At 36.9% G+C, this 72089-nt stretch overlaps 1 long non-coding RNA gene and 1 pseudogene across 1 annotated transcript; one reads left to right on the top strand and one right to left on the bottom strand.

The window, feature by feature from the left end:
- Nucleotides 1–29346: 29346 nt before the first annotated feature.
- LOC107979474 lies at nt 29347–51059 on the top strand. Its single transcript, XR_003488377.2, has 3 exons — nt 29347–33663; nt 49006–49198; nt 50265–51059. It is a non-coding gene; the product is annotated as an uncharacterized LOC107979474 (long non-coding RNA).
- LOC118239403 lies at nt 39150–39516 on the bottom strand (annotated as a pseudogene).
- Nucleotides 51060–72089: the final 21030 nt, after the last annotated feature.

Below are 72089 nucleotides of genomic sequence, written 5' to 3'. Positions count from 1 at the left end.
TTTTTTACGTCCTGATATACAAGATGGAACTCATGCCTGGTACTAAAATTGGGTCAAGAACTCTTGGCTAGGCAGGTCATAGACCTTAGGGGAGAACCTACTTCTGCCTTCAAAATGTTTATCTTTGGGATTGGAGAGAAGGCTCAGTGGCTAAAAGTGCTTGCTGTTCATGCAGGGGACCTGATTTAACATACTCACACTAGATAGCTTACACTCACCCATAACTCCATCCACAAAGGAATCCAACACATGCTTCAAGCAGCAGTAGGCATCTGAATAATGCACATGTACATAAACTAAAATCTTAACAATATACTTTGCCTATACCCATAGGTTAGTGAAGCTATCAAACCTTATTAAAAGACACACACACACACACACACACACACACACACACACACACACACACACACACGTAAGATTGGTTGAAATTAAACAGCTTTTGTCCAGCAGAGGAAAATTCAACTGAGTGTAAAAGTTGCCATTAGAATGAGACAAAATTTTTGACAAAATTTTATAATATTTATAACCCAGGATTAATGTCTATAATACATAATGAACTTACAAAATTACATTCCGGGCTGGAGAGATGGATCATCCATTAAAGGCTAGGCTCACCACCAAAAATAAAATTATATATCAAAATAACAAATTTCCCACAAAATAAGTAGGATAATGAAGGTTCACAAAAAATGAACTGCAAAAGTTCAAGAAAAGAAGTTCGCCATCCTTAGCCTTCAATGAAGTGCAAATGAAATTACATTAATAATTTCTAACTCCTGTCATGGCAGCTATCATTAAAACAACAAATAACACAAAATTCTGGTGAGAATGTGGGGATAAGGGAACACTTACACACTGTTGGAGTTAATGTAAATTATTATAGCCAGTGTAGAAATAAGTCTGGATTTTCTTCCAAAACCAAAAACTAACTGAGGTCAAGCAGGAAGAACTGAATTCAGTTCACAGAAACCACACAAAATTGCCAAATGTACCCCTGTTCAAAATCCTTTAGACACAACACGACTGGTACCTATATGGCCTCATGGAGACTACGGCAGTATGCGTAAGAGCTTCACAGGTTTAAGCTCAATATAGTCCCACTATTGAGATGGGAAAGTATACACTGACTTTGTGGTTTTTTGAATGAGAAAGCTCCCCCACACACCCATAGGTTCATATTTTTGTGTACATGGTCGTGTTGTCAATCCTGCTCTCAACTATGGTCAGAGAAACTTCTGCAGAGGTCAGTGGTTAATGCAGAGACTCATATCTGGTCAAAACATTAAGAGTAGGTAATTGTGAGTCCTCAGCCCCAAGTAGGACATCTATATCAACACTCCATCACCAAGGCTCAGGGATTATCATGAAAAGAAGGAAGGAGGGAATGTAAGAGCCAGACAATGGGAATGATTGCTGTGAAATTCCGTAAATGTTTTGAATCTTCCAAATGTGACAAGGATGTTGAATGCACGAGCTCACATCAGCCATGATTGCCTTCACAGGAATAAGCCAGTCAAAATGGATGGGGAAAGAGATTATGAGTTCCACACCTATCTGATGAGCTATTGGCAGTTGACGGTTGGTGAAGAAGAGAGAGTCATTTTTCTTTCAGGATGTGGCCACAAGTAGATTGCCCATAATCCAGTGGATGATTCAATACCAATGCATATACAGATAACACTGACTGGACTCAGTGGGTTCTAAAAAAGAAGAGAACTTGAAGCTGGGGGATGGGGGGAGTTACTTATTGGAAAAGTACCCATGAATGTGGTGAATATGACATGTACCATGTACACAAAAATATGAACCTATGGGTGTGTGGGGGAGCTTTCTCATTCAAAAAACCACAAAGTCAGTGTATACTTTCCCATATGTGTGTGTGTGTGTGTGTGTGTGTGTGTGTGTGTGTGTGTGTGTGTGTGTGTATTTCTCAAAGAAAAAAATCAGGAACACTAATTAACAAAAAATTTCTGGTTTTATTGATACACACCTATAATCCCAAAGCTGGGAAGATCAAGAAAGAATGATACCTGTGATGGGGAATGTACTACTGTGTATGTTTATCTTATTGATTATTGAATAAAATACTGTTTGGCCAATGAGACAGCAAGTTAGACAGAACTAGGAGTCAAAGAGGATTCTGGGAAATGTAGTAGAGAAGTGCTGATCCAGGCAGGAAGTGACATAGCAAGGAGACTCATATTTAAGCGAAAGAGAAACAGGAAGGACCCTCTCTCTTTTCCCCTCGGCTCCTGCTCCAGCGGCACGATGTGATTCACCAGCAAGGAGGGACACCAATAAGGCGTCCGATAAGATAAGTCCCATAAAATATATAGATGCATGGTAATTGAGACTGAGCTAACAAATGAGAATCCTAGTCATTGGCCAAGCAGCTTTGTAACTAATACAAGACTCTCTGTGTATTCCTTTGGGCCTAACTCGGGTGGGTGGCTGGCATAAAGCACACACGTGGTGGTGGGGCTCAGGCAGCTTTTGGCAGAAATATTTATCGTAACAGAATGGTGTCAGTGAGCGGGATGACTCCATGCCCCAAGGTTTCCAGAGAAAGAGGTAAACCTGTCGCCACAGCCTGCCCTGTTGGGCCGCTGAGAGGCATTGGAGCAGCTTCCATATGCTTGCGCCTCCCCGGCGCTCTTGGACATTGTACTCGGCACTTCTGAGATGATAAAGACAGATTCAGATAAAGAAAAACTTCTAAAGGTTTACACTACATTTAAAAATATATGTGGGCTTGTGAGAGAAAAAGTAACAGGAGGAAATAGAGTAGCCGGTTGTGGTGGCACACGCCGGTAGGATTTGCTGAAGGAAGCAGAGGCAGGCGGATTTCCACAGAGAAACCCTGTCTCAGAAAAAAAGAAACAAAAGAAAGTGAAAATAAAGTAATAAAAAAACCACATAAAGATGAAAAATACACAGAGAATCTGGATACTATATGCCATATTATTGTCTTTAAATTGTTTGATTGCCGAGGAAAGAATTACTGCTGCTAAAATACATTTGATTATAAATGCTGCTAAATTAATCCAACTTCTACATTTTAAAAAATGCTTTGACTTCAAAGTTTAAGTCTAAGGACAGGCTACTTAGAAATAAAGATTTTGCTTGTATTTCCACAGAAAATCAAAGGCTGTTGATTCCTTCCAGACTAATATGGTTTGATAAAGCAAGACCCCCTGAAGCTGAGATGATACAGCCTTACAGACTACAAAAACAAGGACTTGGTCAGGTTTCTATGTTTTATCATGATCCCTATGATATATGAACATCACCCCCAATCAGCAGGAAGCAGTTTAGAAAGAACAACGCCCATATTCCCAAGTATTGTTTATAAATGTTTGTTTTCATTTAAATGAGGTTGGTTATAAATGATAATGAGCATGGTCAATCTCTTTTTAAAGAAAGAAAAGGAGAATAGGATATAGGAATGAATACTTTAAATTGGTAAAGATTTTCATTTATTGATACAACTTTAAGGTCAATTTTGTGATATGTGTATGTTTCCTCTTGTTTAGGTATTGTGTTTATACAGATCTTTTCCCTATAATAGTCAGAACTTATAATTAGATTAGTTAGGTTTTCTAGATATAGAGATGTATTTGAAATGGTTAGGTATTCTTCAAACCTTTCAAAGACTTACAGAAATATGGCATTTAAATGGTTTAGGGTTTTTCTTGGCAGTAAGACACAACTGCTCCTGGCACACCAATTACGTCAGAAAGGAGGATGGGCATCGAAGAAACTCGTTATGGAGTTTGCTTTCAACATGGCAAGACTAGCCATTTGGGCAAGAAACTGCTCTTGCCTGGACTGTTTGTTGCTGTATAAATTGGACATACAGGACCCACAAGAAAATGACTGCTAAACTTACAAAACTGAAGGGTTCCTGTTAAAATGGAGGAGTGTGCTAGACACACTGTGGCCTATAGGCTGAAGATGGATGCCCCAACGTTACAGAGGAACTTTGGGTGACTGTCCAGGTAGCAAGATGTCCTGTCAATTCTAGAGTTTATATATTATCCTTCTGTGGTCTTTGATAGAGTTGAAGACAGATAGTTATGGTTATAGTTTTCTTCAGTTATTATAAAAGATAAGTTACCCTTCTTTTTATTTAGACAGAAAAGAGGAGATGATGGGGAATGTACTACTGTGTATGTTTATCTTATTGATTATTGAATAAAATACTGTTTGGCCAATGAGACAGCAAGTTAGACAGAACTAGGAGTCAAAGAGGATTCTGGGAAATGTAGTAGAGAAGTGCTGATCCAGGCAGGAAGTGACATAGCAAGGAGACTCATATTTAAGCGAAAGAGAAACAGGAAGGACCCTCTCTCTTTTCCCCTCGGCTCCTGCTCCAGCGGCACGATGTGATTCACCAGCAAGGAGGGACACCAATAAGGCGTCCGATAAGATAAGTCCCATAAAATATATAGATGTATGGTATTTAAGACTGAGCTAACAAATGAGAATCCTAGTCATTGGCCAAGCAGCTTTGTAACTAATACAAGTCTCTCTGTGTTTTCATTTGGGCCCAACTTGGGTGGGTGGCTGGCGTAAAGCACACACGTGGCAGTGGGGCTCAGGTGGCTTTTGGCAAAAAGATTTATCGTAACATACCTGAGGCTTGCGGTCTCTCAGTTAAAAATTAATTAGTGAACTCCATTCCAGTGAAAGACCCTGACTCATAGGAGGTAGATGACATTCCTGAGATTGACATGCAGAGTTTCTGTCTGGGCTATACATGCACATGAACACATATGCACTTCTACTTATATGCACACAAAATTGCATGTACAGGTCTGTATACACACCCATCAACATAGATATACACAAACAAGAACACCAAAGAGAAAACAGAACTACCTCATAACATAGCTATGCCATTCCTAGCTATATACTCATGGAAGTCTCAGTCAATATACACAGAGATATTGAACCTTTATATTTATTGTAGCGCTCTTCAAATAGTCATCATGTGAAATTAGCAAAGGTATCAATAGATTTATAAATGAATAAAACAATGTGGTATATGACCAGTGAGATGAATCAGCAGGTAGAGGCACTTGCTGTCAGTCTGATGACCAGAGTACAATCCCCTGGACCTACATGATAGAAAGAGAGACCTAAATTTTACACATTGTCATCTTATCTCCCTAGGCAAGCAGTGACATTCATGTGTTACCCACACAAACTAAAATATAATAAAGATCAGAGAGATAAATAGTATTTATATGTACATACTGGATTTTTATTCATCACAAAGAAGAATGAAACTTTGTTATTTGCAGAAATATTAGTATAACTTGACATTATCAGACTATAGGAAATAAGGCTGACTAAGAAGGAGAAGTGTTAGATGAATTTTCTTATGTGTGTACCCTGGATTTAATGTAGTATTCATAAAATCACACACACACACACAGAGAGAGAGGAGAGAGAGAGAAGAGAGAGAGAGAGAGAGAGAGAGAGAGAGAGAGAGAGAGAGAGAGAGGAAATGAGACTGGAGAAATAAAGGAAATTTTCAGATGGCTCTAGTGCAGAGAATGTACATGGTATGCTTGCATGAAAATGTCTTTAGGAAACACATCACTATGCACAATGTATATATGCCAATTAAAATTAAACAAATGTGGTGTTTCTAGAAAGTAATAAAATGTGTTGCTCATATTGTAATTGCTAGAGGAAAATTTTCAAATTGCTCAAAGATATAAATGCAGTTTCTCAAACCAATTAGTCTGGAAAGAATGGCATTGCTTTCATTGTGTGTATAAATATGCATTCCTTTGTGGGCTTGTGTTGACATACTACAAACACACTTTCCTTGTAGGGTTCTCCATTGTAATGAAACGACATATTTATTCACAAAAGAAATGTGACTGTCCATGAAAAGAACGAAAGCTGTTAAGAGAAAACTATGTTTAAACAGATTTCTACATCTTAATTTATCCATACTCGTGAACTGTTTCCCTATAGGCACATCGGAAGTGACATGAACACTTTTATGTATACAGTAGTTTTCAATATTGTATGGTGGAACAACTTTGCCATGCTGGAATTTGCTTGTGAAATCATAGGGAAAACAGTGCCCCTGAACACTGAAATAAAGAATCAGTAGAAATCCTGAAAGTCTGTTTTCTCTGTTTCCTAACATTGCTCTTCTAGGTGCTACTTTTTAGGTGGGGTCACAAAGTCACAAAGTGTTTGATAGCTCATTTGAGTGCTCCTCAGTAGCTAGATAATGTAAAGTTTGTCTCTCTTTCGACCAGGAGAGGGCACTAGTGGTTCTTGAGTCAAGAGCTCCATAGTGGTGTGCTAAGGGAATTTAGATGCTTATTATTATTTTTTTTAACTTTTTAAAATTTCTAGCACTCTAGCTACTTTTTACCCTCTTGGAACTTACATTTGTTATACACATGAATAGCTTAACAGGAAAACTTGGCAGGAGCTAGAATCCATTAACAAATAATTCTGTGTGTCAATTATAAGAAAACCCTTTGTCCTGACTCATTAAGAGCTCAGTCATCTACACATTTGCTAGAGTGGAAATCACATTAGATCTCAAAGGTTCCTTGATGTGGTGACTTGTTTAGGAAGGATTGAGAAAAGCCTCTGAGAAACCTGCCCCAGCTAGACTAAATGGCAAGATCCATCAGAGTACTTTAGACAAACAAATACATTATAAATGTCTTAAGTGCTATGCAGGGTTTCAGTGTTTGACTGGTGATTTCAAGAAAAAAAGACTTTGGTCATTTGGAGTAATTGGCCAGAGTTCAGATAATCGTTTTTCAGATTTAGCCAGACATTTGTTGGCAAAGGAAGAACTAACTATGCTTTTGTTTTAAAAAGCAACCTTGTTTGTGTGTTTGTTTCAGATGCACTGTTTATTGTTTGACACTGTGTTTCTAAATGGGTGCCAAAATCATATTGTGCATTATTTGACTTCTGTTATTAACCCAGTGGGAAGACACTTCAATCTCAGTCAATGAAGAATTATGAGGGTCAACAAGGGCTTAGGTGAAGCAGGCAAATAGACAGATGGTAGGATTCATGGGGCAAAAAAGCTCTCAAATATCAATTTCTTATTATTAGAATTATCTCTTTAGGGAATTTTCTTCAAAATTATTTCATGGAAATGTAAACATTTGAACCAGGAGAAACAGATAAGCACTCTATTAAACCATATAATCTGGCAAGATACAAAATACATTACTGATGATACATGTAATTTTCAGTGGAGGAGAAGTAAAATGTGATGAGTTGGGACCACAAGATACTTCCTAGAGTTGTAAGGCCATGATTCAGCCCCCACATATAGCATGAACATATTTGACGTTTAATAATGGGTTTTATACAGTGTTCAATATGAACTTAAAGATGTATTTTGTTTATAGTTGTCTATTCTTCACCCAAATACAATACTACTTTTTAGGTAATACCGCTTTACAACAGGCACATTTACTTTGTTTTCATTGTGCTATGCATTTCCACTTGGGATTGGATTTATTTTTAAATGTTTTATTGTTGGATAGTTTCATATATCCATATAATACATTTTAGTTATTTTAAATCTTATTCCCCATTCTCATCCTCCACCCTCTTCTTCTGAAGCCTTTCTTCTCAACATTCCTTGCTGCTTCTTTCATACTGTTTTTGTGTTGCCCACTGATTTCATCAGTTTCTTTCCTGAGTGTTGTTGAGGGGTTATTTATTGGAACCAGGGACTCTTATTAGTGGCTACATTACTGAAGAAAATAATACCTCACCCCAACCACTATTAAATGCAAAAAACCCCTTACATAATTCATACCCTACATGGTTTCAGTGACAGGAATCACATGATTATCTCAATATATACAGAAAAGGCCTTTGACAAAACTTGAAATGCCTTCATGATAAAAACTTGAAGAGGCTAGGAATGGAGACACTATATCTCAACTTAAGTGTATAAATAGCATTAGTTCGGATAGTACAAGATGTACCTTAAAAACTGTTTGACATATTGGCTCAAACATCATGTCCACTGAGGTAATTTGTGATGTAAAATTGAAAATATTTCTCATATTTTCCTCTGATTGTAAACTACTTAAATTTTCTGCAACTGTAGCACTTTAATAACAGTTATCAGATAAATCCCTTATCATATATTTATGGGTTTATAGATGCTAAAATGACTGTTTAAAATTTTTTAAGTTTAAAAGTATTCTAAACCTTTAGTTAAAAAATTAGTACCTCAAAAATTATTAAGAAAGACCATTAGTTTACTAATATTCAGACTTTTTTCAAGTGTCTATCTTACATACCTAAAATTTGATATTTTGTGGAAATAAACAAATTGATAGTGATAACAAGTATGCTTCATTTCTGTAAAAAAGGATTCAACTGTACTTCGTAATTCTAATTTTATCAAGGCTTTTCAAATTTTACTAAAGTATAAATGAATACTATATAAGCCATATGCCATAGTGGATAACTATACTAATCAGAAGACCACATGCTTTGTTGTATCATTAGTTATACTGTTACCATTTTTTATGTATTACCATGCTTGCCTTACCTACCTTACTTTGGTGTCATAAATGAGTGAAAAAAAAGAAATAAAAAGGAAAGTAAACACGTCTGCTCCTAGGCATTGTGGAAGAAAAAATTTATTATAGATATGTGAGCGTGCATAGCCAAAGTCAGGGACATCTCAGAGAGTCCAGAGTGGATACAACACTGACCTTTGCCATGGGGGGAGAGAAGGAGGGAAAGGAAAAGAAAAGAAGAGGAATGAGGTGCAGCAGCCAGGAGGGCCAAAGGCACAAAAGAGAGTTGGTAACTGACATGGTTGGATTATGTGAGGAAGAGCATACCATCCACCTGGGCTGGAGAGTTTAGGGTAGGGGATGGGGTATGGCATCCAGAAGGACCCTTTAACAGGTAGGGACTGAGGGTAACAGGGAGAACTTGGCAGCCAGGTCTGCTTTACTAAGTTAAATAGGCACCTCAGACTTTTGTACCAGGTTTGAAATGTAACAATAAGATCGTATAGAACAATACATACCAATGAATTGGCAAATTAGTAGGACCATGCTATATAAAAAGACTGTTTTTTTTTCCTCCGTGAAGCTGCAGTGTGACAAGGATTACAAAATATGTTGTCTTTTTTGTTTGTTTGTTTTCTGTGAATCCAAATTGTGTGGTAGTTGTTTTTAAGATGAGTTAGTAAGAAACCCAAGGTAAGTGAGAGATCTACAAATGCCATTCTTGGGAGATGTGATTTTATAACATCGGAAAGTATTGCTATAGCAACAAGATAATTTATGAGGACATGTATAACAAAAGAAAGACCATAGAAATTGGAAATGAAGGATCTTTATGTGCTTAAATTGGACCTATGTTTCTGTTTATGAGACCTAACAAGCAGAAACAAGTATATTTCAATTATAAGATTTTGCTTCCAAATTAGCATCCTCTCTGGTCCTTGGCATTTTTCAGCCATTGAGAAATATCATACACATTCTAGTGCCAGAGAAGAGGGCTGTAATTAACCAACTCCAATGCATACTTTCCTGATTGATAAGCTGAGGTTGCATGAGTTTGTGTTGACAATTTACAAATAGCTCTGTTAAGACCTGTGTGCAATAGTTGTAGATGCACAGCTATTAATCACAGCCATCAGCTGGCTTCCTAGAGTGGTTTACAGCAGCTTTTAATGTATGTTTTGCTAATTGGAAGTTACAGTGGTGCTGTGAATTCTCAGATGAATAACTACTTTGGAGCTGCCTGCCTGTGGATGAAAAGCCCTCTAAATTTTCCTCTGCAAGTGTAGCTTACAATTGAAAAAAAATTTTTTTCTTATTGCCTTCTAAAAACCCTAAGTTAGGAAATTCTGCTATCATAAAAACAAAACACTATGATCACAATGTTGTAAAAACTCATAATTGTATTCCTGTATTTTAAGACTCATGTTTAAAATGGTGTCCTTAACTCTGCTTAGGGTTGTGTTTAATGCATTTCTGTGTGTAATTCTTTGACAGAAACTATTTTTCTTGCCTCTCAGGTGGCTCATATAGAGATATTTATGCCTATTATGCAAAATTCTTTGTTGTATCACAGAGGCATAATCAGCAAAGTGTCTGAGAAAGCAAACACCATACCCCAAGAATTAAGTCTTGTAGTTTGGTCATTTTCTTAGTTATAGTTTCTCTTCTCTTCCTGTGATAAAACACCATGACCAGAAGCAGCTTGGGAAGAAAAGGATTTATTTCATCTTACTGATAAGTCCATCACTGAGTGAACCCAGGCCATAAACCTGGAGGCAGGGACTGAAGTAGACGCCACTGGGGAGTGCTGCTTAGTGGCTAGCGCCCTCTCCCTCAACCCCAGTTCATTCAGTTTGCTTTCTTGCTTTCTCATACATCCCAGTACCACTTGTCCAGTGGGCTGGGCATGCCAAGATGGTCATTAATCTAGAAAATCCCACACAGACTTTTAAAAACATGATAAGCAAAAACAACAACAAAACAAACCACAATTTCCCTTGTTACCATTAAGTTATGAGCTACTAGAGTTCTATCTAGTAAGTTGTTGCCTACAACATACCTTGTCTGACTGCAAAACTTTCTAAGATTCAGGACTTGCATCAATTGTGCAGGATGATATATAGTTTTGTAATTTCATGAAAGAATGTCAAGAGGCCCATGCAGACCTAGTGCAGGCAGCCATAGCTGCTGTGAGTTTATGGTTGCCATTGCTTTGTTGTGCCTAGGAGGTAGCATTTTTGTAGCTCTTCTCTGTATCTTACTTTATTTTCTGATCTTCCCTGAGCTTTGAGAGGGGGTGGATAAATGTTCTGTTTAGGGATGAACACTCACTTATTATCCCTTATTCTCAGTACCTTGAGCATTCATTTACTGTCATTAATTGCAAAAAAGAAGCTTCTCTGGTTAACGCTGATTGCAGGATTTGTCCACAGATATAAACAAATGTTCAGACTGAAATTTGATGCCATGCCAATTAGTTAAACAATAGTAGCTCTTATCCTTATATTTCCCCTCCCCCATTCCTATAACCTTCTCCATCATGGACTTTAACTACACTTAAATTTACATTCTCTCTTATGGAGCAGGCCTCAAGTCCAATCAGAAAGTGGTTGGTTGTACCCATAACTGTCCAGTCTTACCACTATTGGACCAGTGGGTACATGTTACCTAGCAGTCTGATATTGTAGTTCATAGAGTTCACAGATGGAAAAGCATATTGATACCATTCATCTTTCATCCCTGAATGGTATCTTTATGTATCATGAAATCTGCATAGCAGGAAGAAATCTGTCAAAAGTTCCAGGTTAATATATGTATCTTGCTACTAAAGTGTGTGTGTGTGTGTGGTCTTCAGCAATAGGATTTTATCATCTAGTACTGGTGGAAAATGAAGAAGAGCAAGATGTACAAGCGTTTTTAGGAAAAAATCATATATATTCATTTATACATATATGTACATAACAACAATCATTGGGGGAAAGTCCATGAAATTAAGAAAGAGTGAAGAAAGGTATATAGAAGCTTTCAGAAGGATGAAAGAATGGGGGAAGTGATGGAACTATATTATACTCTCAAAAATAAAAATAAATGAATAACGAATCACAAATATCCTATTTGTTCTGACCATAATTGATCACTACTTTTTATTTTTGTACATATATTATTTTGTTTTATTTCAGACCATCCAGTATAGCTAGCTTCAGGACACTCCTTTCTTTTCAAATTGTTATCCAGCTGTTTATTCAATCTCCATAGCTTTAATGTTAAATTATGTAATCTTTACAGCCCTGATCAAGCAGAATGTACATGTGCATATGTTTATTATGATAATAATTTGCTGACAGCAACTCAAAGGTGTAAAACCAATCTTTAAAAGCATCTTACTAGAAGTTTGCTTGCATATTATTGTTTCCCATTCTATACTTTTATGCTTTTTGTTTTGTTTTGTATTAGTGTGTGTTTCCCTTGTACTTTATCTTTGTTGTTATTTTTTATTCTGACTTGTTTTCCCATTTGCTTGTTTATTTGCTTTTCTAAATAGAAAGAAAGGAGGAATGGAGTTAGGTTAGTGGGGAAAAGGTAGGATCTTGGAGGAGTTATGGGAAGAGAATTGTGATAAAAAATGTTGTCTGAAATTTTTTCAAGAAAAGTATTGTTAACCTCCCTCTGTGTGTGGGGGGGTTGCTATTCTGGGTGAATAAATGTAGAGCAAAGCTCTTTGTTAGGGACAGAAAACACAAGGAGGGACAAAGATCAGACTCACAACAGAAGGGCAAATCAGACAGATTTAACTACAAACTATAGACAAGCTAAAGGCACAGGGAAAGAAATATAGAATTCAAATTTCAATTTTCTTAGGTTTAATCTGTACTAAGAGGCACATTAAGTAATGAAAAAGAAATGTGAATATAGAATCCACAGAATTTATACTTAATAATAGTAAGCAGGAGATTATTGCGGGTTGAGCTGCTTAAAAACGTCACAAAGAAATATTTTTCTGTTGGAACTTGGTGGATGGTAACAATTTGGAAGTAGTTATCTTTCTTTGGCTGATAGAACTTCTCAAGAAAGAGAAGTGTCTGGTAGGGTGGGGACCCTGGCTTCCCTGAACACTGGTGTCTAAGGGTTCAAAAACAGTTACTTTAGAGTACTGGGTATCACAGCAAAAGTTTATTTGACTTAATATTTTCATAGAATTTCATAAGCATATCTTGATCATATGTACTCATTCACCCAATTGCTTCCAAAAATATCCCTCCTTTTCACTTTTTGGATTTTTAAAATAAATTAAAATTTTTAAAAAATGACACGGTCTGACAGCACATGTCTTTGTCTTCTGTGTATTACAATCTTTCTGTAATTCAACTTTCACAATGTTCCCCAAGCCTTAAATGTAGGGGCTGTGTTGTAAATGAAATAATTGGGGTTTGGAATATGGTCAGTTGATCTCTGCAATTTTCAACTGTTTTTTTCATATAATACATATTTGATCATGATTTTTCCTTCTTCAATTCCTCCCAGATCCTCTCCACCTCCCTAACTATGCATCCAAATTTATTATTTTCTTTCTCATTCTTTATTAATTAAAAACAAACAGAAACAAAAGCAAAATAAAAAACAACAATCAAGCAAAATACCACAAGAACATCAAAATGAAAATCAAAATAAATGAGCAAAAGTCTGATAAGACAAAAAAAAATACACGAAAAAAGCAATATAGGAACTCAGCTAACCTGAGCAAGGAGGAGTTCATTGACTCCACACTCACATCTGGGGAGCAGGTAAGACAGAACCAGGCCTCCTGGAAGCTGTGAATCTCTGCTTCTGCTTCCAACAGCCACTTGAAGGCTCTATGATAGCATTTAAGGTACTCTATGATATCATTTAAGGTAGTCATCAATCTCATTATAGGGGAAGGATTTTTTAAGGTAGCCTCTCCATTATTGCTTAGATTCTTGGTTAGGGCCATCTTTGTGAATTCCTGGAAATTTCCCTAGTGTCTGGTTTCTAGTTAAGCTCATTAATGGCTCCCTCTATTGAGGCATCTCTTTCCTTGCTCTCCTTCTCTGTTCTTCCACCAACTCGACCTTCTTGATACCTCTTTCTCCTAACTTCCTCCCCATTTCCTTCTTCCCTCTTCTTTCTCCTCCCTTACTCCCTCTCTCCTGTGCTCCCAATTTACTCAGGAGATCTTGTTCCTTTCCCCTACTCAGGAGGAGTCAATCTACATCCTTCTTAGGATCCTCCTTGTTTTCGAGCTTCTCTGAAGTTGGGGATTGTAGGCTTGTTATCCTTTGCTGTATTTCTAATATTCACTTGTGAGTGAGTACATGCCATGTTTTTCTTTCTGTTCTGAGTTACCTCACTCATGATGGTTTCTTCTAGTTGTATCCACTTACCCGAGAATTTCAAGATGCCATTGTTTTTTTCCCCTTGAGTAGTGAATAGTAATCCATTGTGCAAATGTACCACATTTTCTTCATTGAGGGGCATCTAGGTTGCTTCCAGGTTCTGGCTATTACAAATAATGCTGCAATGAACATAGTTGAACAGATGTCCTTGTTGTATGAATGTGCATCCTTTGGGTATATGCCTAAGAGTGGAATTGCTGGATCTTGTGATAGACTGATTTCCATTTTCCTGAGGAATAGCCATACTGATTTCAAAAGTGGCTGTGTAAGTTTGCATTCCCACCAGTAATGGGGGAGTTTTCCCCTTTCTCCATATCCTCTCCAGCATAAATTGTCATTGCTGTTTTTGATTTTAGCCATTCTGACAGGTGTAAGATGGTACCTCAGAGTTGTTTTGATTTGCATTTCCCTGATGTCTAGGGATATTGATCAATTTCTTAAGCGCCTTTCAGCCATTTAAGATTCCTTTATATATACTTCAGTTAATGCATATAAGTACCAAATAAACAGAAAATATACCATACTTATGAATTGAGTTACTCAAATATATTAATGGTTCATTTCTGAAGCTTAAATAGTTTACTGAATACTTCAATTCAAATGCATAGTGCATTGGGTTAACACAATACAACCATTAGAATGACATGAATCAAGAATGCTGACATCACCTACATTTTGTGGGAATTTAGAACTCATGGATCTCTCATTCATTTGTAGTGACTATACAAAACTGTAAAACTAATTATCTGAAGGTTTAAACACACTTTTAGTTTGATATATTATTGTTTTTTTCCCATGAAGAATATATATTTCTTGCCTGATTCTGCTTTAGTATATATGTATATCTCAATTATAGATACAAATATTTTAATATATGCATGTAAATAGTTGAGTAAACTTCTAATTATTATTATTATTAACAGTACCTATTAAAATTTCATTAACACGTAGTATTTATTTTCTCTTATGTGTTTACTCATGTTATCTACTTCTTCATTATTCACTTTGTAAGATGTATGGATGTTTCAATTTGTCTATAAGTTCTGTAAACCAAATTTGTAGGAAGTAAGTATATACTTCTAATGGATTTTATTGACAATTTTTTTGCATGGTAACAAAGTCCTCCCTCTTTATCTCTGATTTTATTTTAATCTTCTTACATATTTCTTAGTCTAGTTGAGATTTTAACTACTTTAATTCTTTTTAAGATTTAATTATTTCTCTGTGTGAGTCCATATACAGACATATGTGTGGTGCACAGAGGCTAAGGGATGGTGTTGACATGCAGTGGCCAAAAGATGGTCCTAATTCAGAACTGGTTTTACATGTGTCTGTGGATGCCAGATTTGTTACATGGGCGCTGGCACCTGAACTCCTGACCTCATCATTGTGCAGCAGGTTCTCTTAACCACAGATTCATCTCTCCATCCTGAGAAGAGAGACTTCTCTGACCAGAAATAGAAAATATTTTTTACAAATATGCTCTATTATTTCTTTCCATCTACTAATTTATGCATCTAATATATTCTTAGTGATGTAATTCTTTGACATGAAAGAATAAGACATGTTGTGGGAATTCGGTAGTGGGGTGGCTAGGCCTAATGTGCATGGCCTTCTCTGGAAGTATGTGACCTGATAAAATCCAGGGGCGAAGAGGTACAGGCTCCAGTGAGCCAATAGATCATGTGTGGCTGGAAGCTAGATTCTGATTCCCTTTTGGAATGAGCAAAGGCAGAAATGGTGAAGGTATATCATCTGGGTACATAGTAGCAGTAGTTACATTCTGTATTGTGAGTATACTTTACTGATTGACACCATTTTTATTTTATTAGTTCAAATTAGGAACAAGCTTGCTTCAGATGTCAATCACTTCTCCCTCCCCCCCAACATTCCACCTGCCCCTAGCCATTCCCTCTCCACTCCCCAAGCAGGTTACGGCCTTCAAAGGGGGCTCCCCAAAGTCTACCACATCATCCTGGGCCATGCCTAGGCCCTTCCCCATGTGTCCAAGTCAAGAGAGCATCCCTTCACATGGAATGGGCTCTCAAAATCCCTTCTTTTTTTAAAGACCTTACATATTTAATACAGTGCGTTATCCCTGTACAAATGAAAAAAATTAAGTTCAACATTTCTAGACCAATATGGCTGTTAAATTTTGTACAATGCCAAATCAACACAGTAAACTAGGATACTTTTTTCCAAAGTTGACAGCACAGCTAAAGTTTCCAAAAATTCAAATTATATATATATATGTATGTATGTATGTATGTATGTATGTATGTATGTATGTATGTATTTGACCAATAATGGTAGTATGTTAAGCATCATTAGCAGCAACATCTTTTCTAGGTTCTGCATTCATTTGAACAAAATTGTAGAGACATCCAGCACACTCCATTAAAAAAAAAAAGTAAAAAACTAAATCCCAGAAAAACAGCACAGTTCTGTTACTCTAGTGGTACCTGGCACAATTTTTTTAAATTAGCTTCTCAATCATCATCTGGCAGGAAACCATACTGAGCAACATCATTAAAAACAGCTCTGATAAAGCATGGTCATTACTATTTACCATAAAGCAGGTCCACATATGAGTGAGAACATATCATGCTTGTCTTTTGTGATTGGGTTACCTCGCTCAGAATGGTTTCTTCAAGTTCCATCCATTTTCCTGCAAATTTCAAGATTCCATTGTTTTTTTCTGCTGAGTAGTACTCAATTGTGTAAATATATCACATTTTCTGTATCCATTCTTCAGTTGAGGGGCATCTAGACTGCTTCTAGTTTCTGACTATTACAAATAATGCTGCTATGAACATGGTTGAACATATGTCCTTGTTATATGAATGTGCTTCTTTTGGGTATATGCCTAGGAGTGGAATTGCTGGATCTTATGGTAGACTCATTCCCATTTTCTTGAGGAGTCGCCATACTGATTTCCAAAGTGGCTATACAAGTTGGCACTCCCACTAGCAGTGGAGAAGTGTTCCTCTTTCTCCACATCCTCTCCAGCATAAACTGTCATTGGTGTTTTTGATTTTAGCCATTTTGACAGGAGTAAGATGATATCTCAGAGTTGTTTTGATTTGCATTTCCCTGATGGCTAAGGATGTTGAACACTTTCTTATATGTCTTTCAGCCATTTTAGATTCTGTCAGATGTGGGGTTGGTGAATATCTTTTCCTAGTATGTGGGCTGTCGTTTTGTCTTGCTGACTATGTCCTTTGCCTTACAGAAGCTTCTCAGTTTCAAGAGGTCCCATTTATTAATTGTTGATCTCAGTGTCTCTGGTACTGGTGTTATGTTCAGGAAGCACTCTCCTGTACTCTTCCATTTTTGGGTATCTTCTTTAATTTCTTTCTTTAGAGACTCAAAATCTTACGGTACAGGTCTTTCCCTTTTTTGGTTAGTGTTACTCCAAGATATTTTATGTTGTTTGTGGCAATTGTAAAGGGTGATGTTTCTCTGATTTCTTTCTCCACCAATGTGTCATCTGTATATAGTAGGGCTACAGATTTTTTGGAGTTAATCTTGTATCCTGCAACTTTGCTGAAAGTGTTTATCAGCTGTAGGAGTTCCCTGGTTGAGTTTTTCAGGTGACTTATGTAGACTATCATATCATCTGCAAATAGTGAGAGTTTGACGTCTTCCTTTCTGATTTGTATTCCCTTGATCTCCTTTTGTTGTCTTATTGCTCTAGCTAGAACTTCAAGGACAATATTAAAGAGGTATGGACAGCCCTGTCTTGTAGCTGATTTTAGAGGAATTGCATTGAGTTTCTCTCCATTTAATTTGATGTTGGCTGTTGGCTTGCTGTATATTGCTTTTATTATGTTGAGGTATGTTCCTGTTATCCCTGATTTCTCCAGGACCTTTATCAAGAAGGGATGTTGGATTTTGTCAAAGGCTTTTTCGGCATCTAGTGAGATATGATCATGTTATTTTTGTTCCTCTGTCTAGATGGTGGATTACATTGATGGATTTTCATATGTTGAACCATCCTTGCATCCCTGGAATGAAGCCTACTTGATCAGGATGGATGATTTCTCTGATATGTTCTTGGATTCGATTTGCCAATATTTTGAGAATTTTTGCATCAATGTTCATGAGGGATATCAGTCTGTAGTTCTCTTTCTTAGTTGTGTCTTTGTGAGGCTTGGGTATCAAGATTATTGTAGCCTCATAAAAAGAGTTTGGTAATGACCCTTCTGCTTCTATTGTGTGGAATACTTTGAGGAGAATTGGTATTAGCTGTACTTTGAAATTCTGGTAGAATTCTGCACTGAAGCCATCTGGCCCTGGGCTTTTTTTGGTTGGGAGTCTTCTAATGACTGCTTCAATTTCATTAGAGGTTATAGGTCTATTTAAGTTGCTTATCTGTTCATGATTTAATTTTGGAAAATGAAATGTGTCCAGAAAATTGTCCATTTCCTTTAGACTTTCAAATTTTGAGGAATATAGGTTTTCAAAGTATGACCTGATTATTCTCTGGATTTTCTCTGTGTCTATTGTTATGACCCTCTTCTCATTCCTGATTTTATTAATTTGCATGTTCACTCTTTGTTGTTTGGTAAGTTTGGATAAAGATTTGTCTATCTTGTTGATTTTCTCGAAGAACCAACTTTTTGTTATATTGATTCTTTGTATTGTTCTCCTAGTTTCCATTTTATTGATTTCAACCCTCAATTTGATTATTTCCTGGCATCTGCTCCACCGGGGTGTGTTGGCTTCTTTGTTTTCTAAAGCTTTCATTTGTGCTGTTAATTCTCTAGAGTGATTATTCTCCTGTTTCTTCATGTGGGCATTTTGCGCTATGAACTTTCCTGTTAGCACTGCTTTGAGAGTATCCCATAGGTTTGGATATGTTGTGTCCACATTCTCATTGAATTCTCAGAAATCTTTAATTTCTTTTTTTTTATTTCTTCCTGGACCCATGAATAGTGCAATTGGGTGTTACTTAATTTCCATGAGTTTGTAGGTTTTCTGTCGTTCTTGTTGTTGTTGAATTCTAATTTTAAAGCATGGTGGTCCGATAAGACACAGGGGGTTATTTCAATTTTTTTGTACTTGTTGATGTTTGCTTTGTTGCCAATTATGTGGTCAATTTTAGAGAAGGTTCCATGTGTCGATGAGAAGAAGGTAAATTGTTTTGTATTTGGGTGGAATGTTCTATAGATATCTGTTAAGTCCAATTGTGCCATAACTTCTATTATTTCTTTTGTTTCTTTGTTAAGTTTCTGTCTGGCATTCCTGTCCAGTGGTGAGAGTAGTGTGTTGATGCCTTTGTATTTGGGGCATAAATGTTCAGGATTGAGACTACATCCTGATGGATTTCTTCTGTGCTGAGTAGGAAATGACCTTCTTCATCTCTTTTGACTGATTTTAGTTTAAAGTCCAATTTATTGGATATTAGGATTGCTACTCCTGCTTGTTTCTTGGGTCCATTTGATTGGAAGATCTTTCCCCAACCTTTAATTCTTAGGTACCGTCTGTCTTTGAGGTTGAGGTGAGTTTCTTGTATGCAGCAGAAGGAAGGATTCTGTCTTCTTATCCATTCTGCTAATCTGTGTCTTTTTATAGGGGAGTTAAGACCATTAATGTTGGTGGATATTAATGAACGTTGATTATTGTTCATTCTTGTTTGTTTTTGATTTGGTGATGGTAGCAAGATTATGTGTGGGATTCTATTCCATTTTTCTTTTGACAGTTGGTAAGTTGGGATTATCTATTGCCTATGTTGTCATTAACTTCCTTGTGTCGAAGTTTACCTTCCAGTACTTTCTGTAGGGCTGGATTGATGGATATGTATTGTTTGAATTTGGTTTTGTCATGGAATATCTTGTTTTCTCCATCTATAATGATTGAAAGCTTTACTGCGTATAGTAGTCTGGGCTGGCATCCATGGTCTCTTAGTGTGGGTAGAATATCTATCCAGGACCTTCTGGCTTTCAGAGTTTCCAAGGAAAAGTCAGGTGTGATTCTGATAGGTTTGTCTTTATAGGTTACTTGACCTTTTTTCTTTGCTGCTCGGCAAGGTGACCTTTTTTGGTTCATTCTATTTGGTGTTCTGTAGGCTTCTTGTATTTTCATTGGTATGTCTTTCTTTATGTTTGGAAAGTTTTCTTCTATGATTTTGTTGAGTATGTTTTCTGTGCCTTTGAGTTGGATTTCTTCACCTTCTTCTATACCTATTATTCTTTTCACAGTATCCCATATTTCCTGGATATTTTGTGTTAGGGATTTGTTGGACTTAATATTTTCTTTGGTTGATGAATCTATTTCCGCTTGTGTGTCTTCAACTCCTGAGTTTCTATCTTCCATCTCTTGTATTCTGTTGGTTATGCTTACATCTGTAGTTCCTGATCGTTTACCCAGCTTTTCTATTTCCAGCATTGCCTCAGATTGTGCTTTCTTTATTATCTCTATTTCAGTTTTTAGGTATTGAACTGTTTCCTTGAGAGATTTATTGATATTTTGTATTTTTTGGTTTGTTTTGTCTTCAATTTCTTTAAGAGATTTTCTCATGTCCTCTTTGAGGTCCTCTATCATATTCTTGAAGATGTTTTTAAGGTCATTCTCTTTTGGTTCATCTGCATCGTGATGTTGAAGTCTTACTGGTGTATGGTTCCTAGTCTCTGGTGGTGTCATATTGAGTTTTCTGTTGTTGGATTTGCTTTTACCTTGTCCTGTTCTCATCCTTTCTTGAAGGCAGAGCTGTCACAGGGCCTCGGGGTGTCAGATCCCCCTGCTGAACTTCGTATGGCATGCAGGTTGCTTGCATCAGATGACTCTGAGCAGAGACTAGCAGGAGCAGGAAACAGCCCCTGGTCTACCTGGACTGGTGGATGGAGGCCAGGCTGCCTCTGGGAGTTTGGTGTTCAGAACCCGCCACTGCTGAACTGGGTCCGGCACGCAGGTGGCTTGCCTCAGATCTGATTGACAACTTTTAATGAATCTGACTTGATAACAGAGTTCCTTCTGTCTTTAAAGATATGATATTACTCCACATGTTTGGGCCTGATGATGTCCTGGTGCTGAGAGTGGAAGTGATCACAACTTCATATTGTCTTTAAACCAGAAGGTATCTCCAAATGATAACCACTGACAAATGTAAACTTAGTTTTCTCCAGTAGAGGGAGTCACACTGGATATTTAAACCACTGTTAAGACCAGACATCATGCCCAGCAGTAGATGGCCAACACAAAATTAACTCAGTAGTATTTTCTGGGTTTTTATTTATTCATTTTTTTGTATCACAGTGCTTTGGGGTACTCTTTGTCTCCCTCCCTCCCTCCATCCTTCTCTCCCTCCCTCCCCCCTCTCTCCTTACCCTAGACTAGAGATCTTTTACTTATACATTATCATTGCTGATTTTGTTTTTATGGGATTTTTGTATTTGCATATGTGTTTATCTCTGAGTCCATATGTGTTTCTTATGCTTTTTTGCCTATTTTTTTCTGTTAGCTTGTATGTTTTGTTCTATTCAGTTTGTTAACTCGCCTCTCTGGGTCTATGGATTGTAACATGGCTTCCCTATACAGCCAATACCCACTTATAAGTGAGTACATATCATGTTTGTCTTTCTGGGTCTGTGTTACCTCACTCAGCATGAATTTTTTCTATTTCCATCAATTTTTCCTGCAAATTTCTTGATGCCATTTTTAATAGATGAGTAATACTCAGTTAAGGGACATTTAGGTTGTTTCCAGGTTACGGCTATTATGAATAAAGCTATGAACATAGTTGAGCAAATGTCCTTGTGGTAGAATGAAGCATCCTTTAGGTGTATGCCCAGGAATAGTATAGTTGGGTCTTGAGGTAGATGAATACCCAACTGTCTGAGGAACCACATATTGATCTCCATAGTAACTATATTTGCACTCTTTCCAGCAATGGAGGAGTGTTTCACTTGCTCTACATCCTCTCCAGCATGTGTATACTATCATATCATCTGCAAATAGTGATACTTTGGCTTCTTCCTTTACAATTTGTATCCCCTTGATCTCCTTTTATCGTCTTATTGTTCTAGCTAGAACTTAAAGTATTATATTGAATAGATATGGAGAAAGTGAACAGACTTGTCTTCAGAGGGAGAGTGTACTGGGAGAGATGACTTTATTTGGGGGGGGGGTGTTTGAGGGACAATGTAGAAACCTAGTGCAATGAAAACTCCCAGAATATATGAGGTGATCCTAGAGAAGATACCAGTAATGGGGCATATGGAGCCTGAACTAGTCATGTTTCTGTGGCTATGCAAAGCTTCCACTGGAGGGACTGGGACACCAGCCCAGCCACGAAACCGTTCAGCTACAATTTGTCCTGCCTGCAAAATGTGTTGGGGTAATGGTGGTGCAAAACTTGCAGGAGTGCTCAATGAATGATTTGTCCAGCTTGAGACCCTTGCCAGGAGAGGAAGCACATTCCTGACACTGCCTTGAGTGCCAGGAACCAGAGGCTGGATATCACAGAGTCCTAGGATAAAACCAAACATGACTGGCAAAGAAGTCAAATGGTTCCTAACATGCTATACTAATAGATTTGTGCCTAGAGCAGTTGTCATTAGAGAGACTTCACTCAGCAAGTGAATGGGAGCACATGCAGAGACCAAAGCCAAGCATTAGGCAGAGCTTAGTGAATCCTGTGGAATGGGGAGGTAGGAGCCACAGGGATTGAGGACACCACAAGAAAACCCACAGAACCTACTAACCAGGTTTCATAGGTGTTCACAAAGATTGAATTGACACTTAGCTAGCCTATCTGACCTAGGTCCTCTGCATATATATCATGGTTGTGTAGTATTTTGTTCTTGTAAGACTACTAACCTTGTGAGCAGGAGCTGTCTCTGACTCTTTTGCTTACTTTTGGTACACTTTTCATCCTACTGGGTTGCATCAACTGGCCTTATTATGAGGAGATATGACTAGTTTATTGCAACTTGATATACCATGTTTGGCTCATATTCATAGGAAGCCTGCTCTTTTCTGAAAGGAAAGGAGGATAAATGGATCTGGGGGAGAGGGCCGTTGGGGATTGAGGGACTGGGTGGAGAGGAGGGAGTGGAAAGTGATGTTGGGATATAATATTTGCAAAGACTCATAGAAGTGTAAATTTTGACAAAAGAAAAGAAAGACATTTTTCTAAACGTTTATTTTTTTGTTTATATGCCATATTGTCTATATGTAAGATTATTCTAGCTTTTAGTAAGAAAAAGGAATATATTGGTAAGTTTTATTTAGAATCTTCCACAGATCTCTATTAGGGCCATTTGATCTAAGCTGAGAGCCTCTTATTTGTTAAAAAAAATTCTGTCTGAATGATCAGTCAATTTCTGAAAACAGGCTGTTGATGTCTCCTCTTATTATGATTACTTATAATATCTTACTCTCTATTATCTACCCGACCAAGACACTGTCTTCCTAAAAAGTCTCCATCCCTCTTCTTGACTTTTGTTTTTCTTTGTTTTGTTTAACTGGGTTTAACCAGAGCTGCCAACATGGATGTGGAGCTATCCACTAGAGAACGGGCAACTCACCAGTAGCTACATCAGTGTGAGGGTATAGGCCTTGTCCTAACAGCCATCAACAGCACACAGTTCCCTGGGGAAAGTAAGAACCATATCTTATGTTCTCCAACAATATCCATGAGACCCACTCTTGTGTAGATTCTGTAGTATTATGGTCTTGGCAAAGATGAGAATAGAAACAAAAGTATAGCAAAATTATACTAACATGAATCGTACCTACTCCATCCCTCCATACATTATGAATATTGTATAGCATTTGATTATATTTCACAGAGCTTTAAAATAGTAGTGCATTATTATTATTCAATATTGTATTATTTAGGGACCGTTCATTCTGAAGATCCAAATTGTTTACAAGTCATTCTTACAATACTCTATTCTTTATGTATATTATTTAAATGGTAGCTTTTCTGGGTATAATATTCCCACTTGGTAGGTCATTTTTTACTTCCTTATTCTGAAAATGTTACTGTCTTTTGGATATTTCAATGTAAGTGACTGAATATAGGAAGCATTGAAATGCTATCGATTAAATTAGATTTTACTGGTGAACTTTCACTTTCCTGGATTTGGATGCTGCACCCTTCTCTAGTTTGGCAATATTTTGTGTCATGATTGTTTTGAAAATGTTTGGTTTTGGCTGCTTTTTAACTAAAAACAGCATTTAGATGATCTTTTAATATAGTCTTTGGTGATACATAAAATTGTGTGTTTGGAAGATTTGAAAGAAATTTAAGTAAGAAGGAAAAATTGGAAAATGTACATCTATATGACAATTAAACAATTTGATTTGGAAATCTGTGTGGAGCCACAGCTCTAAGATGGCGCCTGGCTGGATGCCAGGTAGTCCGAGCTTAGCTGTAAACAAACCTTATTTGGAAGTGCTTGAGGCATCTGGCACGCTTCCTCCTTCTGTGGCCTATCCAGGATTGCCAGATGGCATGAGCTGATTGGGCACTGAGCATCTACTTAAGGGCTTTCGGGGGCTGGGAGAAGGGAGAAGCTAATGTACAAGATTCCTGAATAAACTATTTGAAGAAGAGTCGTGGTTGTGTTTCTCTTGCTGGTCAAGATAGACGCGACAGAAATCACCTGATCATGGAAGAAATTAAGAACTAATTCGTAACTATTATGACAAAAATGAAAATGTAAGACAGCTTATCAAACCAGCTGGATACATTAAAATCAGTACAAAGTTTTAAGTTTACAGCCATCAACCACTTCATTTGAATGAACTGGTCTTCTTCATATATTAAAATCAAATTGTGTGTTCTAATGATCCACACACTTGTATTTCTACTCAGTTAGGTCATATAATCATGTTTTAAAAATTATTGCTCTATCTTTTATTAATATCTATGTTTCATTGCATGATAATTTCTTTATCATCATTTTTTGAAATTTCTTTATTCACATTGTATTGTTCCAATGTATACTAATAATGCAAATCTACTTGTTTCCCCATAGACTAAAAGTATTTTTTTTAATAAATTTTACTTAAATTACAAACAATCTTATTTTACATATCAATCCCAGTTCCCTCTCCCTCTCATTGCCCCATACCCCCGACTGACCCTCCTCATCCTATCCTCCACCCCAGGGGGTGAAGCCTTCCATGGGGGATCATTAAAGTCTGTCAGGTCATTTGGGGCAGGGCCTAGGCTAAGAGAGTATCCCTCCATGGGGAATGTGCTCCTGAAATCTGGTCATTTGGAAACTATGTTCATTTAGCAAATTATTAGCAATCGTAGTTGGTTCACCACTAAGGCCCCAAATACAAATCATAAAAATTAAAACTCGAAAAGTTGAATGGAATCAAGATGCAAAATGCATGACTTGAAAAACAATGTTAAACCATAATAGATATGTCAAAAATTGTATGAAAATATTGTCAAAACATATCCTGTAAAGGACATGTGCCTAAAAGTTAAAATGATTCCTTAACTCTAAATAAATTAGAGTAAATGCTTCAATATAAAAATAAGCAAAATAAATAGGAATTATAATAAAGATTATAGCAATTAAAAATGAAAATACGTTTATCATAACTTACTAGAAAAATACAAGAAAGCCTCAACAAAATGAAATATCTTGTCACACAAACTAGAATGAACAAAGTAAAGCAAGTGAACACTGATAGCAATCGCACACTGGAAACACCAGTATGTTCAAGAATGTGGAGAAAAAGTGCAACCTTATATATTGCCTCTAAAAGTTAAAATACTCCAGCTTATTTTGGAAAAGTTTTGGTTAATTCTTAAGAGATTAACTGAACGCTAAACTATATGTTTCAAAACTCACATCCTTAAATAGATGAATATCTATGTGCAGTTCATCTTAAAATATGAGTCAAATTAAATTTGGAAGGGACATGTTTGGTGGGTGCATTAAAGGTTCAAAAATGAAAATTTTCGTGACTGAGTACTGAACTAATAATACTATTTTAGTGTGAACGACATAATGCCACTTTCATTTTAAAGAGAAAGTCAATAGAAAAGAAAATTGTGAAAAAGTCAAACAGACATGTAATTTAATCTTGACTTTGCTACTTACTATCTGATATTAAAAAAATAATGATTCTTTGTAATTCTTAATTTTTCAAGTGGCTACATCTTTAGAAAGTAATTGTGAGTATTACATAAATTGAAACTATTAGTGGATAAAAATTGTAGAGAAGTTGATACATGATTAATATTTTGTTGAGCACATTTCATATATTATTTCATTGATATTTTGCCATGAATATGGAGGAAGAATTACACTTTGAATACTGACTGATGACAATATATAAAAGGAAATTTTTTTTTATTTAGTCTAAAATAACTTTGAGAAGGGTCTGTAGTAGGCAGTGAGAAGGTGGTCAAAAACTCATTTCCCCTTAGTAGCAATAATAGTTATGTTGTTGTAACTTTTTGTTACCCAGGTGAGATTTCTCTTAATGCATTTGTTGCATCTCTATGCATGCTTAATAGTGATGATATGAGACATGATAAACAGTACTATTTTCAAAGGGTTATACTAATATTGCAATAAGTTGTGAATTGGACCTTTTCATATGGTGTCTTTTTACCAGTTTATATCTTCCAATGTGAATACAAATATTATCATACACACTTAAGGCATTATCAGTAATAACATTAAGTAACATTTTTCATACTACCATCATCACAGCTTACCTGAACCGTTTTATTAAGACATGTAGGGCAGAACATTTTGCTTGAGGAAATGAAACCCTACTATATGAGTTGACATCTTCAAAGTCTCAAAAGGGAATGTAGAAATGAAGGATTAATTCCCATGAATAGTACTAACCAAACATATCAATTTAATCAGTATCTATGGAAGACCTTTAATTTTCCTGCACTTAGTAGGTTCTAGTATTGGTTAAAGAATTCAAAGATCTTGAAATAAGCTGGACGCGGTATTATAAGTTTGCAATCCCACCCAATGGGAGACAGAGGGAGGACAATTACAGAATCCAAAGCCAGGCTAGGCTACACACTATCGCCCTGTCTCAAGAAAGAAAAAAATATATCTTGATATTATGAACAAATGAATTCCTTTAACCATTGGAATATACTTCCTCCTAGGAGCCTGGAATTTAATTTCCAACCTTACTTTTTAAAACTTAAAATGATCTTGATGAAACTTACTTAAAGTTTATGAAATGAAAAAAAGCTGTGTGCTAGTTGATTTACTCCAGAAGACAAAAGGCTGATGAAAACAGAATGAGAGCAAAGACAGTGGCTTGTAGAAAATTTTATTAAATAAGCATGCTTCAATTACTGCTTGTTCTGTGCATATTTGTCTGCATCTCTAGTAGTGACTGCGGCTGGTAGACATCTAACCCTTTGCCTCTGTCTCTCTCTCTTTTTCAAAATGGTACAAAGATTATCTTTCTGTTGATGGGCTATTATCTCAGGCAGTCAGGTTATAATATAATTGATTAGACCAAAGAGTTCTTTACATTTCAGCTTAATTATAATCTAGTGTTAAGATACACTTCGGACTGATTGACAGTATGATTCCTTGATTACAATGACACACACTCATATCTTTTAACTATGCTGTGGTCTCCATAATAGCAGAGTTACAGACATCTTTTGTTGGGAAGGGAGAAAAATCTTTATCTTGTTTTCTGTTAATTTTATTAAAGGCACATTTCAGTGAAGTTCTGAATGAGCTTCTAAATGTGTTTTCTTTTGGGACTACTTTTCTTCTATGCATTGTGGCAACAAGCTTTGATTATAAAATAAAGATATTTTAAGGGAACATGTTCTAGGAAAAACATAATTAATGGAAAGGGAGTAATGATTAAAATACTTGATTTTAGAAATATGCTTTAAAAATAAACACAGGGTAAAATTTTCTTAGAATTAGAAGGAAGATTACTGATAGGATGATTGGCATTAGGGAAAAATACAATTGGGGAATTAAAGAGAATAAGGATTATAATTTGCAACTATTTTCTCTATGATTGTAATTTAACTTCAGTTTCCTTTATATAGGAAAAAATCCTAAGCACACAGATTTTTAAATACTTCAAAATCACCTTTATTAGTTGTAATATGTTTGAGTGAAAGTAAATATTATTTGGTAGTGCTTGGGTTCAAACTGAAGTCCTCATGACTACTGAGCATGTCCAGTACAACATCTGGGGCATCTAGATTAATCTATTTAAATTGAACATTATGCAAGCATTATTCATCCACATCTTATATAAATACTCTTCTCAGTTATAGAAGTATTTCAATCTCCAGCAAAGTGGAACTCAGCCATTAGCTACACTTCCATTTTCCATTCTAATAAGTTCCCAGCAAATGATATTTTCTTTCTGCCTTTTCATGCATTCTGAATATTACATATATCTATAATTGTGTACACCTTCTTAGGAATTTTAAATTGATTAAAGCAGGTAATGTGAAATGTACAAAGAAATGGGCCATTTCCCTGTGAGTTACTGGTGAGAGAGATTCCAAAAATATTGTAAATAAGATACCTTTCTATTATCTTTGATTACCCATCATAATTGTATAGAAAGACCATATTGCTGAAGACATATCAGCCTTTGGCTATAGAATGTACAAAAAACAATCTTAAAATGACCTGAAAATGTCTACTACTGACTAGCTTTCATGCTGCCTCAAGATGGTATGCAGACTGCTTGAGAAGAAAAGTCAAGCATGTTTTTACCTAGCACTGGACCATGCATCTTGCAATACTGATCTGCCAAGTCAGGTGTACCCACCATTTCAGTAGTGGTATGGTTGTAATTTCCATGCCTGCTGCTACAATTGTCGTTAAATATACAATTATGCAATATCTCTGGAAATCTTCATCCCTAGGGTAGAACATACTTTTGCTATTTTGCTAAATAGCCTTTTCAGTTTGACTTCTTTTTATTTTTATTTTTTTTTAATTTTTAAAATTTAAATTAGAAACAAGATTGTTTAACACGTCAATCCCCATTCCCTCTCCTCCCCCCCCTTCCCGGCCCCTGCTCCCCACTAACACCCTACCTATCCAGTACCATTTCTGCTCCCCAGGGAGAGTGAGGCCTTCCATGGGGGGGGTCTCCAGAGTCTGTTATATACTTTGGGATAGGGCCTAGGCCCACCCCAGTGTGTCTAGGCTGAGGGAGTATCCCTCTATGTGAAATGGGATCCCAAAGTCCATTCCTATGCTAGGGATCTAGGGATAAGTACTGATCTACTACAAGAGGCCCCATACATTCCTGAGGCCTCTTCACTGACACCCACATTTATGGGGTCTGGATCAGTTCCATGCTGGTTTTCCAGTGATCAGTCTGGGGCCCTAGAGCTCCCTCTTGTTTTGGTCAGCTGTTTCTGTGGGTTTCACCAGCATGGTCTTGACCCCTTTGCTCATCACTCTTCCTTCTCTGCACCTGGATTCCAGTTTAGTTCAGTTTTAGGTGTGGGTATCTGTTTCTATTTAAGTTTGACTTCTAAAATGTATGTTTATACCTATATACTTGGAATTATTTCAGCTTTAGTCAGAGAATCTTCCTTTTGTAGTTGGTACCAGCCATTGGAGATATATATTACTAGTCAGAGTACTGAGAATCAAGGTTTGTGGGTTATGCTATAAATGGAACACCTGCATTAGCTTGCCTTTGAAGGTTCATGGAACATTGTGGAAGAAGACTCAAGGCAGAGGATTTGGAGCAATTCTCTGAAATGCTGCCTTCTGAACATGACATGATTATGGTATTCATGACTTCACAGATGCAGTGGCACTTGCACAAGACCTACACAAGAACAAGTCAGCCAAAATTCTGATGTAAATGTTGTAGATGATCTTCAGGGCTCACTACTCATTGAGGAAATTTTAGCAGGGCCTAATTTCTGGGGAAGCAGTGATCACTTATTTTTGGAGTATATCACCCCCAGTAGATTCCCATGCTTCAGTGGATAGCTCCATACCCAAGTCCCTATGAATGGTACAGGCTGAACTTTGTTATAAAAGAAAAGGCCATGAAGTTTGCAGAGGAATGTGTCAGAGAAAATGGGAGAAGTTGGAGGTGGTAAATGGGTTAGACATATTTCTTTGCACAACTGTATGACATTCTCAAGAATAAAGAAAAACTTTTTAAAAATTATTTAAATTATCCCATATATTCATCTATATATTGCCATGTGGTCATGGCATTACCTCATTTTCTACATGTCTTGTTTCCTTGGTGACTACTGGCATCATCCAGCAACTCCACCTTCTTTCTCCCTGCATCTCTGCTTGGATTTTCCACCTAGCTATATTCTGCCCTGCCATAGGCTAAAATAGCTTGCTTTATTCATCAACCAACAAAGGCAACACATATTTGCAGTGCACAGAAGGGCATCCTACATCAATGATGAACATATTACTTATCCTACCCAATATTATTATTTCTTTTTTTAAATCATTTTTTATTTAAATTAAAAACAATCATATTTAAATGGCTATATATTCTGTAAGTTCTATTCTTCTAGAAAACTGTAATACAGATGTGTTAAAGATGTTTGGGTAAAAAGAAAAAAGAATTATTTTAAAATAATCCATCTAAGCAAATAATATTAAAATAAAGTTCAAGAGAGCCATTCCTTCGGGCAGATTTGATGCTACAGTGAACAGTGTTTTAATAACTCTTTGAAAATTACTGATCTCATTTGAGCTTCAGCACACATACTACCTTAATTTCATTTTATTTTATTTGATTTAGATATTTTGGAACAGTTATTTGGGTGTTATTTGCATGTTTCTTTAGATTATTTCTATCATACATTATAAGTATTTGGAAAGATTATTATTGTTTTATGTAAGACAAATAAAGTAAGCCATATATTTTTACTTTTCTAACATATGAATAACCACTTTTTATATATCTGTAACACAATAGAAATTATGGAAATATAATAATAATATAAAATATCACAGGAGATCCATGGACATGGACAATTTTCTTACTGTGACCATCTGAAAAAAAGTAATACAATCTTTTGCAGAAAAATATGTTCCTAAACATTGAAACCAGAATGAGTGAATGCTCTCTCGCTCATATATATATCGTTTCTGGGATAATATAAAACTATGCAGAACTATGTAGGCAACCTGCTATGGAAGGCAGATGTTGGTCTTTTTTACCACCCACTAGAAATTAAAAGCCAGTTTATATGCTTTTACACAGATGCTATTTGTGGAATTAAGACTTTGTAGGGGAAAGACCCTAGTGAATAAATAACATGATGTTGGCTTTTCAGCATTTTAAGTTTTGGACACTTCATAATGTTCCACTATGAGATGAGTATGAAAAAAATAGACAGTTGCAGTAGCATTGGAAGAAATAAAACTACATCTCCAAAGCTGTCTAAACAGTACTGAATAAAGCAAATGTTGGATAAAGGCAAATGTGCATTGCTAACATTGCCAGAACTGCATTCTATGAACAAAGCCAGAAACCACAGTATGTAGTAGAAACAAGATTTGATGATTTCAAGAAAGCTGGCTTATAATTCCTTTCATTTTTCTTTCTAAATTTCAAGTAACAAATTTGACCCATGAAGGCATGGGGAATGAATCACAATTTGTGCCAAACTGTGGCTGAGTTCCAAAAGGCTTAGGCATATGACAGAAGTGGTGGTGACAAGGACTGACTCTTGGGAAACTGGGCACCATTCCCTTGTAGGAGTGTTTAGTATACTGCATGTGGGAACAATCAGAAGCAGACAAGGCAGACCCAGACCTCAAGGGGAAGTAGCAGTAAAATTGGGTCAAACTGGAAATTTTTGCCAAGAGCTTGGTTGAAAACATGGCATTGATGGAAATTCTTTCTCTGAGAGAACAAGCAGGAGATTGGGAAAATAGGTGGATGAGCTCCAGTTTGGGGTACAGAAAATTGTGATGGAGTACTTGGAAGTAATTACAAGCTCTGTTTTTTTTTGCCAAGAAAGTAGACTGGGAAGATTGTTTGAGCTTGTTTTCACATTGTGTTAAGTGTCTTATAAACATATGTATGCTGTTGCGTGTTTAGAGGATGGAGAAATAATTAGTTTATTGACTTGTTCAACATTTGTTTAGTGGTTTTTCATGTCAGTCAGCAATTAAAATATTAAGAGCTTACTCTGAACATTGCACTGTGACAATAAAAGATGTTTTTAAGTGGAATTTGATATGGCTCCTGCATACAAAGACTTAAGCACTAATTAAAGCCACAGGATAGCACGCATATACTCCAAGCCTGTTGAATCTAAGAGTCAGGAGCAGAGTACAAACAACAAGTGCTACAGAATTTCTGAGAGTATAAAATGAGCAAAAGTATTAAATCAGAGAGAAGATTAAAGAACAAATACAGATAACAGACTGACAATATATGAACAAAAAGGATAAATTAGATCAAGAACATTGTGGAAATGGGAATAGATATAAATAGGGTGTGGGATTTAATACACAGAGAAAATGATTCAATGATATTTCTTAATATGATATATAAATTTCTGAAAATTAAAATTGGCGACATGGGAAGGCTTTGAGCATTTAAATTGTAGTATGACAACATTATAGGAAGAGTTTTATGATACAGCATACAATGAAGCAAGGAAGTAAATGGGAGAGTTGGAGACAGACAAATGTACTTGGTGATAGTTTAGTGGTTGAAGCATGTGAGCCATGATCTAAACCACAGCCATAATAGAAGAGTTAAAATGAACATAAGACACATTGTGGATATAATTACAACTTTATCCTGGACATAGAGCATTGTATTTGGAACAAAACAATCTGTGAGAAGTCTCAAATATTTTTTTCTGTAAAATTACATTGTTTTGCCATTATACTGCATTTGGATTGAGAAAACTGAGGAAAAAGAATGTTATATAAAAATGATTGCTAAATGCTGAGCAATTTAAGGATTGAATGTGTCATTAAACAATATAGGCTTCACTAGGTAATTGTATAGAAAAATTGTAAGTTACTATTTGTGTAAAAGAATAATAATTTTGTGTGTTATTATTTATTAAATAAGGAATATATAACATTCTTACAAATCAATAGAGTACAATTCCTGTGATAGTAAAAATGAGTGATGTAACCAAAACCCAGACAGACAAATGCCACATGCTCTCTCATTTGTGTATTCTAGCTCTGAATCTTGAGATGGAATATGCAACCTGAAGTAACTGAAAACGTCAGGAATGAAAATGGAAAATGGATACATAGGAGAGAAAGAGCTCTAGAGAGAGTGGCAGTAGGATACAGGTGTTATAAAGGAGAAATTGGGACAAACGAGGGTGAGATTTTAGCTGGAGGGGGGAGTGTTGGTAATATAATGGGAGAGCAAGGAAGGAGAAAGTATAAGCACTAGGGATATTTGAAGCCAGTTACCTCACACTCATGCATCTATCTTTTCTCTGCCATAATCAACTATATCCTCAGAACCCTAATTTTCCTCATTCTTAATTTTATCCTTATTGTTACCTTTCCCCGTATGTTTACCTATGGAAGTTAAACTGTCTGTGCTGATATTAATGTTTAATCTTCCACACCAAACAAAAAAAAATCCTAACAGTAATCTTTGAACTCTAAGGAAAGAAGATGGGGACCCACTTCATCGATCCCAATTGATTCAACTTGATGCCTCTGAACCACCCTAAAATCAGTCTGGGACTAAGGATTGAGACAACTCCAGACTAGGTAACTGAAATGGTGCACCTTCTTATTACATCCTGGTCAGATAAGAATTTCAGTCAAGCATCTCCTGCCACACAGAGACTAGTTACAAATGTGACGTCTAGTCCTCTTGAAACTTTTTGTTGCTCTATTTTTTTCCCTACAGTATCCCATGGAATCATCCTTGTCCCATTTCAGCAGGAAGTAAACCTAAGAAAACAACACCACCTTTCCCTACTGTTGGCATTAAGGGATAATATTCACCTTCATAGGATTGGTTTTTAGTTGCTTAGGGTTGGGTATGGAAGGTGATGTTCAGACTTGGGTATGTCTTTTAGATAAGTTTAGGGTATGGATGGTTAAGATGGATTATAGGTAGAGTTACATATTTTCTAGTGAACTAACTTTATCAAATGTTAGCTATAGATAACAAATTGTTAGATCCTTGATAACTTAAATTGTTAGATTCTTGTATGTTAACTGTTTAGGGTCTTCTTTCTGTTTATGATGTTTTGCACACAAATATAAAACTATCTTGATGTATAGACATTTTGTATATTGATACAACTTAAGATAATTTATCATATTGCACTTTACAGTTCTAACTCTAGTCAATAAATTTCAGTTATATCGTTATTGATATCTCTATCTCTATATCTACATCTATATTTATATCTATATCTATATCTATATCTATGTAGTGACATATTTTGAAGTCCTTGTCCTTGCTAAATTATTTTGGAAGCTTCATCCATTGTACAACTATGTTTCTGAGAATTACAGATTATTATCACCCATGTTTTTATACCTATGAGATTAGTCAGACATAGATATTTGATCTTCAAACATGTCATAGACCTGCAGAATTTACATGTCTTAATATTAGTATTAATATTAGTAGTCTGTTGACATGAGACATAATTTTTCCTGACAGCACCAAGCTATTTCCGAAAATATGTTTGGCACCAATGTCACTCCTTCTGGAATTCATTCTCTCCTTGGCTAATGGCCTCTTGGGCAAAGAACTTCCCCCAACTTGACCGCTGACTTTGGACATGCTGTCCTACTGGGCTTGAAGGAGATAAACTTAAAAGACCAATGAACCTTGACATCTCAGGTTAAGACAGCCTTTCTACTTCCCTGCTTCTGTGTTGGTCAGTCAGCTAGTCCAGCCTTAGCCAAAGCTGTTTGCCCCTGTGCTGCTGTGAGACTCTGGGTGACTGTCCAGGTAGTCTTCTGTTCCTGTCTTCACCGCACCTTTTGGCAGCCTGTACTTCCTGCCTACCCTAGTATTATTATCCTCCTTCTCAGGTCTTTGATGAGGTTGAAGATTAGACTGTCACAATTATTGTTCTCTCTTCCTAGATAGAAATATTAGGTACAAGACTTTCCAGTTTAAGACAACTCTATAGTAATCTCTGTTATGCCTTTATCCTAGGACTGGATATGTAGTTCTTGCCTTTTGCTCTAGCTGCTTCACGGGCAATAGGTCTTAACTGTGTCTGTTCTTACAATTCCTTCTCCTAGTTGATACTTGATATTTACTATCTTTGTATATAGCTTTGTATCAAGCCTAAATCTTTTTATTTAGACTAAAAGGGGAATTGTAGTGATATAATCACCCCATCCACACCTGTAAGCGCTGACAATGCCCCTTTGGGCATTCCATAGGTGCAGATATGCGGGGTGGGTTTAGGTCTGGGGTCAGGACAGGTGGCTGGCGCTCCCTTGCTTCCAGTCAGGTCACAGAGGGCAGCCTGGGTGAATTCTTGGAGCTGGAACTAGCGGCGGTCACCTGCTTCTTGTTTCTCACAGAATACACTTCACTTAACCTGTAATGAGTCTAGTGAATCTTAATTCCCTTGAAATACTTTGGTTTATAGGTGTCATGGATGGGAAGAACTGTTGGTTGCTTCTGTCTTTTGGAATCTTTCATAGTGCCTTCTGGTACCATGAAAGGCAGTGCTTAGAGAATAGTCATTCATGTAGGTTCCAGCTCAGGGCCCTCTAAACCCCTATGTGGTACATGATGTCTTCAGGAATTGGAACTTAGCTTAACCTCTGGGACAAACCAAGGGCAATAATAACAGCTTGCATGTTTTGGGGAGTCTTTTGGAAACCCTACCCAACAACTTAAAAGCAGTTACTCATGGGTGATGATGTGTTTTTTTTAGGTGGTTTTTGGCTCTTAGAGTAAGCATTGCCAGACCAGATGAGAAAATTTCATTTAAACTATATGTATATGTTTATACACAGATTATGTGTACTATAGGCTCTTTTTAGGTGAATAATTAAGAGTATGCTTCCTTATAACTTTTCAGATGTCCTTACTGTTGTTTTACACTCCTCTATTCTTCTGAATTTATCTCTTCCCATCATTAACTATAGCTCCCCTTTCTTATTTCTCCAATCAGATCACTTATGCCCCATTATTCCACACTCCATTTCTCTCCACTTTCCTACCCCAGCAATAGTCGCTTTTCGCTTCATAGTTTCTGTGGTTACTGTAAGATATGTACTCACATCTGAAAATTTGGGGCTAGTAGCCTCATATACGAAAGAACATGTGAAATGTGTCTTTTGGAGTCTGTGTTATCTTACTAAATATGCTTTTTCTACTTTCATACGTTTATCTGCAAAACTCATGATTTCATTTTTCTTTACAGCTGAGTAGCAGTCCATAAGATATATACACTACATTTTTAGTATCCATTCATCAGTTGCAGGACATTTAGGCATTTCCTGTTTCCAAGATATTCTAAATAGGGCAGCATTGAACATGGCTAAGTAAATATCTATGGAGTAGAATTTTGAGGCCTTTGTGCATATGTGAAGTAGTGGTATAGCTGAGCTATATTTTTAGATTTTTGAGTGTTCTCCACAGTGGTTTCCATAGTGGCTTCAACAGTCTGCGATCCCACTAATAGTGAATGAGGCTTTCCTTGTATACCCTTCTACTTTTGGTCTTGGTTATTTCCTTGATTTGGGGCAGTCTGACAGGTGTAAGAAGAAGTCTTAAAGTTGTTTTTGTTTGCATTCACCTAGTTATTAGGGAAGAAGAACATAATTCGAAATATTTCTTAGCCACTTTTTCTTCTTTTAAGAACTCTTCCTGTTTTTTTTTTTTCCTGCTGAGTAGTATGCCATTGTGTAAATGTACTACATTTTCTCTATCCATTCTTCAGTTGAGGGGCAACTAGGTTGCTTCCTGGTTCTGGCTATTACAAATAATGCTAAAATGAACATAGTTGAACTGATGCCCTTGTTGTATGAATGTGATTCTTTTGGGTAAATACCTAAGGGTGGGATTGCTGGATCTTGTTGTAGACTGATTCCCATTTTCCTGAGGAATCGCAATACTGATTTCCAAAGTGGCCATTTGAGTTGGCACTCCCACAAGCAGTGGAGGAGTGTTCCCCTTTCTCCATATCCTCTCCAGCATAAGTTATCATTGGTGTTTTTGATTTTAGCCATTCTGACAGGAGTAAGATGGTATCTCAGATTTGTTTTCATTTGCATTTCCCTGAGAGCTAAGGATGTTGACAATTTCTTATGGGTCTTTCAGCCATTTTAGATTCTTGTATTGAGAATTCTCTATTTAGTTCAGTACCCCACTTTTTAATTGGATTATTTGGTGTTTTGGAGACTAACTTCTTGAGTTCTTTTTAAATTTTGAAGATCAGCCCTCTGTTGGGAAAAAAAAAAACAACAATGGAATCTTGAAATCTGCATGCTGAGTGAGGTAACCCAGTCCCACAAAGACAATCATTGTATGCACTCACTGATATATGAATTTTACACATAAAGCAAAGAATTACCAGCTTACAATCCACATCACCAGAGAAGCTAGGAAACAAGAAGGACTCTAAGAGAGACATACATGGTCTCCCAGAGAAGGGAAAAAGGACAAGATCTGAGTAAATTGGGAGAATGGGGGGAGGGGAGAGGGAGCTAGAAGAATGAGAAGGGGAGAAGAAGAGGGATGAGGAGGACATACGGGAGCATGAAGTTTGTGTATGGGGAAGAATAGAGGAGAGCAAAATGAGATATACCATATGAGAAGAAGCCATTATAGGTTTGAAGAGAAATCAGGCACTGGGGAAATGTCCAGAGATCTACAAGGATGACACCACCTAACCATCTAAGCCACAGTGGAGAGGCTACCTTATATGCCCTCCCCTGATAATGAGATTGATGATTAACTTATATGCCTTCCTAGAGCCTTTATCCATCAGCTGATGGAAGGAGAAACAGATTCCCACAGCTAAACACTGACCTGAACTGGAATCCAGTTGCAGAGAAGGAGGAGTGACGAGCAAAGGGGTCAATACCAGGCTTGTGAAACCCACAGAAATGCTGACCTGAATAATGTGATGCTCTTGGTCCCCAGACTGATCACTGGGAAACCAGCATGGAACTGATTCAGACCCCATGAATGTGGGTGTCAGTGAGGAGGCCTGAGAAATCTATGGGGCCTCTTGTAGTAGATCAGTACTTATCCCTAGCATAGGAATGGACTTTGGGAGCCCATTTCACATAGAGGGACACTCCCTCAGCCTACATACACAGGGGAGGGCCTAGGCCCTATCACAAAGGATATGACAGACTCTGAATAGCCCCCAAGGAAGGCCTCACCCTCCCTAGGGAGCAGAAATGGTATGGGATAGGTAGGGTGTTAGTGGGGTACAGAGGAGGTGGGGAGTGAGAGGGAACTGAGATTGACATATAAAACAATCTTGTTTGTAATTTAAATAAAAAATGGAGAAAAAAAAGAACTCTCTTTGTTCAGGCCCCAAGTCCATTTTTTGAAATAGTTTTTTTTTCCTTGATTTTTTTTAGTTCAGATTCTAGATATTAAATTGTTAGATGTATAATGATGTGTCTTATTTCCATGTTCATGCTCAGAGTGACCTATCTTTATACTTCAATAAAAATGCAAGAAGTCTGAGATAGAATTCTTTCTAGCCCATAGTATATAATCCATTAAAACACTGTTAATGAATCAAAAAAATTTCCAGTGTTTATCAGAATGTGTCTAATGGTAGAATTTTGTTTGTTATCAACATGTGAAAAATTAATTATTTTAAAAAGGTCTCTCAGTAAGCCTAATATCTAGTATGTAGCCAAATTCAGAACTAAATTTTTCATATTGTCAAACTTTTCTTTTTTTCTTTTTTTTAACTTCAGGATCAACTATTTTTTTTTAAATACATAGCCTTTATTTCTTTCAGATCACGGATTTGGGGTTTAATCATATAAAGATGAAGAATCAAATTTAGCAACCTAAAAATAGTTACTGTTTAAAACTATATTAATACTTTAGTAAACTATATACCAAAGATAAGGAGACAAACATGTACATTTATGGAACTGCATGTCAGTCAGGCCAGATCCTGTAGAGAGAATCCCCAGCATGACCTCATTCATCTGTGAGGACACAGAACAGCCCTTGTTTAGACATACACCATCTTATCCTGCATGAGCTTCTCTTCACCTCTTGGTGGCTTCCTTCTACACATGTGCATGTCTAGTTGTCTGCTTCTTAGAGAAGACATTTACCTTCCTCATCCACCAGCCGTTGGAGGAGGGCTGGGGCCTTGAAAATGGTTGACTCCACCCATTCTTCCTGGAAGGTTTCCTGGTGGCCCTCTTCCATCATCATATCTGTAATTAAGTGAGCTTCCGTAGCATTTTCTTTTTTTCACATCTTGCTCAAGAAGAGTTTTTAATAAAAAAAAAAAAAACACAAATTCTGCTATTCCCCAGAAGAAATCTGTTATAAAAGACAATCTCCTTGGGGACTGATTTCAGCTGTCCAACACTTGTCCATTCGAGATGTAAACCATCTTTCCTCCAGTTGCCCGCTTCCAAATGGCTGGGCAGGATCAAATATTTCTAAAACTCTCTTTTAAGTGATAAGTGTGTTGGCAAATAATGCAATTTTTCATGAGCTCAGAAGAATAAAAGTATACAAAGATCAAACAAAGTAAGTGCTAAAGGATGTGTCTTTGCCCCCTCTCTCTATTTCTGTCCCCTGCTCTTGAATAAACTTCTATTTATTCTAGTCTTATTTCAAGTCTAAGGACCACAATAAATGACTGTTTGCTCCAGTCCAGGTCTTGGTTCAATGGTAGAAGAAAACTGATGTTGTAAGTTAAAGACAGGCAGAGAGATCAAGCTCTTCCTTACTCTGTCTTTAGTGGGTGGGATGAAGCCTGCTGTATTTGTTTTCAACACAGTGAAGAGGATATATGGTCTCATGTATAGAAGTGCTCTACCACTGATTGAAATCCTCATCCCTTTACTATCTCTCTTTATTTTAATGCTAATATACATTTATTGTGATAACACTTTTCACAACATTTTCATAAATACAGACTATTTTGAACATCTCAATACACACACTATTCTCTATTCATCCTTGTTCTTTCCTGCTAGTTTTCTTCCTTTTCCAATTAGTCTGTCAACTTCTTTCATCTTATGTATGCACATATAAACCTATAGATATATTAAAATATTAGTAAATTAATAAAACATATGCAAAATATAAATTCTAAATAACAATCTATGATATATTGATCTTCATGAATTTGCTTTATATCACTTTTTTGATAATATCATGTGCTATACCTTTTCCTAAAAATGATATCATTTTGCATTTCTATTATGCTTAAGAATGTTCAACATATCAAATATATTTGTTGCACATTTGTGCTTTTTCTGTTGTGAACTATCCAATTAAAAAGACCATTCATTGAATGAATAATTATTTATTGCTTTTGCTTTTGTATATGATAAATATTCCTTCCTTGTCCAATGAATAGCTAGAAAAGATTTTTCTCTCATTGTAGAGGAGAGTTGTTCATTCTATTGATTGTTTCTTTTGTTCGTCAGAGGTTTTTACAGTTCATGCAGTCCTATTTGCAAATTCTTCAGGTTTACTAGAGATTGAAATTCTCTCAATAACTTCTTGCATATGCAAACAATTCAAATAATTTCTTCTCTGTTTTCCTCTAGTAATTTCAAAGTCTGAGTCTTAAAATAAAAAAAAATATCCATTTGAGTTGATTTTATATAATGTGAATATTGAGGATCTAAATTGAATTATCGACTTATAAATATCCAGTTTTCAAAGCACCACAGTCATGGAGGGGTGCTGCTTACTGGATTCCTTCTCCTGGCTTGCTAAGCCTGCTTTCTTATAGAACCCAGAATCACCAGCACAGGTATGGAACCACCCACAATAGGTTGGGCCCACCCCATCAGTCACTAATTAAGAAAATGACTTACAATCTTGTTTGCTTCTATCCTAGGTCTCTGGGCTATCTAAACTCTGATTCCTAGCCCTATAGACAGTGTCAGGTATGGGCTTCTTCCAGTAGCCCGAATCTCAAATTGGTCTAGTCATTGGTTGGCCACTCCCACATGTTCTGTGTCACATTTATCCCTGGACATCTTGCAGGCAGGACAAATTGTAGGTAGAAGCTTTTGTGGCTGGGTTGGTGGCCCAATCCCTCCATTGGAAGCCTTGCTTATTTATAGAAGATGGCTAGCTCAGGCTCTGTATCCCCCATTGCTAGGAGTTTTACTTGGAGTCACACTCATAGGTTCCTGGGAGTTTCCCTTGCACTGGGTTTCTACCTCACCCCTGAAATGCCTCCCAGTTTTAATTTTCTTTCCCAGTACACTCTCCCTCCATCCTCCCCCAACCTGATCCTTCCTGTTTCCATAGCCACCTGCTTCCAGACCACCCATGAAATCTATTCAATTTCCTCCACCCAGGGAGATTTAAGCATCCCCCCTTGAGCCCTCCATGTTGTTTAGCCTCCCAGGTTCTGTGGATTGCAGCATGGTTATCCTTTAACTTACAGTTAATATACATGTATAAGAATATATATATTCAGCCTGGCGTTGGTGGCGCATGCCTTTAATCCCAGCACTCGGGAGGCAGAGGCAGGTGGATCTCTGTGAGTTCGAGACCAGCCTGGTCTACAAGAGCTAGTTCCAGGACAGCCTCCAAAGCCACAGAGAAACCCTGTCTCGAAAAACCAATATATATATATATATATATATATATATATATATATATATATATTCTTGTCTTTCTTGATCTCGGTTACCTCATTTGGGATAATTTTCTGTTTCAATCCATGTGCATGAAAATTTCATGATGTCATTGTTTTTAAAGGCTTAGTAATACTCCATTTTTTAAATGTAACACAATTTATCCATTCTTCAGTTGAGGGACATGTCAGTTGCTTCCAGGTTCTGGCTATTATGAATAAAGCTGCTATGAAAATAGTTGAGCAAGTGTCCTTGTGTTATGATTGTGCATTTTTTTGGTATATGCCCAGAAGTGGTATAGCTGGGCCTTGAGGTAGATCAATTCCCAATTTTCTGAGAAACTGCCATACTGAATTTCAAAGTGGCTAAACAAGTTTGCACTCCCACCAGCAGTGGAGGAGTGTTCCCCTTGCTCCACATCCTCAGGAGCACAAGATGTCACTTGTGTTTGATATCTTGGCCATTCTGACAGGTGTAATATGGGATCTCAGGGTCATTTTGATTTGCCTTTTCCTGCTGGATAAGTATGATGAACATTTGGTCAAGTGTTTTTCAGTGGTCATTTGAGATTCCTCTATTGAGATGTCTCTGTTTAGATCTGTAACCCATTTTAAATGTATTATTTGGTTTGTTGATGTCTAATTTCTTGAGTTCTTTATATATTGTGGATATTAGCCATCTGTCAGATTTAGAGTTGGTAAAGTTCTGCCTTTTTGTCCTATTGACAGTGTCCTTTGCGTTACAGAAACTTTTTAGGTTTATGAGGAACCATTTATTAATTTTTGATCTTGGTACCTTGGCTATTCCTGTGACACAGGAAGTTATCTCCTGTGTCAATGTGTTCAAGGCTATTCTCCAAATTTTTTTTCAACTTTTTAAATTTGAATTAGAAACAGGATTGTTTTACATTACAATCCCAGTTCCCTCCTCCCTCTTGTCCTCCCCTACCACCCCTCCCCAACTAAAAACCTATCTATCACATATCCTTTCTGCTCGGCCTGGATGGTGAGGCCTTCCATAGGGTGTCATCAGAGTCTATTGTATCCTGTGGGATAGGGCCTAGGCCCACCCCCATGTGTCTTGGCTCAGGGAGCATTCCTCTATATGGAATGGGCTCCCAAAGCCCACACCTATGCTAGGGATAAGTACTGAATTTCTACAGGAGGTCCCATAGATTTCCGAGGTTTCCTCATAGAAACCCATGTTCCTGGGGTCTGGATCAGTCCCATGCTGGTATGCCAGTTATCAGTCTGGGGAGCAAGAGCTCCCCAGCTGTTTCTGTGGGTTTCTCAAGCCTGGTCTTGACCCCTTTGCTCTTCATTCGTCCTTCTCTTCACCTGGATTCCAGTTCAGTTCAGTGGTTAGTTCTGGGTGTCTGCTTCTATTTCCATCAGCTGCAGGGTGAGGGCTATCGGGTAGTATACAGCTTCTCTGTCTAGGAAGGTGTGGCCTTACCCTTTCAGTCTGGGGACTGGCTGAATGGTGAAGGTCAGTATTCTAATAGTTACCTTCTCTGTATTTTTGAACTTGCCTTTGAATCCCCTTTGTCAGACATGTGTATAGCTACTCCTTATTTTCTATAACATTCTATTTGTGAAATAACACTTTTCATAACTCACATTCACTGTGTGTGTGTGTGTGTGTGTGTGTGTGTGTGTGTGTGTGTGTGTGTGTGTGCGCGCGCGCGCTTGTACCAGGAATCTTTATTATTTCTTTATAGAGAAGCACGAGTTTAATTTTGTTCTTAAATGAATTCAGCTAGTTATGATTTCTGTTATAGAGTCATGACCTCTCTCTAGTGTAATTTCTGATTTCTGTATTCCTTTTGTTTGTTCTGTTGGTGGGTTTGATTGCTATTTGTTCTTTTTTTTTCACTTGCTTGTTTACTGTATTTTATATATGAAATTCTTTCCTAGTTCTCATTTGTTCATGTATTTCCTCTCATGAAGCTCCTAAACTCTTGCATACTTATGTTTAACTTTTTCCTTTGTGCAGGGGATTCTTTTACGTACCTTCTGCAATGCTGGCTTAGTCATGGATGGTCTTACTGTGGGCTTATAATTGGAAGTCTTTAGTTACCCAACAATTTTAAATGATACTTTCCAGAATATATTATTGTTCATGTACAGGTACTTACTTTCAAATCTTTGTAATATATTATCCCATGCTTTTCTGGGGGTTAAAAATTTTTATGTGCAGTCTTGGGTTATTTTGCTGAGTTTATCTTTTAGTTGAATAGGTGAATTTCTCTTTCTACATTTATTATTGTTGTTCATTGTTACATTGTCCATGTAATTATTTTTATTTTGCTTTTTGTCACCTGAATGTTATAGCATTCAAATATTTTACTTATTCTCTAACATTATTCTATTTGATCTAATTTATTGGTGATGTTTTCAACTATTGTTTTCATTTTTGGGATTTTAATTTACTTTTACTTTATGTGTATGGGTATTTTATCTGCATGTATGTCTGTGTGTCATGTGCATATATGGTCACTTGAAGACAGAAGAAGGTTTCAGATTACCTGAAGCTGGGGTTACAGGTCTTTGTTAGTCACAGTGTCAGCGTTGGGAACTGAACCTGAATTATCAGGAAGAGAAGATGGTGCCCTTAGCAACTGAGGCAATGCTCCAGACCCTCTACTGTATTTTTCTTTTGATTTATCAAGCCTTTAGAGACCAGACAAGGGGTGTAGTTCAATGAATAGGAACACTTGCTGTTTTTGCAAAGGACTTGAGTTCAGTTCCTAGTGTACATATTGGGCAGATCACAGCTGCCAGTAATCCCAGATCCAAGGGACCTAACTCCAACTTCTGGACTCAGTGGGTATCAGGCATGCCTACGTTGTCCATATACACATGTAGAAACTTATTCATATGCATACTACCAAAATCAAAATTAATCTTGTTCTTTTTAACATTTCAATATGGCCTAAGATTTCTATTTAGAGTTTGTGCTTTTAGAATCTCCTTTTCATCACCAACTTTATCATTTGTATAGCTAGCTTTGTTGTTCACATTTTGAATTGTGTTCTTTAATGAATTTATCTGCTTTTTAAATGGTAGTTTTTAAATGGTTTTAAAAACTAAACTTTTAGGTCTTTAATTGACTATCCAAAAATTTCAGTATCTTCAGATTCAGATCTTGAAGAGTTGTGATTTTTTAAAGGAGTCTTATTTCCCTGAATTCCATGTTTCTAACATTTACAGGTTGGGGATTGTTCATTTATTAGGACAAATATCACTGTTGGGTTATTTGGAGACTGCCTCTTGATAGCTTATTACCCAGTATTACTCAGAGAGGAGACAAAATACCTTACATTGTAGGAGGAATACCAGCCTAGATGACATAGAGAAATACAATGAAAATACACTACACATCTACTAGAACAACAGTATCCAGATAAATGAAAGTCTCAAAATAATTATATAATAAACTATGAAGCTAAAATTTAAGGTAAAATCAACAATTATAATTGAATTAAAATTAGAATGTGCCCTGGCTAATTTTATGTTAATTTGACATAGGCTAGAGTCATCAGAGAGGTGGCAGCTTCAGTTTGGAAGGCTTCTGTAATATCAAGCTGTAGGCAAGCCTCTAGGGCATTTTCTCAATTAGTGATTTGCGGGGGAGCATGCAGCCCAAGGTGGATTGTGTCAGTAATCAGTTGGTGGTCCTGGATTCTATAAGAAAACTTTTAGAGTAAGTCTTGTGGAGCAAGCCTGAAAGCAGCTGCTCTCCATCAGATCCTGCCTTCAGGTTCCTGCTCTGTTGGTGTTCTTGTTCTGACTTCCTTCAGTGAAGAACAATGACATGGAAGTACAAGTGTAAGCCAAACAAACTCTTTCCTCTACAAGTTGCTTTGGTCATGGTGTTTCATCAAAGCAATAGCTACCCTAAGATAGGAGGAAAAGGTAAGGAAAGAGACAGAGGATTGAAATGAATATGTGGACAACAGAAACAAAAAGGAGCAAGTGATAGACAACTATACAACAAAGAATTTTAAATAAATAAAACTACATGAAGTTAATAGTGAAAATTTGTGCATCTAAACATATTTTAAAAACTGAAACAACCTATATACAATACAAGTATATGAAAAATAAAGCAAAAGGAACAGTAAAGAAAGAAGTGAAAAAATCTCTTAAAAATATAACAGAGTTGAAGAGATGCATATGGCTTCTAATATTAGAATCTGCCAAGTTCAGAGGGTATTTCACAAAAGCTGGGGACTTCTGTCATTCCTAAAATTTGGGGTAGTGAAATATATGGACTAAGGTCAGGTCAAGGGTAAATTGTCTACCTTGAAGACACATCAATTTCAAAATGTTCCATTATTTGCATACTTGGAGCCATTGATCACAGCTATAAATTTTGCATGCCAAACAGATTCACGCTCATTCCAGGCTGAGTGGTCCTTTTGAGTGTATTGGCGATAGGAGGAGGTCAAGAGAGAGCACTGAGATCTATACTGCATGGAAAAATCAAGGGAACATATCAACTGCTTCTAGGATCCCACCTAGTAGTAAATCAGCCTGAGGGAAGATGGAGGCTTTAGAATATGAAATATCCTTGGGTGTGGGCCGAATACTCATAGTTCCATATACAGCAAACCACATGCAATAGGAGGCAGTCTGGAGTCCATGCTACTCATAGCTCAGGGCTATCAGTTTACACTTTTATATTCAGGAGATCGTGTTTGCTCCTCACCATAAAAGATGGGACCATGAAATAATGTGCCCTATACTGCCTGAACTTCTCAGTGTATCCATGATTTCTTGCCCAAACCTCTCCATTTCATTACCACCTCTTGTAACTAGCTTATCTTTCTGTGGAAAGCAGTCTCCAAGCTCCCTGATTTATGACTGCTAATTTTACTTAGTTCCCCCGAGAAGCTCAGTATCAAGGAATAAGCCACTTCTCAAGATGATAATTGGGTAAAATATACATATTGTAACATTGAATGCTAAAATGGATTCTTTTCTTGAACACTCACCTGATCCATAGGAAGTATCACAGTCTTAAATTTCCCCATTTGACTTAAGACTCGAAAAACTGTGGTTTTTTCTGTTCTTCCTAGAGATGAATGACTTAACTTGTGGCTTCAGTTTCTCTTTTCCTCTGGAGATCTGAAAGATAAGTCGTGGGCAGTTTTCTGCTTTGTACTATGCATGCTTTGTGTTTCACTGCTCTATTACCTCTTTAATGACATGGGAAACTCTTCCTCACTTTCTCATTTCAGAATAAATTATTTCTGTTGTCACCTTGATTTTTCTCATTCACAGATTCATCTGGTAGCAGTTTCTAATCTGTCATCTCACACACAGACATTACCTATTTATTATGCATCTCTCTCCCTCTTTGTGTGTGTGTACATATGTTCTCTCCATAGTCTAAGTCTTAATTTCCTAGCAATTTTGGAAGAAACAGTGAAACATTCCTGAGATAAATTATATATTTCTGTGACTAAATCTGCCATATAATATAGCAATTTCAGAGACTCAAGAGTGTTGCTTGGCTTTCTTTTCAGTAGGCCATAACTAAGGTCATAAAGGTCATGTTACAATTAGGATGTCTATTCACAGATTCATATTTCTTATAGATTGTATCAGAGTCATATATATATATATGTGCATATATATGTGTGTTTGTGTCTTCTTTCTTTCTCTTGCTCTCTCTTTCTCTTACTGTCTCTCCTCTCTCTCCCTCTCACTCCTTTGTAAAGCACTGGGCAGTGCACCCAGACTTCAAAATGCTAGGTAAATGCTTTATCAAAGAACTGCACCCCAGCCTTTCTTAAAATTTTACTTTGAGATAGTGTTTCACTAATTTGGACAGATTGTACTCACTCTACACACAAGGCTTAAAATTCTAATCCACCTGCCTAAACATCCTAGGTAGCTGAGATTATGGGCCTGCATCACCAGGCTTCAATATGTTTTATTTATACAATTGATATTTCAAAAAATTTCTTGAAGAGTTACTATATGAGGATCAAAAAATTAATTGTGCCTATAAGTCAAAAGATAAAAATTGCAGACTTTAGCAGTGAAACGATATTTTAAAGTTTGTATAGAGCCGCTATTTCCACAATAGTCCAAATAGGAAATAGCCATCTTATATGTAATCAGGATAAATACTTTGCAGTTGATTCAGACAATGGGCATCACTAAACAATAAAAAGGAATAAATTGATACATGTAGCATCACAGAAGTAATTTCAAATGCATTATGAAGTACACATAATGTAAATGAAACCAAAATTGCTGCAGTTACAAATGAAACATTTTGATTCTGGCAACTTTAAAATGCTTCAAAAATAGGATGATGAAGGCAAAATGTGTGACAAAATATATCCAGCAAAATGTTAAGTGCAACATATATAGAATGGAGATTAATGATTGTTCAGTATCATTTCAAGTTTTATTTTGTAATTGAAAGTTTTCATAATAATTTTTTAGGCTGACCTCATAATAATCAATGTTTTGAAACAGTATTTTAAATATTTATTGCAGATTCTTCTTCAGGTGGTTAACAATCATATTTTTACTATTACTACACTAGAAAGATGGAATATATTTCAATGGTTTATGTGACAAGGCCCTCTCATTTCTGATGTATGCAATGTTTCTATGTCTCAAATAACCTTAGTCTTAAACTTATTGGCAGACTGTGAAATAATTCTTCCTGCTGAGTTTTGGCACAATCAGCCAGAATCTTAGGAACAGATGAATCAAAGTGATTTGAGCACATGATGATTTTAGTGAATGATTCTGACTGTTGATATATCATAGATGTAAATGCATGCTGTCCCCATCCATTGTTGAGTACAGACAGAATTGAATAGATCAATTTCAATGAATATTACTGAAAATTTAAAAATCCACCCCTTAGTGTTTCTAATTGCTTTAGATTTATATTTTCCTCCCCCTTTTCAGTATATGTCTACTTAGGCCAACCTTACATAGTATTGGCTCACCAAGCCTATAGAAAAGTAATTAGATCATATTTCAAATTCTTTCCAGAAATGATTTTGTAAATATACAGAAAACAATAGAAAGTTGCAAGAAGAGCTATTTTTGTTTTATGACTTGTGAAAGAAGCTCAGAAATATCTCCATAGCTGAAAAATGAATTCCCAAATGGACTATTTTATTTTAATGCACAATAAATTTTTCTGTAAAAGATGTTAATTATGTATATTGAGCATGTTAAATTTTATGATACCAAATATGCCATATATGAAAATAATTTCCATTGCAAATAGGATATGTTATCTGGATATTGTTTATCTGATCAGGGTATTGACCCCGAGGAAGACTTGGAAGAACTTGAAGATAGCTGGCTTGAGACCCTCTAATGTCTGTCTCCTCAACACTGGAATTACAGGAACATACTGCTGTGACTGTTCTCATATGAGTGCTACAGCTCATACTCAAGACTTCATGTTTGTGTACTGAGCTTTCTCTGCATCCCCAGATATTTTATGCAAGGTATATTATGCTTGTTCTTCGAATTAGCAACAAATAAAAGTATAAAGCTAACCAGTATCACATCATCCTAATTATTAGGAAGAAAATTTATTTACAGTATACATTTACAAAAGATGCAGATTCTCTTGGTAGCCCCTAAATTACTGCATATGGTTTCTTATTCCAGAGGTATCAATAGAAACAATTGAGAGTTTTTGATTAAACAACTTGAAAGGATTGGGATTATTATATTGGAAACTGATTCTTTAACAACAAGAAACTGATTCTTTAACAACAAGAAACTAGATAAAGAATGTCATTCAGTTAGTGTCACTTTTTTTGTAGGAATTTCACTCCTACAAAAATTAACAGTATTACAAGACAAAAATAGTTCTACATCCAAAATATATTTTTTTTTGTTTTGGACACTAGGAAAGATGGCCACCTTTTTTCTACTTCTGCATTTTTGAATTGTTTCTGTGTTACAACTTTCTTATTAATATATCACTAATAAAGAAATGGAAGAGAAATTTATAGTTTTATTTCCTCACAAGGTAACTATTGGAGAGAATTCACTTTAACCAAAGAAAATAAACAAGTCTTAAGTTTTAGTTTAGTTTATTCAGTGTACAAACTTTCTGTGTCTCTTATGAAATATTATTATATTTTATTTCTCTTAGAAAAAACACTTGTCATATAATATTTTCTGATTCTTTCAAGAAAAATAGTCAGAATACACTTGTTTCAGGCTTTGTAGTCTTAGTGATAATATCAGAGAATTCAATTTAAAGGTTTTTTGTGATTTCATTTCAAGTCATGGTAAGCATCATGTTGAAGAATGTTGATATTGAAGATGACCACTGCTAAAAGTTCATCTTGAAAGAAGCAGCCATAATTTGACCTAATTATGGGTTCCCAAACCTTTGTAAAATCTTAGAAGTTTGCCTTGTCAGTTTGGCCTAACTGCAATTAGTTCCTTTTATTTGAGGTAAAATGTACTTAAAACCTGCACTTACAAGGGATGTAAAACAGTCAAAGAAGCATAACACTTAACCTCTATTCATCTAAAATATATATTCCTTTGCAGAGAGAGCCTGGACAGTGTCAAATGAAACAAGCAATTAGTTGCTTTCTAACCGTGAGCAGTTCAAACTGTAACATCATGCCAGACGTGATTAAGAATGATACAGCACATCATCATTGTCAACACTATTCAGCCAATGTAAACCTTAGTTAGAAATGTACTTGTCAGAGAAAAATGCGCCTTTGATTTCTATTGCACTTTCCCAGTAATTGCTGTCATCAGTGGCAGGTTATTATTACAGTTGAATAGAGTTTCAGTAATTACTTTTCCACAGATTCTAACAGCTTTTAGATTGAAGGATATTCTGACAGTTTGAATACTCTTGACAACAATTACCTTTTTCCTGGTTAACACTGATTCAGGAAAATTAAAAATTAAATCTGTTCAGAGGAAACACTTATGTATGTCACTAGTAAGTGCGTTGATATAAAAAATGTGTAAATTGCAGAATGACTTAGATTTTTTTAAAGTTCTCTTTCACTCAAGTATTTTTGAAAATCAGCATTTTGGGAGATACAGACTATATTGGTTAGTTTAAAAGTAAATGATGTGGAAAAGCTGAAACCAATCCTCAATCCACTAACAGAAACCACTGTACTGTTCTGAGGAAAAAAAGATGTACATGAGAAGAATAGGGCAATATTATATTTGCATATCTATGTCTACCTATACATATATCTATATACCTTAGATAAATGAAGGCCAAAATACAGTCACATTTCTACATCTCTCAGAGAGTAAATATATGCTTTTGCAAGTTTGAATTTTTATGACAATAAAATGTCTACTTTTAGGAAATCGAGGGGTAAGTGTGGTTAACTGGAACATTAGGATGAAAACACTTCGGTTTGAGTTATTGCAAAAAATAATTTGGAGCAGGTAACTTGGGATGTAGAGGATCCAGCTTATCACTTTACTTTTTATTTAAGTTAATGGGGACATACTTAAAGATTCTTAAATGCTTAAAAACATGTTTAAATATTTTTAAGTTTTTGCTAAGTAGAAAGATGTAGTGCCAAGTAGTTATCTGGGAATTAAGATGATAAAAGACATCAGTAAGAATCTGAAAAATTCTTATAACTAGTTTTTTAAAAACATGTTTCCACACAACAATAAGAAAACATATATGTTGTGTTTGATAGCATACATCTGGAACCCTAGTATTTGAGAATATTAAGTAAGAGGATCACAAATTTGAGGCAAATCTGGATTTCAGGGTGAGCTACAGTCTAAGGAAAATTAGTGGTTGAGGATGTGGTAAAGTGCTTACTAAAGTATATGTACAAGACAATGAATGCATTTGCTTGATCTTTATCACAGTGAAATTTAACATGTACTAAACAAAACATTGTATTGAGCATTGAACATTATGTTACATGTTATATTGGTTAGTTGTTTTAGGTAAAATAGGAAAAAGTCTACTTGTATTGTAACTTTCAATTAAAATTTCTCTTCTAATCCAGATAGAAAATGCAGGGGAAAGACTTATCAGTAGAATGGACCAAGTATAAAGCAATATTCATTGAATTGAATTGAATTACTCAGTCAAAGAATATGGCACATTAAAAAAACACAACAAAGGAATATGCTGGAATTTTGAGACAGTGTGAAAAGACTATTTTTTTCGGTTTTTCCAGACAGGGTTTCTCTGTGTAGCTTTGGAGCTTATCCTGGCACTCGCTCTGGAGACCAGGCTGGCCTCGAACTCACAGAGATCTGCCTGCCTCTGCCTCTCGAGTGCTGGGATTAAAGGCGTGCACCAACAACGCCCGGCCGAAAAGACTATTAAAAATATAAAGAAGAAGAATCCCAGATTTATGGCACAGAGATGTTTTTCAACAGGATCCTAGAACACGAATTCCTGAAATGATGAAAAGATATAATTATGCAGATATCAGAAGTATACAGAATACCAAAATAAATAGAACTAGAAATGAAATTCTTTATGGCATATTATAGAAAAGTAGCTGAATAAACAGAACACAGGAAAGCTATTGAAAGCTGTGTAAATCAAATATAAAGGAGACCCATCAGAATAATAGCTGATTCTCAAGGAAAACTTTAAAAGCCACAAGAGTCTGGGCCTATGAAAAATAGGAATAAGAACACAAAAAAGGAAAAAAAAAACATGATACCAATCAACAGACATACACTTTTCTATAATAACTTTATATATTAATGACCTCAATTTATCAATCAAAATGAATGCACTAGTTGAATGGCTTACCAAATAAAACTCATTGTTTTGTAAAAAAAAAAAAAAAAAAAACAACTTAAACAAGAAAATGGATCAGGAAATAAGTAAGTGTTGTCATACTAATATATGTCAAAGTAGGCTTCAAATCACTAATATCTGACAAAGTAGATATTAATATGAAAGCTAAAGAACATTTCATTCTGTTCTAGGGGATAATTTGCAAAGAAGACACTACAATCATAAACATGTCTATATAAAACTCTGGCAGACCTAATTTAACAAAAAGCATACTACTGGACCTTTATTTTAAAATTAAGTTTCTATATTTATATGTCTATGAAACAGTAATTAATAAAAAATCAGTCCATGAATTTGAAAGACAGCAAGGAGGTCTATATGGCAGGGCTTAGAGGGATAAAAGGGAAGGAGAAAATAATGTAATTACATTATCATCTCTAAAAAGAAAAGAAAGTCAGAGAGATCACAAATAAACAACTTAATAAAGCAAGTTATGAGTTTGAAAAAAAAAACAAGTACAACCAAACACAACTCAGGTACATGGGGAGAGATAAGAAAATAAAATAGAGATGAAGTTAATAAAATACAAAAAAGAAAAACTACAATAAAAAGTATCATTAAATCTACAAAAATAAAGAGAAGAAAGAAACCTAAAAACAAATGATTGATAATAATGTAAATTGTTGGTTTGAAATCAAGAACAAAACAAACCCAAACCAGATAAACATGAAGAAATAAAAGAGTGGAAATTAATGTAAATATAAATGTATATTCAAAGATGTTCAGTACTTATCCCTAGCTTAGGTGTGAACTTTGGGAGCCCATTCCATATAGAGGAATACTCCCTGAGCCAACACACAGGGGTGGGCCTAGACCTATTCCAAAGGATATATTAGACACTGATGACACCCTATGGAAGGCCTCACCATCCAGGGGGAGCAGAAAGGATATGTGATAGGTAGGGTTTTAGTTGGTGGTGGTGGTAGGGGAGGACAGGTGGGAGAAGGGAACTGGGATTGTCATGTAAAACAATCCTGTTTCTAATTCAAATAAAAAAGTTGAAAAAAATAGAAAAAATAAAAATTCAAGTTTTGTAAATTAAAAAAAATACATTCTGGAGGAAATAGTATGTCTTCAAGAAATGATGCTTTGAAAACTGAATATCTACATGTAGAAGAATGAAATTAGACTCATATCTATCACTCTTCATAATAATCAACACTAAATGTGTCAAAGACTGCAGTGTAAATGAAACTCAAGTTGCTGAAACTGTTAGAAGACAACAGGAAACAGACAGAGGAAAGGACTTTCATATTAGGGTTACATTAATTCAGGAATTAAGGCCAACAGTTTACAAACGGGAACAGCATGAACATAAGCAAACATATTTCTGGGTTCTATTTGCAATAATTAGGAAATAGAAACAAAATAAAATGATAAAAAGGTCCATTAAGGGAGGAAGGGAGGGAGAAGGGAACTGGGATTGTCATGTAATTCAATCTTGTTTGTAATTCAAATAAAAAAAAGTCCATTAAAATTCCATTTAGTTTGGTTTTGGTTAACTACTCCTGGGAAGGGAACCTGTTGTGAAATCTGGTTGATATACGCAGGGAGATTCCATTGGAGAAAACTGTTTTTCTTTTTGTCAGTGGGCATCAATTTTCATTAGATAGGTGATATTGATGATAGCCTTTCTCCTCTAGCAGCATGCAGAGTATATCCAGTACCATGAATACTAACCAGTTAGTTTGGAACTTCCAGTTATTCATTACCTCGATTTCCCTGTGTTTTATGGGAAGTAAGTGTTTTCTTCAGAAATAGGGTCTTACCATCAGATTGTGGAAAGTAATGAAGACCTTTAACTATAGCCTGTGATGTCTGGAGCTTTTCATGTGGTACCTTTGGCCAATGATTCAACAAAATGTAACTCATTCTTGGCACTGGAGGTTTTACTTGGCATCATAAAATGTTGGGACATTGTCTCCACTATCATTTGGTGACTCTTTTTAGATTCGTTTCATAGATGTACATATTTTAAGAAGTTTCAGAAGGAGAGAGAGAGAGAGAGAGAGAGAGAGAGAGAGAGAGAGAGAGAGAGATGGAGGGAGAGAGAATCAGTAGCTGAGTGAGTAGCCTGAAAACATCAACAGCAGAAGCTTCTAGAAAGTGTCTCAAAAAGTGCCTCTGGGAAAGAGAACCTGCATCCCAGACAACATCCAGTGCCATTTTCTGTACAAAATACCCAGCAACATCCAGTGACCACTGAAGCCTTAGACCCACATGAACATAGAGGAGCAATCACCAGAGTAGTGGCCCCACCTACGCCTGGAAGAACAACCTCACGGAAATTGAACAATGCCCAACTGAGTCACCACTGGGTCAAGGAAGAATAAAGAAAGAAATTAAAGAATTCCTAAAATTCAATGAAAATGGCCACACAACATACTCAAACTTATGGTACACAATGAAAGCACTGTTAAGAGGAAAGTTCAAAGCACTAAATGCTGGAGAAAGCCCACACTAGGGAAATAACAGAACAAGTGATAGCTCTACAACTAAAAGAAGCAAAATCACCCAGGAGGGGTAGACAGCTGCAGACAATCAATTTGAATGCTTAATCAATAAAATAGAAACAAAGAAAACAATATAAAGAATCAATGAAACAAAGTGTAGTTTCAATGTTCTGGTTGCTTCCTTCAATACAAATACACTTGCCTGACCTGTCTGCAAGTCAGTTGACCCTCCTCACTTCTGTTTTTTGTAATCAGCTGTGTTTTACTTCCAAGTACACATAAAGAAACTGATCCAACACCTTAACATTTTATTTTATTTTTTAATTTCTCCACTTTTCCACTACACTTTCATCAGTATGGTATGGTTTTAAATTTTTATGCTTTTATTTTCTCCTGTATATTTTCACCTAAAAAGTTTCATACATTTTTCTACTATAATGTTCTGTTTTCTTTTGGCACCTAATTTTTCTCCTTTACTCTACTACTCTCTATATTTAATAATATTGTGGATTTACCTTATTGATTTTTAATATACTCATGCTTCTAATTTATTTCCTTTCTTGTATTGATCTAGTTTTAAGTATTTATATTATTAAGAAACAATTTTTTGAAGACCCCCGTATGGAAGACTTCACCCTACCTTGGGAGCAGAAAGGGTATGGGATAGGTAGGGTGTTAGTTGCAGGGGCAGGGGACGGGGGGGGGGGGGACGGGACCTGGGATTGACATGTAAAATAATTTTCTTTCTAATTAAAATAAAATGAACATTAATCGTGAATAAAATTTCCCCTGTATTTTAATTTTTCCTATTCTCATTCATTAAATTTTCTCCACTCATCTTCTTTCTCCTTTCTTTTGTTTAGCCTTGTTTCTCTTCTTTTTTCCTCCTTTACTAAACTCATAGATTTATCATTTCCTTACTTACCTTAAATTATTTTGAATTTCCTAGCATATTTCTCAGTATTCATTTTTTTTAATTTTCAGCTTTGTGGTCATTGTTATGTTTTAGTTTGATGGTGTTGTTTCATTGTAGTTGATTTTCTTCTCAGAGGTAATGGGAATAAGCATTTAAGATCAGGCTTTTCTAGAAGAGGATCCCTCCTTAAAATTCAAAGCAGATGTCCAAATCAACAGTTGTGAAATTCACAACAAAGAAATACAAGAGAAATAAAATACCAGATATCATGGCTCCCTTTCAACTACTTAGGCCAAAGATGTATAAAGAGACAAAATACTGCATGCAGATTTCAAAATATTTCTGATATAATGATCAATAACTAGGGCAAGGACATTGCAATGATTTGAATGATAATGTTCCCCATAGGCTCTGACAATTGAATAATTGATCCCAAGAATTATGTTCAGGAGGTTTAGGTAGTATGCTCTTCTAGAGAAGTTCATTACTGGAAGCAGGATTTAAGAGTTTAAAGACTCCTTCCATTTCAAACACACTCTCTCTGTTTGAGATTATGGTTTAAGATGTGAGCACTCAGCTGCTGCTTTAGCTGAGAGCTGTGGCATCACAGATATAACCCTGAGGAATCATAAGCCCCAATAATGCCATGGACCACCCCGGCCAGGTATGGGAGTCCCTGGGATGAGGGTCCTCAAAAATAGGTGGGTAAGGATTCACCCGTGACAAACAGAAACAATCACAGAAGCAGTTTGAATCTGAGTGTATTTTGCAGTTCTCAAACAAGGTTTTTTATAGAGATATTTTCTCAGGGGATGCAAATCCAAACATATGACTTGGCACAGTGACGTGGATATCCAAAACTGTTGGGAGCCAAATCTCAGGGCTTAGCATGAGATCCTAGGCCAAGCTTGGCAGGTCACATAGTTAACCTTTACATAGCAGCTCCTTAGAACCTAGGCTCAAGAAAAGAAACAACAAGACCCAGTCCTCCACACACAGGCTCAGTCACCTAGGCAACCCCTTACTGGACCTCTTACTCGTGAACTCTTTACCCTGCCAAACATCCTCTTTGTGGCTTCCTAATATCCTGCCTATACTAACACCTGGTGCACAAACAACCCATTCTGCCCCCTCCCCATATCCTGACTATATAAGTTAGCCTGAGAAAAGTAAAGTTTGACACTTGATCAGAATCCTGTCTTGTGGTCGTTCTTTCTGCATCTCTTGTCCCCATTCCCTATCCCTGACTCTCTTGCCCCAGGTCGATGTCCTGCAGGTCGGAACACAAACCATAGAATCTTACAGGGTTAATCAAAACATAAAATTGTCCTTTACTAGTCAAAACATAGGATCGTCCTTGATTAACATAGTATCATCCAAGGTTAATCACATATTTCTTAAATCAAATTAATATATTTTATAGTCAGTTATTGTTTAACATCTATTACCTAGTTCTTGTGAGTTTTTGAAGTATTGAGCTATTTTATTTTTGGTTTTTCAAGACAGGGTTTCTCTGTGGCTTTGGAGGCTTCCTGGAACTAGCTCTTGTAGACCAGGCTGGTCTCGAACTCAGAGATCCACCTGCCTCTGCCTTCCAAGTGCTGGGATTAAAGGCGTGCGCCACCACCGCCTGGCTAGTATTGAGCTATTTTAACTATTTCTTATTGAAAGCTTTCATTACAAGACACTTAAGCTCAATTGTGATGATACATGTACAGCCATATGAAATTTTATTGTTGGGAAAGTTTTTAATATTTGTACTTATGAGAATGATGTAAATGATTTGGAAAGCACTGGTTCTTCATGAGATGAGGTCTAGTGAACCCATCTCAAGGGATGGTTTCTTATCTATTTCTTTTGTTTAAAATGTCAGCATTTGCTTTTAAAAACATTTCATTAATGTGAAAGAAAAGGAATAGAAGAATAAACAGAAATTGCTACGAGAATCACAGACCAATATTTTTCTCTGGTTGATCATTCCACAACTTTTTCCAGGAGACCTCCTTCTTTTGAAGTTATCACCTCAGTCTGTGGAACTTGTCACACAGAATCTACTAGATTTGGTGTGGCACAATAAACTTTTCTATAAGTTGCTTTGGTCATGGTGTTTCAACACTGCAACAGAAAAATTCCTAATATAGATACAAACAAGCAGAGTAATTCAATCCTGGAGAACCAACACAGAGAAAAGTGTTAGACATCTGAATGAGGACAACAATATGAGTGCACAATCAGCAATATGGAAGAGAAAGTCTACGTCTATGTTAGAATTCAGGGTTTATGTCTTCAGAGTTCTTTAACCATCTTACCTTGTGAGAATTCAGCAAGAGTTCTGATTTACCATATGCTAGAATTATTATGACCCTGGCACTCACACTCTCAGAACTGTGAATAAACTGATCATTGTTTTTTATTACTAATTAAATATCAAGTGTAGAATTACTGCAGGAAAACAACTACAAGCCAAATCCATGAGATCAGAAGAATGAGAAAGTTGTCTGTTCTTCTCATTTCTGTTCATCATTATGTCAAGTCCACAAATATTAAACCAAAACAATTATTGAGGTCATATAGATTTGTGGAGAAGAAGAAAATCTCATTAATTTATACATTATACAACATTGTACATGAAAATACAAAGACATCATGAAACCTATCTTAAGTTTAAAATTAACTTGAGTGTATTAGGTTGAAATTAGATTGGATATCTGTCTGTTCTGGTCAGTATGCTACAATGCTAGAAAATATAGAACAAGAAAAATATTAGAAATCAGGCAACAATACAAAAATATAAATACTTTATATTATTTTCCTTTGTTTATGCTTGAGAGTGAATACTTATGTGATAGTGAAAGAGAGTTACCAAGAAAACAATTGAATATGTAAAATGTACTTTTAAGGATAACATTTAAAATGTGCTGGTGGCCAAATGAAAAAGAGGGAAGCAAAAGAGGGAGGTTTATAGCAATGAACTCCTAATTCAAAGAAACAAGAAGCTCTAAATTATCAACCTATTGCTGCATATAAAGAAACTATTGAAACAAACAGAAACCCACCCTATAATTAGCTTAATGAAGAAAATGTTAAAGATCACAGTGAAACTAAATGAAAATAGGAAGAAAAAGTACAAAATCAATGAAGCATATGTACAATATATCCTCAGATGGTCTAACTAAAAAAAGACAGTGAGGAGTCAAATAAATTTAATTATAAATGATTATGAGAGAAATTACTAAACAGCAAAGATATACAAAATTTCACCCAGGCATGATAGCTCAAGCTTGCATACCTTGCACTTCAAAAGTTGGGCCAGGAGGATAAGTCAAAGTTTTCCCGAGTTACTTAGCAAGACATTATCTTAAAAGAATGAAACATAATGTCCCGTTAGAATTTATAAACAGCTACATGACAATACATTTTATAATCCTGAATAAATAGAAAAATTCCTAGACAAATATGTTCTACTAAGAAATAGAAAGCCAGCACTCAAGACAAGGAAGCAGGTAACATAACTGCATATCTTCAGGTTTCCCTTCTTTCCTCCAAATCCAATCCCCAGGAATCATTCCCAGCTCTGTAGGAGTGGTGTACCCTTTCTCTCTAATCCCATCTCCACTGAATCAAATAGACCTTGCTTTCAATATTCCTTCCTTCAAGTCGTCACATTATCTGAGCCCAAATACCAGCAGACATTCCTTAGGAAACCATTGCTAGGTAGCCAGGGAAGCAGGAAGGCAAACTATAGATCTTCATCCCTCTTTTCTCTCCTCCAAATCCAATCTCATAGTCTCACCCTCAGCTCTGTAGCAGTCTATCTGCTGTTGTGTCCTCTGACTTCCCTGTCCCCATATCTAGTGTGTCATACAGATCTTCCGTACCAACCTTTCTTCATCCCACTCAATGACTTATCCTAGGCCTCACTCTAGCAGGCATTTCCTGGAAATCAGAAGTACACTCCAGCCATGGAAGAAGGTAGGCTAATCTTCTCCTCTCTCTCCTCTTCCCCAAATCCAATCCTCTAGTCTCATCCCCAGCTCTGTAGTAGACCAGCTGTTTTGAACTCCCCTCCCTTATTCTCCTCATTTCCATCGAATCATACAGATCATCCTGCAATTTCCTTTTTTCCTACCCATTGCTTGATCCCTCTCCCAACTCTATAAGAGATTGCCTGGGAACATACAGGCCACTCCAGCAAGAGAAGCTTGTAGCCTAACTATGAATCTTTCCCTTTCCCTCTTCTTTTCTAAAACCAATATCCCTTTATCTTTCCCAACCCTTCAGCTGATCACCTGCTGCAACCTCCCTTTCCTCCTTGCCCCCATCTCCACCACAGAGACCTTCTCCTCCAACATACCTTCCTACTCATCCTGTTATCCAATCCCCCAACTTGAGCAGGAACTTCCAAGCCTGGCAACTAAAAAGGTAGAAGAGCTTCAGATTTCCAATATCTCTTTGCTCCTGAGTATCCAAACCCTTATTGTCATCCCAAGCTCTGTAGCAGACTAGCTGTTGTGGAGTCTCCTCACTCTGCCTCCATTCCCAGGCAACTATAAAGACCCTGGTGGAAAAGGCTGCTTGTATCACTCCTGTGAACACCTGAAGACCATCCCTCCTAGACCATTCTCTTTTCTAAGTGTCAACTCTCAATACATATTTTAGCCTGAACGCCCAGTGGCCACACCTAGCAGAATCACAGAAGAATCCCCACCAGGCATTGCACAGCCAGCATACCCTCCAAAGAAACAGAGAACAACAGAAACCACAGAACAAAATACCCACCCAACAAAGACAAGATTAGAGATCATCAGCTAGAATCGCAATCTTCCCAACACCAGATGCCTAGATATAAACCAAAAAACATAATCAATCGCAGTCAGCACAATATATTTCTAATAGATCCTAGCCACCCTACACCAGTAGGCCTTGAATATTCCAACATAGATAAAACACAAGAAAAGTACCTTAAGACAGTCTTTATAATATTATGTGAGTCCATAATGAAAAAAAATGAATCAGTCACTTAAAGAAATCTGTGCATCCATAGCTAAACAATGGAAGGAACTGAGTATAAGAGTTCAAGATCTGAAGATGGAAGTAGAATAAGTAAAGAAAACCCCAAATAAGGAAAATCTGGAAATTAACATGGAAAGAAAGTTTTTCAATGAACTATTTGCAAACATAATCCAAGAACATATAAAAAAGATCATCTATCATAATCAAGTAGGATTTATCCCTGAAATGCAGGGATGGTTCATGAAATGTAAATTGGTAAACATAATCTTTCATATAAACAAATTGGAAATAAAAACCATATGAACATCTCATTAGATGCAGAAAAGGCTTTTGATAAAACCCAACATCCCCTCATGATAAAATTCCTGGAGAGATTAGGGATACTGGAGACATACCTAAACATAACAAAGGCAGTTTACAGCTAGCACATAGCCAACCATCAACCTAAATGGAAAGAAATTCAAAGTAATTCCACTAAAACCAGGAACAAAATAAATGTTGCCGAATCTTTCCATACCTATCCAATATAGTACTTAAAGTCTTAGCTAAGGCAATAAAACAACTAAAGGAGATCAAGGGATACGAGAGAGAGAGAGAGAGAGAGAGAGAGAGAGAGAGAGAGAGAGAGACAGAGAGAGAGAGAGAGAGAGAGAGACAGAGAGACAGAGAGAGACAGACAGAGAGAGGTGTCGTTATTTGCAAATGATATTATATTACAAATAAGTGACTCTAAAAATTCCACCAGTTAACTCCTACAGCTAAGTGACAGTTTCAGCAAAGTATCTGGATGCAAAATTAACTCATAAAACAATTATTTCTCCTATAAAGAAATGACAAATGGACTGCGAAAAATCAGGGAAGCAACACCTTTCACAATAGCATCAAATAATATAAAATATCTTGGGGGAACTCTAACCAAGAAATAGAAATGCTTGTATTATAAAAACTTTAAAACCTTGTAAAAACTTTAAGACCTAGAAGAAGGAAATTGAAGAAGATATCAGAGGATAGAAAGATCTCCCATTCTCATGGATTGGTAGTATTAATGTAGTAAAAGTGCCCTCCATATCAAAAGCAATCTATGGATCCAATGCATTCCTTATTAAAATCCCAACATAATTCTTGAAAGATCATGAAAGAACAAATATCAGCTTCTTATGGAAACAAAAAACCCAACATAGCTAAAACAATCCTGAAAAGTAAAAGACCTGCTGGTGTTCTTTAGTACCACAGAGCTCTAGTAATGAAAACAGCATTTTGTTGGCACAAAGCAGACATGTTGGTCAATAGAATCAAGCTGAAAACACAGATATAAATTCATACAGCTATGGACACTTGGTTTTTTTTTATAAAGAAGGCAAAAATACACACCAGAACAAAACAAAACAAACAAACAAAAAAGAAATGTACAATATACAGTATACAAATAACATACAAATGACAAATATACAAATGACACTTGTTAAACTGGATGATATGTGCTAAGGGATCTAAATAGATATTATCCATAACAAAAACAATTGAAAATGGATCAAAGCCCTCCACACAAACCAAGATATAGTGAACATGATAGAAGATGGGGAATATCCTTGAACTAACTCATTGGCACAGGAAAAAAGACTTTCTGAACAGAACACTGTTACCACAGGCTCGACAATAAACAATTAATAAATGGGACCTCCTAAAACTGAAAAGCTTCTGCGCAGCAAAGGACATATTTGGACAGAGTGGCAACTGTACATGTGATACAGGGTTAATATTCAAAATATTTCATGAACTCTAAAAATTAGATGTCAAGGAAACAAATAATCCAGTTAAAAATGGGGCAGAGATATAAACAGAGAAATCTCAATAAAGAAAATGTAAGTGGCTGAGAAAAACTCAGAGAAATGTACAATATCCTTAGCTACCAGGAAACCACAAATCAAAACTACTTTTTGGTTTCATTTGACACCCATCAGAATATCTGAGATCAATAAATCAAGTGACAGCTCTTGCTGAAGAGCATGTGAAATAAAGGGCTACCCATCCATTGCTGGTGGGAGTACAAACATATAGCTACTATGGAAATCTGCGGCAGTTCCTCAGGAAGATGGGAATTGATACAACTCAAATCCAGCAATTGCACTCTTGGGAATATACCCAAAGGACACTTCTAGCTGCCACAGTGATACTTGCTCAACCATGTTTCCTAATGCTCTATGTGTAATAGCCAGAAATTGGAAACTACCTAGATGTCCCTTCACAGATGAATGGATGAAGAAAATGTGGTCCATTTAAACCACGGACTCTTAGCCATTTAAAAACTGAAATCATGAAATTCACATGTAAATTGATGGTGCTAGAAAAAATCATTCTGAGTGCAGAAACTGAGATGCACAAAGACAAATATGGTATGTATTCACTTATTTGTGGATATTACCTGTTACGTCAGTGATAACCATGCTACAATCTATAGAAACCATAGCTATATATAGTCATGGACTAGGAGAAGAGATAGCTCTCATTTGGAAAGGCACATAGAATATAGTTATGGATGTGGAGAAGGAACATGAAGTGGTAGGATATAGCGGGGGAGGAGAGGGAAGAGGACGATGAGGGAGGAAATATGGGAAATACAGCTAAAATGAAAGGTCATTTGAGTGGTAACCGAATACAGTAAAATATTCCTAAAATATATACACAAATGAAGGCAATATAAATGAAATAACAAAATACTGGGAAAGACAGTGCTCCAAATGGGTATTTCTTGTCATTAAATTAATTTTCAAGTGCTGGGAATGGGTTACATCTAATAGAGTTATTGTCAATAAGGGTCACATGGGAACCCTAAAACTACCCAGCCTGATTAAACATTTTAGTGTTACTTATAACTTCTCCTTCCCTCTTTTTCTGGATTATCTTCCTACCTGGTTAACTTCTCTCTACCCTGGTTCTCTCATTTCCTATTTTGCATAACATGTGCCTTGCTGTCTCTGTCTTCAGAGCTCCTTCTCTTCACCTCCCCACATGATCCCTTTCTCCTTGCCTGGCTTCTGCAGTTACTTCAAGTTATGTGGTAAATTTAAGTGATTGGATCAAGGATCCACAAATAAAAGAGAACAGGTGGTGTTTGCCTTTCTGTACCTTGATTATATTTTTTGGTTCCATTCATTTACCTGCAAAGTTCATGATTATATTTTCTGCCACAGGTAAATAGAAATCTACTATGTATATGTACATTTTCATTCTCCATTCATCAGTAGAACATTTAAATTGTCTCCATTTCCTAGCTATTGTGAATAAATTGTCAATGAGCATAGTTGAGCTACTTATGCTATGGTAAGACACTGAGCCCTTTATTTGTATCCCAAAGAATAATATGACAGAGTAATATCAGCGATCTACTTTTAATTTTGTGAAGTTTGTACACTGATTTCCAGAGTATCTGCAGCAGTTTAAAATCCCAACAATGGTCCCCTTTTCTCAAATCTTCACCAACATTTTATTGTGGGTTGTTTTCTTGATCCTAATCATCCTGACTAGGTTGAAAGGAATCTGATAGTATTTATTTATTTTTTCCTCCATTTTTTATTTAAATTAGAAACAAGATAGTTTCACATGTCAATCCCAGTTCCCTCTTCCTTCCCTCTCTCCTACCCCCCCCCACTAACACACTACCTATCCCTTATAGTTTTTACTCCTCAGGGAGAGTGAGGTCTTTAATGGGGGGTCTTCAGAGTCTGTCATATCCTTTGGGATACGGCCTAGGAACTCTCCCATGTGTCTAGGCTGAGGGAATATCCCTCTAGGTGAAATGGGCTCCCAAAATCCATTCTTATCCTAGGGATAAGTACGGATCTACTACAAAAGGCCCCATAGATTCCCAAGGCCTCCTCACAGACACACTCATTCATGGGGTCTGAATAAGTACCATGCTGGTTTCCCAGTAATCAGTCTAGGGGCCAAGAGTTCACACTTGTTCAGGTCAGCTCTTTCTGTGGGTTTCATCAGCCTGTTCTTGTCCACTTTGCTCATAACTCCTCCTTTTCTGCAACTGGATTCAGTCTACCACACGATCCAGCATTCCCACTCTTAGGCATATACCCAAAAGAAGCATATTCATACAACAAAGACATCCATTCAACTATGTTCATAGCAGCATTATTTGTAATAGCCAGAACCGAGAAGCAATTTAGATGTCCCTCAACTGAAGAATGGATACAGAAAATGTGTTATATTTACACAATGGTGTACTACTCAACGGAAAAAAACAATGGAATCTTGAAATTCGTAGGCAAGTGGATGGAACTAGAAGAAACTATTCTGAACAAGGTAACCCAGTCACAAAAGGACAAACATGGTAAGCACTCACTCCTATACGGATTTTTCACATAGAACAAAGGGTTACCAGCGAACAATCCACAACACAAGAGAAGTTAGGCAACACGGATGACTCTAACAGAAACTACATGGTCCCCCAGAGAAGGGGAAATGGACAAGATCTCCTAGGAAAATTGGGAGCATGGGGGGAGGGAGAAGGAGCTAGCAGAATAAGAATGGGAGAAGAGGAGGAGTGAAGAGGATATAAAGGAGCAGAAAGTTTGTGTAGGGGGAAGAATAGAGGAGAGCAAAATAAGAGATACCATCAGAGAGGGAGCCAGTATAGGTTCAAAGAGAAATCAGGCACTAGGGAAATGTCCAGAGATCTACAAGGATGACACCAACTAACCATCTAAGCAACAGTGGAGAGGCTACCTTATATGCCCTCCCCTGATAATTAGTTTGATGACTAACTTATATGTCATCGTAGAGCCTTCATCCAGCAGCTGATGGAAGTAGAAGCAGTTACCAACAGCTAAACACTGAACTGAACTGGAATCTTATAATAATTTTTGTTTACATTCCCCTAATTACTAAGGATGTTGACCACTCTACAAGATACTTTTTAGACATTTCTGTCTAAGCTCTTCTCAGATCCATACCCTATTTTTAATTGGTTGCTTTCTATTCTTGACTCTGTTATTTTTGTTCTGTGTATATTCTGTGTATTAATTCTTTATTACATGGCCATCTAGAAGAGATATTTCTGTCAGTCCATGGGCTTCCTCCTTGGTCAGTTGATTGCTGTCTTTTTCTGTAGAAAAGCATTTTCTGTTTAGTGAGGTGCTGGGAGAATGAGTCTTATTCAGAGACTCCTTTCCTGCACCTGTATCTTGGTTCTTATTTATAACATAGAAATGTGCAATTATAAGTTCCCTCTAAGCAAGGTTTTAAGTTTATCTTTAAATGTTTCACACATTGTTTTTATTTATTTTCCTTTTTTAGTAATAGGCAATTTCACACATTTATATAATGTATATTAGTCATTTTTGAAGCTCATGCTGTCTTTCCTTCACCATGAAAGATGGAAAGGTTTTATGTATCTCTCCTTTCTTCATTTCACTCTGAATTAACTTTAAAGGGGTTCATTTTACTTTCATTTTTAGACAATTTTACTTTTTATGTAATCCATATAACCAAATATAATAGTTTCATCTTAATATTCATATAAGCTAACATATTGTCAAATCCCATGACTTAGAAAATTATCATAATTAGACATCATTCTGTTTACAACAAGATTTTTTCCTAGGAAATTTTTTTTCCTAGACCTTTTTAAAAGGCCACAAAGTAAAAGGAAAAAGTGATTTTGAAACTTTCTATATTTTCATGTACAGCTAGTTTGTTGGAAATATTTTATGTTCATTATTATAAATAGTATTTATTATTATACTTGTTACATTCTAAGCTATTAAGGCAGTGATGTAAGATCATGGGCCAACTAAAAAGGCCTATAGCTAAATATCTGGGACTGATTCACGCATTTTGAATAGTAATCACTATGTTTTGAATGTATTTCCTTCCAAAGTTTATGTTTTGGGATTTTAAATCTTCAAATTTGTATATTGATAGTATTTGGAAATAGATGTTTTAAATTTTAGTTTTAGTTTTCTTCTCTCATACATTACAAGTGAGGTCTTCCCTCCCTCCACTCCTCTACCCCAAATCCACTCCTTTTTCTTTTTATAAAAGATTAGTCCTCCCAGAAATATCAACCAAATGTGGCATAACAAGTTATAATAAGACTAAGCACAAACCCTCATATCAAGGTTGGAGGAGACAATCCAGTAGGAGGAAAAGGGTTCTAAGAACAGGTGAAAGAGTCAGAAGCACAGCCCACTCCCACAATAACACCAAGCTAAACAGCTATAACATATATGCAGAGTACCTAGGTCAGACCTATACAGGCTCTATGACTGAGGTTTGAGTCTCTGTGAGACCCTATGAGCCTTGCTTAGTTGATTCTGTGGAATGTGTTCTCCTGGTGTCTTTGTCTCCTGCAATCCTTCCTTCTCCTCTTCTGTGGGAGTTCTTTGAGCTCTTCCTAATATTTGGGTGTGAGTCTCTGTGTGTGGCCACATCACTTGCTAGATGAAGCCTCTCTTATGACAATTGGGCTAGGAACCAATCTATGAGTATAGCAGAATAACATTAGGAAACATTTTGTTGCATTAATTAATTATTTAATTCCTTAATTCATAAATTTACCTGTCCTGATTGGTTCTATTCTAGTTCTCTGGGATTCCAGCCTCTGGTTCCTGGTCATGCAGGCAGTGTCAGGCGTGAGCTGTCACTCATGATGTGGGCCTCAAGTTGGACCAGTCATTGGTTGGCAACTCCTACAAGTTCTGTTCCATAATTACTCAGCACATCTTTCAGGTAGGACAAATTATAGGTTGAAGGTGTTTTGGCTGGGTTGATATCCCAGTCCCACCACTGGAAACCTTGCATGGCTACTGGAGATGGCTTGTTCAGGCCCCATTTCCCCTATTAATAGAAATCTTTGCTTGGGTCACCCTTGCAAGTTCCAAGGTGTTTCCGCTGTACTAGGCTTCCACATCACTTCTGCAATATCCCCAATTCCAGTCATCTCCCTTAGTCCTTTCTCGCTCTATTCCCCCCAATCTAATCACTCGTGTTCCCATCCCCAACTGTCCTCCTGCAAAATCTATTCTATTCCTTCTTCCCAAGGACCTCCATCAGTTCCCCTTTGAGCCCTCCTTGTTACTTAACCTCTCTGGATCTGTGGATTAGGACATGATTATCTTTACATAAAAGCTAATATTCACCTTTAATCCCAGCACTCCGGAGGCAGAGGCAGGCAGATCTCTGTGAGTTCGAGGCCAGCCTGGTCTCCAGAGTGAGTGCCAGGATAGTCTCCAAAGCTACACAGAGAAACCCTGTCTTGAACCCCGCCCCCCCAAAAAAGTGAATACATGTCATGTTTGTCTCTCTGGGTCTGGGTTATCTCAATACATCTATTTTCCGGCTAATGTCATTTTTTTTCAACAGCTGAAGAATGCTCCATTTTGTAAATGTACCACACTTTCTTTTTTTTTAAAAATTTATTTATTTACATCTTGACTAAAGTTTCAAAACCTTCCTTTCCTCCCATTCCCTCCCCCACCTCTGTTCTGTCTCCCAATCCACTCTTCCTTTTGTATTCAGAAAGAGGCAGGCTTCCCATGGATTTCAAAAAAACAAGGTATATCAAGTTGTAGTAAAACTAAGCACCTCCCTTGTATCAAGACTGTGAAAGGCAACCCAATATGAGAAAAAGAGTCCTAAAAGCCAGCAAAAGAGTCATAGGCAGCCTCTGTTCCCACTGTTAGTAGCCTTATAAGAACAGCAAGGTAGAACATTGTCACATATATGCAGAGAGCCTAGGTCAGGCCCATGCAGATCCCTGGCTGTTGGTTCAGTTTCTGTGAATTCCTATGACCCCCCTGGCTCCTTCAATCATTCTTCCCAATCTTTAGTAGGATTCCCTATCGGGGACCAAAAATTATTGATTATAAAGTTTCTCAGGGTCCAAACCTCTGCTCCATTTTTCAGGACCCTGAATTTCCCATTGTCTTTCAGATGCTGGCTAAATTGCTGCCTGGTTGGCTTGGCCTCAGTGGAGAATGTCTCCTAGTTTGTGTAACTACAGACCTAGGCTCTAGATGTGCCTGCACCTGTCCTGAGGTTTTTGTCTATGTGCCTAGGGACTGTTTAAGTGACTCTTGAATTAAAAGAATTACTTGATATCAGCTATATGCATGAAAGTAGATGTATTCTTTGGTCACCCCCATGGTTAGAAAGCTATTTAGGAGGATGCTAAAATAAACTAGAGACTCCAGTTTCTATCATGGACTGAGAGCTCTTCTGAAATGACAAGATGACTTGTCTAGTCTTGATTGCCATTGGGTAGCTGGGAGTTTCCCCAGGTCCAGCACTTTCCCACTCAGGGATGGACCCAGTGCCATTCAGCTGGCTCTGATCTCAGCACCAAAGACTTCAGTCCAGAATAGATAACCTCTGTCGAGTGGGACTGATACAAGCTGTGCCCCAGCAATTCTACTAGCTTGGCCTAATGTTTATCTGTGGGTCTCTGTATCTGTTTCCAATCAGTTACTGGATGAATTCTCTCTGGTGATAGTTGGGGTAGGGACCAATCTATGAGTATAGGAGAGTATCTTTAAGCATTATTACGTTGACATTTTCTTCTCCATCCATGTTTGCTTCTTTATTAGGCCCCTGGGCCATCCAGCTTCTGGATCATAGCATTCTCAGCAATGTCATGGTGTGCTCAAGCTTGTAGTATGGGTCTCAGGGAGGACCAGTCATTGGTTGGCCACTCCCACAAAATCTGAGCCACCCTTAAACCAGTACATCCCACAGGCAGAACAGAATATAGTTCAAAGGTTATGTGGCTAGGTTGGTGTCTCATCTACTTGAAGGCTTGCCTGGTTATAGGAGATGGCTAGCTCAGGCAACATGTCTGCTATTGCTAGAAGTCTTAGTTGGAGTCATCCTTTTATATTCCTGGGAGTTTCCCTTGTGCTAGTTTTCTACCTGACTCCAAAATGGCCCCCATTTCCAGTCTTCTCTTTCAGTACTTTCCTACTCACTCCCGTCCCCAACCTGGCCCCTCATATTTCCATTGACACCTGTCCCCAAGTCTACCCATAAAATCCCTTTTATTTTCCATTCCCAGGGAGATCCTAGCATCCCCCTTGAGCCTTCCTTGTTACCAGTCTCTCTGGGTCTGTGGATTATTAGCATGGCTTCTCTTTACAGCTAATATCCACTTATAAGTGAGTACATATCATACTTTTCTTTCTGAGTATGGGTTACTATAGTCAGAGTGATTTTTCTACTTCTATCCATTTGCCTCCAAATTTGATGATGTCTTTGTTTTAACAGTTGAGTAATATTCCATTATATAAATGTACCATGTTTTCGTTATCCATATTTTGTTTAAGGTACATTTAGGTTTTTTCCAGCTTTAGACATCGTCCTTGTGGTAGGATGGAGTGCCCTTTGGGTATATGTACAAAAGTGGTATAGCTTGTTCTTTTTTAAATTTAAATTAGAAACAAGCTTCTTTTACATGTCAATCTCAGTTCCCTCTCCCTTCTCTCCTCCCCTTTCCCACCACTGACACCCTATCCCAAACCTTTTATGCTCCCCAGGGAAGGTGAGGCCTTCATTGGGGGATTTTCAATGTCTGCCACATCATTTGGAGCAAGGCCTAGACTCTCCCCTATGTGTCTAGGCTGAGAGAGTATCCCTCTATGTGGAATGGGCTCCCAAAGCCCATTCATATACTAGGGATAAATACTGATCCACTACTAGAGGCCCCACAGATTGCCCAGACCTCCAAACTGATAGGCTTACTCAGGGGATCTGGAAAAGTCCTATGCTGGGGTCCACGAGCAACCTCCTGTTCAGGTCAGCTGTTTCTGTGGGTTTCTCCAGTCTGGTCTTGACCCCTTTGCTCATTGCTCCTCCCTCTCTGCAACTGGATTCCAGAGTTCAGCTCAGTGTTTAGCTGTGGGTGTCTGAGTCTTCTTCCATCAGCTACTAGATAAAGGCACTAGTATGGCATATTAGGTAGTCATGAATTTCATTATTGGAGAAGGACATTTAAGGTAGCCTCTTGACTATTGCTTAGATTGTTAGTTGGGGTCAACTTTGTAGATCTCTGGACATATCCCTAGTGCCAGAATTCTTTTTAAATACAAAAAGGCCTTTGAGCCATTTGGACTAATGTTTTGTGCATGGTGATAGACATGGATCTATCTGTAAACCAGTCTGAATCCAGTTATGCTAACACCATTTGTTGAAGATGCTTTCTTTTATTCATTGTATAAATTTAGCCTCTTTGTCAAAAATCAGGTGTTTGTAGGTGTGTGGCTTAATATCAAGTTTTTCAATTTGATTCTATTGGCAACCTGTCTATTTTTGTTCCAATACTAAGCTGTTTTCAGGATTATGGCTCTATAAGAGAGCTTGAGGTCTGGGATGTTATCGGGAGCAAAGAGTTCAAGACCAGGCTGGAGAAACCACAGAAATAGCTGACCTGAACAAGGCGTTCCTCATGGACCCCAGAATGATAGCCAGGAAACCTGCATAGGACCGATCCAGACCCCTGACCGTGGGTGTAAATTAGGAGGCCTGGGCAATCTATGGAGCCTCTGGTAGTGGATCAGTATTTCTCCCTAGTATACAAATGGACTTTGGGATCCCATTCCACATAGAGGAATACTCTATCAGCCTAGACACAAGGTGGAGGGGCCTAGGCCCTGCCACAATTCATGTCACAGACTTTCAAGATCCCCCATGGAAGACCTCACCCTCCCTGGGGAGTAGAAAGGAGATGGGATAGGGGGTTGGAGAGGGGCAGAGGAGGAGAGGAGGGAGAAGGAACTGGGATTGACATGTAAAACAAGCTTGCTTTAAAAAAAAGAAAAAAAGGAGTGTTATCAGGTGGTAAATTTTATCTTACCTGGGTCACTAGGACCAACTGGCCTCTAGTAATTCTGTCAGAGCTGTGGGCCAGAGTATGGAGCCCAGGGCTGGGGTTACCTGGGTCCCTAGATTTGGCCTGGCCTCTGGTAAAACATAAGTCCTCTTCAGAAGTTGTAGGCCAAAATGTGAAGCCCAGGGGATGGGGTGCAGTCTGAGGTTGTTGGGTGTGCCATTCACCACATTTTGTTTATTCATTCTTCATTTGAGGTACATCTACATTGTTTGTAGTGTCTGGCTATTATGATTAAAGTTGCTGTGAAATTATTAGAGCAAGTGTACTTGTGGAATGATGG

The sequence above is a fragment of the Cricetulus griseus genome, chromosome X, assembly GCF_003668045.3.
Source record: "Cricetulus griseus strain 17A/GY chromosome X, alternate assembly CriGri-PICRH-1.0, whole genome shotgun sequence".
Taxonomy (NCBI): Eukaryota; Metazoa; Chordata; class Mammalia; order Rodentia; family Cricetidae; genus Cricetulus; species Cricetulus griseus.
This window is presented reverse-complemented; position numbering and strand designations above follow the sequence as displayed.